The sequence below is a fragment of the Nelumbo lutea genome, chromosome 1, assembly GCF_056320005.1.
Source record: "Nelumbo lutea isolate HS-2025 chromosome 1, American lotus-T2T, whole genome shotgun sequence".
Classification (NCBI taxonomy): Eukaryota; Viridiplantae; Streptophyta; class Magnoliopsida; order Proteales; family Nelumbonaceae; genus Nelumbo; species Nelumbo lutea.
In genome coordinates, this window is record NC_142684.1 from 82992632 (window position 1) to 83057828 (window position 65197).

The 65197-nt window shown below is 39.0% G+C and overlaps 2 protein-coding genes across 6 annotated transcripts; both read left to right on the forward strand.

Moving 5' to 3' along the window:
- Window positions 1-28395: 28395 nt before the first annotated feature.
- Window positions 28396-38103, forward strand: LOC148875757 (protein STRUBBELIG-RECEPTOR FAMILY 3-like). 2 transcript variants are annotated; one of them, XM_088965276.1, is made up of 17 exons: window positions 28396-28590; window positions 29093-29290; window positions 29494-29623; window positions 29738-29809; window positions 30290-30355; window positions 30454-30525; window positions 30623-30694; window positions 30788-30859; window positions 30937-31002; window positions 31142-31207; window positions 31646-32028; window positions 32107-32525; window positions 33222-33493; window positions 35160-35298; window positions 36336-36472; window positions 36574-36730; window positions 37563-38103. In XM_088965276.1, exons 2-17 carry the CDS (start codon window positions 29191-29193, stop codon window positions 37659-37661), a joined length of 2322 nt encoding a protein of 773 aa, XP_088821402.1. In that variant the 5' UTR covers window positions 28396-28590; window positions 29093-29190; the 3' UTR covers window positions 37662-38103. The 2 variants fall into 2 exon arrangements, with proteins under 2 accessions (XP_088821402.1, XP_088821401.1); XM_088965275.1 differs by having other exon boundaries at window positions 28504-28871.
- Window positions 38104-42819: 4716 nt separating this feature from the next.
- On the forward strand, window positions 42820-46798 carry LOC148875758 (uncharacterized). Of its 4 annotated transcripts, none has more exons than XM_088965280.1 (5): window positions 42820-43531; window positions 44463-44512; window positions 44731-44808; window positions 45154-45763; window positions 46004-46798. In XM_088965280.1, the coding sequence occupies exons 1-5, from the start codon at window positions 43361-43363 to the stop codon at window positions 46025-46027; spliced, it is 933 nt and encodes a 310-aa protein (XP_088821406.1). In that variant the 5' UTR covers window positions 42820-43360; the 3' UTR covers window positions 46028-46798. The 4 variants fall into 4 exon arrangements, with proteins under 4 accessions (XP_088821406.1, XP_088821403.1, XP_088821404.1 ...); XM_088965277.1 differs by having other exon boundaries at window positions 46059-46798; XM_088965278.1 differs by having other exon boundaries at window positions 42970-44337; window positions 46059-46798.
- The last annotated feature ends 18399 nt before the right edge of the window (window positions 46799-65197 follow it).

The following is a 65197-nucleotide window of genomic DNA, read 5'->3' on the forward strand; positions in this document are numbered from 1 at the left end:
CGTGATCGGCCGCCCTATTATGGCATTGTATGGGGAGGGGGTTGCGACCACCAGGAAATCATGGTTGAGTCTGACCGCACAAGGCCATGTGCCGACTTCCACAGGGACAGTTACTTTTCTGAGGGGCCTGACTTCCTCTCTGCTGAAACCTACCAGGGGAGTGTTCGCGGGCTTCAGCTCACTCCTCTTTAACTGCAGCTGGTCAAATGCTTATTTGAAGAGGATGTCCGCTGAGCTGCCCGAATCTATGAGTACGCGCCTGACCTCGAAGTCGTTGATCCTTAGCTTAATGACAAGCGCGTCATCATGGGGGTAGTGGACTCCTCGCGCGTCGTCCTCCGTGAAAAAGATTGGTTCTTCGGTCTTTGGTCTTTTTGGGGGGTTCCGTTCTTCGAGGGCCGCTTCGCGAACTGAAGTCCGGGCTGCTGCCGAGGTACACCCCGCTACCACCGAACCTCCCACTATTACATGGATGATTCCCCGAACTGGCCTCTCTTCCGGAGGCTACTTCTGCAACGGTTCGGCATGTCTGTTGCTAGACTCGGGGGCATCCTTTTCGTGCTCCCTTTGCTGACATGCTTTATTGTTATTGCTGTGTTGTACAAAGTTTCTCAAGTATCCGCGACGGATGAGTCCCTCTATCTCGTCCCGGAGGTTATTACACTGTTCAGTGCTATGACCATGGTCTCTATGGAAACTACAATACAAATTCTTGTTTCTCTCGTTCGGATTTCCTTTTAGGCGAGGTGGCCACTTAACGTACGGAGCGTCTTTGATCATCATTAAGATCTCTGTCCGCCTCATGTTTAACGGCGTGTAGTCCGTCCGAACTGCTAGAGGGGCCCGGAAGGACTGGTTCGGCTTCGGCTCCCGGGTCGGGTGTTTTCTATTCACCGGGTTGGAGAGCTCGCCTTCTCTCTTTCTTTTCTCGTTCCCACCTTCGGTTCGTTTGTTGATTTCTTCCTCTGTCCTCATGAACTTATCCGCGAGTTTGAGGAATTCGGCCACGGTCGCGGGCTGGTTGGCCACCATGTGCCATTTGAACTCTTTGTGCGTCACCCCTCTTTTGGCCGCCGCGAGCTGCACTGCGGGGTCCAACCGCGGTATATGCAAGCATGCTTCGTTGAACCGCTTGATGTAGCCCCGAATAGATTCTCCTTCTCTTTGGACCACTCCGAAGATGCTTTCCTCTGTTCTGGGGCACCGTCGGCTGGTGACGAAGTGTGTGGTGAAGACTTGCACGAACTGGGCCCAGCACTTTATCGACCCGGGGGTCAGGTTCCTGTACCAAGTGCGGGCTACCCCCTGAGGGTGGTGGTAAAGGCCACGCACATGCACGATTCGCTAGCCCTGGCGAGGTGCATTTGCGACTGAAAGGCGTCAACGTGGTCGTTGGGGTCGAAGGACCCGTCGTACTTGTCCAGAGGTGGGAGCTTGAAGTCTCTAGGTAAGGGGATCGCCAGGAGTTCCGATGCGAGGGGGGAAGGAATGGAGCGAGCCGGGGTAGCCCCTACCTCGTCCGAGCTCGTGGCTTTGCCTCTGGATTCCGACAAGGCGCGGGTGGCGGTTTGGCAACTTCGTTGGCGCCTTCGCCATTGAGCGGGCCTTGTGCTGGCGCTGCTGGCCTCTTGTTACCGAGCTCGATGGGCCCGGAGTGCTGGTGGTCTGCCGCCAGGGCGCTGAATTGGTTTTCGGTGAGCGGGAGCTCGGACTGGGAGCGCCGGTGTGCCGACCTCGCGGGCGAGGTTCCCGACCCGCCTGCGGGTTGCAAGGCGGGGATGACATTTTTCTCCCTTCGGCCTGGGGACGAGGCCTGGCTGTTGGGGTGGTTCTGGGGCCGGGAGGCCTTCGCCTGGTGGGGGCACCCATCCTGCGGGGAGGCCTTGACCGGCCTCGGAGCGGGGTGGCGAGGTGGAAGTAGTGGTTGGTTCAGTGGCAGTTGGGGGAACTGCTGTTGATAGTGATACTGGGAGATGTTGTGCAGCACTTGGTGCTGGTGAAGCTGGTGTTGCTGGAACTGTTGCATTTGGGCTTGCATTGCCCGCATGCACTGCATCAGGTCCTCCAATCGGTCTTGGCTAGCTGCCAGGGGGACGACAGTTGGTTCAGTGAAGGTTGTATCAATGGGGAGAGGAAAGGGGACGTTTGTGGTAGGAGGGTTTACGGGCGCCACTGCTTGTGGCGTGTTCAGGATGGGGATCCCATCCGCCAAAAGGGGGATGGTGAACTGTCCAACGCACACTACGGGGACCTGAAGTTGCTCCCCGGTGGCGTTTGTCTCCGTGCCACGTCCGGTGTTGCTGGAGGAGGCCATGAGTGTTGGGTTTTTTGAAGAAAAAAGGGGGTATCAAAGTTTGGAGGGAGGCTTTTTGAAGTGTTTTCCCACAGACGGCGCCAATTGATGGAGCGCGATCCAGCCGGTCTTAGCTGTCCGCTACCTTGCTTCCGAATGGGGTAGCAGGGAACCTGAAACGGAGGAGATGGGAAAGCTCCGGGGGGAACCCGGTGTAGAGGCTCCGAAGCTCAAGTTAGAATCTTTCAAAAGCAAGGTAATACCAGATAGCGCAAAGTTTGCATACCTCCGTTGTCGGGGGGCAGGGGGCTCTTATAGTCACTTCGTGTACTCATCCCGAGGCCCTTGTCAGATCGGGTATGATTACCCTTGCGCTTGTCAACTCGGCCGTCGTTCCTTCTGCTGAGACAGAACCGTCACTGCCTAACCGTCTAACTGGAGATGGCGGCGTCAGTGGTGGTGGCAGGTGGCCGTTTAGAGTGTTGCTGCCAAACGTCAGATCCCAAGTCAGTCAGGCGTGGCGCCCTCGGGCACGGACTTCCCTGGTGTCAGGCATGGTACGGCTTGTTTGGCTTTGGTGCCTAGAATATGATGCGAAGTGCTAAGCGAGGTGGTCTTGAGCTCGAAGGTATCCCGAACTGTTACAAGGTGGGTCAGTTCGGCGAAGTGTATCCCGAGCTATTACAAGGTGGGTCAGTTCGGTGAAGTGTATCCCGAGCTGTTACAAGGTGGGTCAGTTCAGCGAAGTGTATTCCGAGCTGTTACAAGGTGGGTCAGTTCGGCGAAGTCTATCCTGAGCTGTTACAAGGTGGGTCAGTTCGGCGATGTCTAACCCGAGCTGTTACAAGGTGGGTCAGTTCGGCGAAGTGTATCCCGAGCTGTTACAAGGTGGGTCAGTTCGGCGAAGTCTATCCCGAGCTGTTACAAGGTGGGTCAGTTCGGCGATGTCTATCCCGAGCTGTTACGAGGTGGGTCAGTTCGGCGAAGTGTATCCCGAGCTGTTACAAGGTGGGTCAGTTCGGCGAAGTCTGTCCTGAGCTGTTACAAGGTGGGTCAGTTCGGCGATGTCTATCCCGAGCTGTTACAAGGTGGGTCAGTTCGGCGAAGTCTATCCCGAGCTGTTACAAGGTGGGTCAGTTCGGCGATGTGTCCCCTTGTCCCCGCCTAGGCTTGGCCCCTTCTGCCGAGCTGTCATTTCTGCCACGTGTCACATAATGAAGAGGTCGGGCCAAATCTTCCTTCATCAAGTTCCATTCCCCAGCGGAGTCATCTTCCTTATTCCTCCTTGTCCGTAGTTGTGCTCACCCATGTGACGTGTAGTTGACGTGGCTGAAAGAATAAGATGGGGGACTACAATAATAGCATAGCTCGGCCGAGTTATGCCAACGTGGCCGAGCTAGGCCAACGTGGCCAAGCTATGCCAACATGGCCGAGCTAGGGTGATGTGGTGGGGTGATAGCTAGGCGGTCACGTGCCTCGCAGGGCCAGCTCATCCATGACCCAAATACCACCCCCCCAATTCTGAAGTCGAGGAATGAAGTAGTCCAATTCGTTCTTCGGCTGAGGAATTTCCAAGTTGATGTCTGGATGAGTTCTAGCCCCTTTAGTGTTCCTCAGCACCTGCCGCAATCTTGAGAACCAAGCAACATGGAACGTGGCTGAGGAATCTTCCCATCGTCGGGTGCAGAACTCTAAGAGCTCTGACTTCGGAGTCCGAACACCACAACCCCTGTTCTGGAGCCGAGGAGGGGGAGTGCTTGGTCCGAAATGTTGCACGATTGCATAGCTCGACAGAGTGCCGAGGTGTCGAACTGAGTTTCAAGGTCTGCCCTCCTAGTAAAGCAGAGGAAAGGCTCTGATTCCAAGTGGAAGTCGAGCTTCTGTGTCATGGTCACTGTGATGCTTGGTCATGGTGCGCCGAGCTTTGGAGTTGGGTCCAAATCTCGGAGTTGAGGCAACTGTGATGCTCGGACATGATGTGCCGAGCTTCCAAAGTCGGGGCTTAGCTCAGTCGTATGCCAAGGAAAGGCTTTTTGCTGCCGGTCGAAGGCTAAGCTTCGGAGTTGAGGTCGTCGTGATGCTCGGCCACAGTGCATCGAGCTACAGGGTCGGGGCCTTTAGGGGTGTTGAGCTGCGGAAATGAGGCCATTGTGATGCTCAGCTATGACTTGCCGAGTTTCAAAGTTGGGGGCCTCGCAGGTGCCAAGCTATTGCGATGCTTGGCTGCGGCTTTCCGAGCTTCAAAATTGGGGGCCTCGTAGGTGCCGAGCTATTGTAATGCTTGGTTGTGGTCTATGAGTTTCAAAGTTGGGGGTATACTCTTCGGTTGAGGAAATTGTACTTGAAATTTTGAGATCCGAGCACCACTCCCCTAGTTCTGAAGTCAAAGAGTGGGATGCTCGACTGGAGCAGAGTGATGCCTCTGTTGTTGTTGGGCGTCCTGAGGAAACCAGGGGAACTAGTTGACCTAGTGGGTCTAGGCGAACCTCAAGCACCTATGTTAGTGGTTGGACCACTACCACGGGGTGGATCGGAGCAATTAATGCCCTAGCCGTCGCTTGTCAAGGTCGTCGGTTCGATTTCCGAAGCTTTGCATATGCAACAATAGTTGCGTCAATTGGTCTTCCCGAGCTTTGTTAGGGCGGCGCTTGATCCTTACCGTAGATCTAACGTCGATTCGTGTTCCTGTGGGCTATAAGAAGGGGTGGAGGGGCATTTCCCCCTTTCCATTTGTGAGAGGAGTTGTTGGGATAGCTCGGCTTGGTGTTGTCAGTGTTGCTCAACACTTTGTTTTTATTCCTCAGCTTCAAGCTCAGAAAGATGTCTTCCTCATCTTGCCATTCTTCTTCCGCTTCTAGCTCTTATGGTTCTAGTGGGTCCGATTACGAGCCTGAGGTTGGGGTTTTCGAGGATGCCAATGTTGAGAGGATCGAGATTGAGGAGGCCGAGGTAGGTCCTTCTAGTGTAGAAGCCGATCTTCCATTATAGGTTGGTCGCTGGTTTGGGACCACACTGTTAGACAGTTTTGTATGCCCTTAGCTTCAATCAAATTGATGTACTTTATGAGTTTATTGTAAATGAATAAAAGTGCATATTTGATTCATGTTCCTTTGGTATGTTTCTGTGTAATACCCTTAAACTGGACACTTAATGAAACTCGTGTTAGTTTAGAATGTTCACAGCCAGTGAGTCGGTCTGGGGAGACCTATCCTGACAAAGCTGACACTATAGTGCCACCAAGTCGGTTGGGGTGGCTTGTCTCAACTACCGGGGTGAGACCCTAGGCACATACAGTGTGGGATTAATTAAATCTTTGAACTGGACCAGATTTCCAGTATTGCCCTGGACCTTGGAGATTGATGGGCAAAACTGGAAAGTTACACCCAACCCCTAAACTCGATTATGATACTGTGCTAGGTGTCGGATTGGGCTGTCTTTGATATACCAATCAGTGAGATCCTTAGCGGGGGTCAAAACCTGGGTATGTTGGGACAGTTTGAGAATTCATTTGAGTGGGTGATCATAGTGACAGGATCAGCCCCTTTGTCGGACAAAGGTAATGATCGGGGATGCACTCTCACTAATGGAAACCAAGACTACCGGCAGCCGATTTCAATCGTTGAGATTTGTTTTGCAAAATATATTTTATATGAGATATAAGAGTATATATATTATGCTTTCGAAATGTTTGCAAAAGGTTTTAATTCTCGGGATCCATACTTGAGAGAATGCAACACTGTTCCTTGCAGCCAAGGGAGAGGTCCTCTCTTGTCGGGCAGTGTATGATCATTATGGGCTGAGAGGTTAAGTGTAAGGCCATTGAGGATAATACTTGATGGGCTAATCTTGCATCTGCCCACAGTCCCTAGGTGTTACAAGGTGGCTTGGCCCAAGGACCACTAAGGGTAAGTGTTGGGCCCATAGAGCCCATTTGATGGGTTTCAGGGGGTGCACTGTCCATAACAGTTATTCGGCCAGGCCTTGTAACAAAGGCTGAGCTGAACCCATGTGGTTGATGTGTATATCAATGTTTGGGTCCCACGCCATACATAGAAGCCCAACTAGGCAGCAGTTTGGAAGGCTTAATGAATACATAACCCTAAATGGGCCTTAAGCCCATTTCGAACTGGGCTAATTTGATTAGTCTTTAAGGGGCAAATTCTGAGATAAGATCAGTTGATAGGATTGGGCCCACACCCTATCCACTCAGAGAGTCCAAAATCTAAATGAGATTTAGATTTGGAAACTTCCTAATTAGATTAGGAACTAGCTGATCTAATATGCAGATAAGATAAGGATTATTTCTTATCTTAAAGGGACTTCTAATCCAGATATGATTTGGGTTAGCAACTCCTAATGGGATTAGGAGCTGATCCCTTTAAGTCTATAAAAGGAAAAGGGGGCGGCAGCCTTTAGATATCCAAGAGACTCACCAGCAACAGTCTTGTCTTTAGAGCTGAGATCACAGAAGAGAGAATTCTGCACCCTGCAAATACTCTATAGCCGCCTCCTTCTTGCAGCCGCCGCGTATAGCAGCTCGATCTCCAGTGCTTGGGATAAATCAAGATCAGATCTTGATTCCAATCTTTTGGAGAAAAGATTGGTAGGAGTTGTATTCACTAGCCGCCCAAGTGATTCTTGGGAAGAATCAAGTTCTTAGGAAGGACACTGTTGATTCTGCTCCACCCTGCACTGCGCCATCTTCAGTGGGAGCAGATTTTCGTTTCTACCTTGGACGTGAACACCTCCGTTGAGAGACATTATTTCTCTGTATCAGGTATTATCTCTCTCTCCTCCTTTTGGTTCAGATTTGGTTCAGTTTATGGTTCAAGAATGATCCTTGAAAATATGATTTTCTAAATAGGAAATTCGATTCCCAATTGAAGGGAAAGAAAAATTTTTGAAATTCGCCCCCCTTTATTCCGCAATCTTGGGCGTCCATATGATGGATTTCCTGTCCCTTCACACACCTTGCGCATTGAACCTCAAGGACATGGCTCGGATCCGAGCTATGTATGACATCCCTGAGGACTTCCAAATGAGGTGCCCACAACACGGTGAGGTGGCAACCGATGCTCGACCCAGCGAACTTTGTGTGTACGAGAACAGTCTGGAAGATGGGCTAAGATTTCCTCTAAATGAAGGGGTTGCCGAGGTACTTGCATGGTTCCAAGTACTACCGGTGCAGCTACTGCCAAATTTCTTTAGGTTTTTGGTTGGCCTTTAATCCTATTGTGTCGTCCATGACATCGAGTTGACCCTAGGTATGGTGAGCTTCCTTCTTTAGCTCAAACCTCACTAGCAGTGCTATTACTATTTCTCGACTAGGAAGAACGTCAAAGTGTTGGTCGGGGCTCCTTCCTCTATGAAGCACTAGAAAGAGACTTTCTTCTTTGTCCACTGTCCTAGGGGCCTCCCCTTCCCGGCCGTGCTACGAGAGCTGAGAACGAGAGTGCCCTAACCACAAAGGTCTGCGCTTACTTGGGAGAAAAGGTCAGCCCTAAGCATGATCCACGAGATAGACGTAATTGTGTATACATGCTTGAAGATGCTAATGCTCGGTAGGCTGATGTGTAGGGTGGTTGGTCTATCCTTTTCATTGTTGTATCTACCTATACTTTCTTTGTTTCTTTGTTCTTGTACTTATTGTCGTGCTTCCATGATGCAGGTGTAAAAATGGAAAGTGAAGAGGAGATCGTACGTCGAATGAAGGAGAATCGCCAGAGGCAGAACTGGGATGGCACGGTACCGCAAGTTCGTGTTGAGGTAGTTCCTCCTCCGAGGTCTTTCGAGAGGGTGCCTCGTTGGAAAAAAAGATCTCAGTAGCGGGGGAACGACGAGGAGGACGTAGTGGTCTTGGAAGCCGGGGATGCTTGCTAGACGGCTTTCCCTACGCAGGTCGAAGTGGGGAAGAGCAGCTCGGACATCCATGTGCCACGCTGGACAATTCATAGTCGGGACAGGCTAGAGACTCTCGGACTTCCCGAGCAGTTGCTCCGCAAGATGATGACAACCTACATCACTGAAGAGGCTGAGAGTACTGGGAATAGCACATTAGTGTTAGACAGTCTTGTATGCCCTTAGCTTCAATCCAAGTTGAAGTACCTTTGACATTTAGTGTAAATAAACAAAGTACATATTTGATTCATGTTGTTTGGTATATTTCTGTGTAAGACCCTAAAACTGGACACTTATAGAGACTGGTGTTAGTTTTAAATGTTCACAGCCATTGGATAAGTCTGGGGAGATTTATCTTGCCAAGGTTGATACTGATGTGCCACCAAGTATTGGGATGGCTTGTCTTGGCCATCAGGGTAAGACCCAAAGGCACATGCAGTATGAGATTGCTTGAACCCTTGAACCGGACCAGATTTCCAGTATTGCCCTAGACCTTAGAGACAGATGGGAAAAACTGAAAAGTTACACCTGACCCCTGGACTCGATTATGACACTTCACTAGGTGTCGGATCGGGCTGTCTTTGATATGTCAATTAGTGAGATCCTTAGTGGGGGTCAAAACCTGGACATGTTGGGGCAATCAGAGAATTCATCTGAGTGAGTGATCATAGTGACAAGATCAGCCCCTTTGTCGGACAATAGTAATGATCGGGAATGCACTCTCTCTGATGGAAACCAAACTGCCAGCAGTTGATTTCAATCATTGAAATTTTGTTTTGCAAAATTAATATATATATAAATGTATATGTACGGTTTCAAAAGATTTGCAAAAGGTTTTAATTCCCGGGATCCATGTGAGTAGAGAGTGCGGCACTGTTCCTTGAAGCTGAGGGAGAGGTCTTCTCTTGTCGGGCAGTGCTTGATCATTAAGGGCTGAGAGGTTAAGTGTAAGACCATTTAGGATAATACATGATGGGCTAATCTTGCACCTGCCCATAGTCCCTGGGTTTTTATAAGATGGCTTGACCGAGGGACCACTTAATGTAGGTGTTGAGCCCATAGGGTCCATGTGATGGGCTCAAGGGGGTCACTGAGTTTTTCAGTGAATTCGGCTGGGCCTTGTAATAAAGGCTGGGCCGAACCCATGTGGATGGCAGCAGATTGGAAACTAATTAAACACTGAACACTTAATGGGCCAAAAGCCCATTTCGAGCTAGGCTGATATGATCACCCATCTATGGGGCGAATTTGAGATTAATGTTAGTTAAAAGGATTGGGCTTATGACCTTATCCACTCTGGGAGACCAAATTCAAATCAGATTTGAATTTGGTAACCTCCTAATAAGATCAGGAGAAAACTAACTTAATCTACAGATAGGATTAAGATTATCCCTATCCAAATATTGATTTGGATTGGGATAACTCCTAATTAGGAGGATTTCTTAATCAAGAAGAAAGGAGGAGAAAATAAGGTTTGAACGTATCAGATTTTGAACTAGGGTGTTCCATCCAAAAAGAAGAAAGTCTTCTGCAACAGAGATTTGAGCTCAAGAACTCGTCGTTCTGGTCTTCATCGAAGAGCTCGGTCCGGAGGGTTGGAGAGCCAATCTCCATAGGTACTATAGCTTCGGCTCCGTAGGCCAGGCTGCAGGGTGTCTCACCAGTGGCTATCCGTGGAGTAGTCCCATATGCCCAGAGTATGCTCGGTGGTTCCTCGGCCCACCTCCCCTTGGCCTGGTCTAACCAAGTCTTCAGGTCATGCAGTACAGTTTGGTTGGTTACCTCGGTCTGCCCATTGCTATGGGGTCAGTGTACAGCGGTGGTCCAATGGTCAATCTTCAGGTCGGAGTAGAGGGCCTCAAACTTTTAGTTGGTGATGCTGAATCGGCAAACAATACTTTGCCAAAAAAAGTTCCGAGCATTGTTTATAATAAGGTGTGCCAAAGCTTTGGCTTCCACCCATTTAGTGAAGTAGTCTACCGCCACCAAGAGGAATTTTTTCTGAGCAACCGTAGTGGGGAAGGGGACGAGGATGTCAATCCCCCATTGCACGAACGACCATGGGCTGGTGATCGGCTTTAGGGGCACTACAGGCTGGTGATGAAGATTGGAGTGTCGTTGACAACTGTCACATTTTTTAACTAACTGGGCTGCATCTTGCTTCATCGTCGGCCAGAAATAACCTTGTTGGAGTGCCTTGTGTGCCATTGTGCGTGTGCTGGGATGGTCTCTGCAGATACCTTCATGGATCTCCTTGAGGACGTAGTTTGCCTCGGATGGGGGGAGGCATTTCAAGTAGGGGAGAGTGTGAGCAGCAGTAGAGTTGACCTTGGACAAGGCAATACCAGGCTTATCTGTGTTGGAGTCTCTTGGCTTCTGCCTGATCTTTTGGAAGTGTGCCTTCTCGGAGGTACTATTCTATGGGAAACATCGAAGATGGGTCATGCTGTACTAGGAGGATGAGGAGAGCTGTTGGTGTGATGCTCGACTGGGCCAGTGTGTCCAATCATGCTGTCTTGTCGAGGTTGGTTTTCGGGGAGCTGGATAACTTGGATAGTGCATTGGCTCGTATGTTCTCAGCTTGAGGAATCTGTTGGATGTTGAAGTGCTCAAGTCAGTAGATAAGCTCTTGTACCTTCTGTAGATAACTTGCCATTGTGGGCGTTCGTGTCTCAAACTGTTTGTGGATCTGGTTGACTACCTGTTGAGAATCACTGAAGGCTTCTATTCTCCGAGCTCCCAATTCAAGGGCGAGGGGTAGTCCGGCAATTAGGGCCTCATACTCAGTCTCGTTGTTGGATGCTTTAATTTCTAACCTGAGGGCATGTTCTAACACCATGTCATTTGGTCCAAGGAGAATAAGGCCGACTTCGCTGCCTTACTGACTGGATGAGCCATCCACATGCAAGGTCCATACTTGCGGCAGCGGGGTAGGATCCTCGATGGTGAATGTGCATTCAGCAATGAAGTCAGCCAGGGACTATGCTTTGATTACAGGCCAGGGTACGTATTCGATGTTGAACTCACTCAGCTCTATGCTCCATTTGATCAAGTGGCCAAATGCTCCTGGCCTTTGGAGGACTTGTTTGAGTTGTTGGTCGATGAGTACTCGAATATTGTGAGCATGAAAATATGGCCTAAGCTTCCTGGCTGAGGTGACCCGAGCCAAAGCCATTTTCTCCAAGTTGGAGTATTGGGTTTATGCGCCACTGGGAACTTTGCTGGTGTAGTAGATCGGCTTCTATACCCGGTCTTCCTCCTTGACCAGTACCGAGATGACAACCTCATCCCTTGCTGAGAGGTAGAGCAATAGCTCATCCCCTGGACTTGACTTGGTGAGAAGAGGCGGCGAGCTCAGGTATTGCTTCAGCTCTTGAAAGGACCATTCCCATTCCTCGGTTCATTGGAAGTCTTTTGGTCACTTAAGGGCTTTGAAGAAGGGCAGACACTGGTCTACAAATTTGAACATGGACCTGCTAAGGGTGGTTATTCTACCGGTGTGTTGTTGCACATTTTTGTGAGTTCGGGGCGATTGCATGTCAAGGATGGCTTGTATTTTCTCTGGATTTTCCTCAATCCCCCTTTATGTCACCATGAACCCCAGAAATTTACCAAAGCCGACCCTGAAAGCACATTTGCTCAGCCTTTTTGCTCTTCACTAGCATTTCGTCAATGTATGCCTCTACGTTTCGGCCGAGATGATCTTTGAACACCTCATTCACTAGTCATTGGTAAGTGGCGTCGGCGTTCTTGAGGTCGAAGGGCATTACATTGTAGCAATATAAGTCGCAGTCAATGATGAAAGCTATTTTCTCCTAGTCATTGGGATGCATTTGGACCTGATTGTACCTTGAGAAGGCATCTATAAAGCTCAGGAGTTCATGGCCCGTCGTTGTGTCGACAAGTTGGTCGATCCTTGGTAGAGGAAAGTTATCTTTGGGGCAGGCTTTGTTTAGGTTGGTGAAGTCGGTGCATATCCTCCACTTCCCATTGATTTTCTTCACCATCACCACGTTGGCTAGCCAGTCGGGGTATTTGACTTCCCGAATGAAGCCGGCATCGAGTAACTTTTGTACTTCGTTTGCGATCACTTTCCATTTTTCTATTACGAAGCTCCTCTTCCTCTGCTTGATAGGTCGGTAGCGGGGGTCGGCATTCAAACAGTGTGTGATGACTTCGGGGTCGATCCCCGGCATATCTGCCACCGACTAGGCAAATACGTCAGTGTGGTCCCTCAATTGCCATACAAGCTCTTCCCAAAGGCGGTCATCTAGGAGAGCACCGACCTGGATTGTCAGGTCTTCGACAGGTTGGTCGCATTGTGCTCTCACTTTGTTCATTAGGTCATAAGCTCCTGTCATTATTGTTTCTGCGGTTGGGTGTCTTCCTCGGCAGGAAAGCAAGTAGCACTACTATGTAGGTCTTTGGTCCCCACGTGCTACCCCTATTCCATATTCGATGGGGAACTTCATGGCGAGGTGGAATGTGGAGACCGTAGCATGCAGAGGGGCAACGAACCACAATGAAGTCCACCATGGTCGTCACAGTAATGTCATCATCTCCGATTAGTAGGGTAAGGGTTATTCTCCCAGTAGGCAGTATGGACTCCCTAGAGAAGCCCATTAGGGGAGTGTTGACAGGGGTGAAACACTCTTTGTTGATGCCGAGCTTCTCAAATGCGTCCTCAAAGAGTACGTCAGTGGAGCAGCCTGTGTCAACCTGGATCCGCCTTATCTCGAAGTTGTCTACCTCAGTTGTGATTACCAAGTCATCGTCATGCGGGATCTGAACCCCCTGGAGGTCATTGTCGGTTAATGTGATAGATTGGTTGTACTTCTTCTTGTGCCCCCAGTTATCGATCTTGCACAGTCGCGCATATTTCTTGCGCCCCGAGCTACTCTCCCCTCCTACGGCGATTCCACCTGATATGATGTGGATCACACCAGCAGGGAGAGCTCGGGGTGGTAGTCGAGCATCCTCTGTGTGTTGTTCCTCCTATGCCGGCTCCTCGCTCTTAATGAACCCACCGAGGTATCCGCGCCTGATTAGGTCTTCAATGTGGTTGCACAGGTTGAAGCAGTTCTTCGTGTCGTGGCCATGATCTCTATGGAACTCGCAATACTTGTCACAGTTCCTTTTTTTGCTTTGCGTTTTCATCTTCTCGGACCAACGAACATAGTTGCGGTCACAAATTTGCATTAGGACTGTAGATCGTGGCATATTGAGCGTCATGAAGTTCCGATAGGTCGGCGGGGGTGTCCATGGTCTATGTTCGGGTCGGTGGTCTTGCCTCTTATGGTCCCGATCTAATATTTCTGATTTTCTCTCCTCAACATCTCTCCTCCTCTTGTCGAGCCTCTCTTCCTCATCCCGTAGTTGTGTCTACGTTTCTTTTGTGTTGATATACTTTTGCGCATGGCTCATTAGTGCAGCCAGGTTTTGTGGAGGGTTCTTGGAGATGGAGAATTTGAATGGGGAGGGGTGGAGGCCATGTTGAATAGAGGTAACAGCTACAGACTGGTTTAGGCTCCTGACTTGTAGTGCTTCCTTGTTGAACCTTGCCAGATAGTCCTTGAGAGACTCGTTTTTCCTTTGTTGCACTTGCATGAAGCTGGCTGAGGTCTTCCAATGCTTAATTGAGCATGGAACTGGATTTCCAACTACTCCCACGATGCTATTGAGTGTAGAGGAAGAGAGGAATTTCAGGTCAAGGCTGGACCTGTGAAGGTGGTCACCAGGGTTTTTCACATCAAACCCTCGAAAGATCCGTGCAATATTAACTGAGCCTTTAATGCCTCAATATGGTCAGCGGGATTAGTGTTTCCGTCGTACTTATCAAGTTGAGGTGCCCATCATCTTGTGGGAGGTGCCTCGTCCACAATTTCCTGGGTGAAGGGTGGTTCCTTGGCAATGGGCACGGCTGGTTGCATGGGCTGATCTACAACCGGCGCCGTGCTTCTTTGGTTGTGCTCTAGCTCTTCCAAACGCTATCGGAGTTCCCGAATCTCGTTATCCCTTTGGTCCGGGACCGTGGTGTGTATTGCCCTTTCCTTCTTGAGGTGTACAACGTGGTCTTTCATGGAGCTGGACTCGATGACGGAGACCATGTGAGGTGGCGTTCGTCTGCTGAGCCTTTCCTTGGCGGGGATCAGCGTGGTTTGGTGCATCCTTCTATGAGAGCGGGTGGAGGGGTTCAACCTTCTTGTTGTATGTTGCTTTTCTTGGTTGGACCATGCTACACCTTTGCTTGTTCGGCTCGCTTTGGGGTCCTCGAGGCGAGGATTACCTTTCGTGCGCGTTGGGGCATAAGGGGGGATGGTCTTGCTTGGTGGTGCCGCGGATCCTAGGTTATGCATCATTTCAAAAATCTTGTCGACCTTTTCTTGCATTGCTCAGAACTACACAAGATCAACCACGGCTGGAGGTTGTGGGATTTCTTGATGCGGAAGACTGCGGTGTCGAGACTCCTGAGATGGGGATTGGCCTATTGATCATTCGGGCTAGTTCTTAGGCATCTTGATCGCTTTCTTGATAGCACAATGATGAAGTATTTTCGAGAAAGGCTTTTTGTGTGATTCCCACAAACGGCGTCAATTTGATGCTGCTCAATACGAGGTGGTGCACAAACTGAGGAGAGCAACCATATAGTCCTTACTGGCAGGGCGGTGCCGAGCTACAAGGACGAGGCCACGCTACAAGACTTGTGATCAAGGAAGAAGAAGTCAAAGGCCAAAGGAGTTATCCCCGGGTAAGTACTCCGACGCTCAAGTTAGTAGGAGGTGGTAGGTGGTCAGGCCAAGTTATAAGGATGCTAGTTTGAGCTAAGTAGTAGTGTAGGTCTCAGAAGTTGGGATCCCTTACCTCGAGCATGGAGTACCTTTTTATAGCCGAAGATCTATGTCCTGGTCGGATTGGGCTTCTGGGGTTGTCGGGATGAGGTTATCCGCCGAGGCTTTCGAGATAGAGTCTCGTTCCCCAGTGGAGTCATCTTCCTTATTCCTCCTTATCCGTAGTTGTGCTCATCCATGTGACGTAATTGATGTGGCTGAAAGGATAAGATGGGTGGCCACAATAATAGTGTAGCTCGGCTGAGCTATGCCAACGTGGCCTAGCTATGCCGGCATGGCTGAGCTAGGGTGACATGGCCGGGCGATAGATAGGCAGCCGCGTGTCTTGCAGGGCCAGCTCAACCATAATCCGAATAATAATAAATATATGCCCTGTATTTATTATAAATAATATATATTATATATATATAAATAAAACACCTAATGCAAAAAAGAACGGTATAAGTACAATTTTGTGAACACCAAATCTCATTTCAAGAGAAAACATCTTGTGGGATTCAAGACGCTCCACAATAGAAAGAGAAAACAAGTAACTACAAGTATTAATTTGGATCACAAAAGGATGATAAAACACCAATAACCCTTCATATGATTCAAATTAAAATAACACCAATTATACATATTTTAAGAATCCAAACGAATTAGTGGTAATGTTTTGTGGACTTGAATTAATACCTAATGCAAATAAAGCATGTATGATCAAATTTTGGTGAAACTAAATTCCTTAATAATAGCTTAGGTGCACTTACAAAACACGTCTCACCCTCTATAACAAAATGGTTCTAACGGTTTGGTATATTTCAGCCATGCATTTTACCTGGATTTTCATGAATGTTTTAGAGAACAAAGCCTGTGTTAATAGGAAGCGATCTCACCTCCACACTCACCCATAATGGCTATCAATTCATTAAAAGTGAATAACTCATTCTCGTTACATTGTAATTAGCACTACCTACACCATAGAGATGGACACTGACAAAATAGATCATGATAGTGCTCCACCAACTTATAGTGATTTTTTTTACCTATTGAACCTCCTTCATTGGATGTTGAATTACAAAGGTTGACTTTAACCCCATCTCCTCAATGTATCTATGACTAAGGGTAATGGACCGGTTTTTGATTGGACCCCATTCAGTCGAAAATCAATTTGGGCGGATTGGATGGACCAATTCGGTCCAAAATATTTATTAGATTGGATTGGACCTGGTCTGTCCTTAACAAATTTATATTAGATTAAGCCAATATCTGGTCCATTGATATTTCTCTGACCCTTAGTCAAAGGATTTATTAGATATTTCTCTGACCCCACAAATTCAACTGTGATCACATCAAGCTTGTATATAAAACACCAAATTTTCCAAATAAGAAGTGCTACTAATTTTAATTTTCTTTCTTTTTTTATTTCGTAGATGAAAATAATTTCCCAATTTCGCCCAACATTCTATAATTTATAGAAGATATAAATCCTTAAGCTATGTTTGGGAAGAGTGTAAATATAAATATGCCCAATGCAAATACAAATGCTTACATTTTTCGTGATGTATGCATATTAGGGGTGCAAATGGATCGGTTCATGATTTGATCTGATTCTATATTCTCAGATTTGGATAGCTCCATTTTGGTTCTTCGGATTGGATTGAATAATAGGATCCAATCAGAATTCGAATCACCCCCTATTCGATTCGATATATATGGTATTTATTTATTTATATAAATATATATAATACATATATAATGTTATTTATTTATTTATTTATAAATATATTATTTATATTGCATGTTTATAAATTTCTTATATTATTTATTTTTTTATATGTATATATATATATATGATCAAAATAGTTGAAAAGATACTTGTATTTTTTGTTTTTCTTTATTTAAATTGTTATATTTTCTTTTCTTTTAATAATCTATTATTTTTTAAAAATTCATATTGAACCAGATCAGATCCAAAGATCCAATTGCCTTATCGGATTTGAATTCAAATTCATGTTTATGAGATCTGAACAATTAATAGTATCGGATCAAATTTGGATACACCCCAATTTGAATCCAATCTGATCCATTTGCATCCCTAATGCATATTTGTATTTATTATTTTGCACTCCTCCCAAACAAAGCCTAAGGATTTGTATTAGTCTCTATATACTAATACATATTTGTATTAGTCTTTATTTATAGGGCAAATTTGAACCAGATGCGAATTTTATATCCAGTTCATCCCTTTGCTTGCAATCATGATTTAACTCTTTTACCCAGTATAAAATTTGTACTTTTTGTCTTATTTGCAAGTGCAAAATTTGTATCCCAAAAATCTATGCAAAACTTGTAGTGGGATCAAATCTTGTTGCTTCATATCCTACCTCACTCCCCAACAAATAACCCTCTTACCTCCATTCTCCTTCATATAAAAGGTATGGGCCATATAACTTTACTTTTTATCGTACTTCTCACGAACAAACAAGCCAAAAGTTAAATCTGAAAGAAAGGTAAATTATAATTTCCACTTAAGCTTACTTTGGAAGGATTACAAATACAAATATATACAGTATAAATTCATGATTTTGCGCTCTGCATATTTATATTTATACTCCTTCCAAATGGAGCCTTATGGTACAAATGAAATTAGAACCGAAAACAAACTGAGCCTATAAACACAAGCTAGCCAGCCAAAAGAAAGTGAGATGGATCACGCAACTACAATCAAAGATTTATATTTCTTAATATTTCCTACATCTAAATTTCTGCATATATCAGAAGGATTGCACCTCTGCAACAAATTGACAAAGCCAATAAGGTGGTTCTGTTGTCAATAGTACAAATAGCGGTCGCAATTGGGCGGGTTGGGTTGGGTTAAGCTTCAACTCAATCCATCTAACCCGCCAACTCATTAATGACCCAGTTATATAAGCTTTAACCCAATTCAAACTGTCCAAACCCATTAATCTTATATTTATGGGCTTAAAAAACAAACTCTTTCTTAACAAACGAGTTTTTCATAGCTTGGTGGTAATAGTAGTTACTATTTGCACAAGTGGTGAAAGTTCAAATCACATTACATGTATGCTCTTTTTACATAAGCGGTGAAGCCATTTGACTATGTTCGGATTTCGGGTTTGATCAAACCACTTAGGTTCAAACTGGTCAAACCAACTTAAAATATCTAATTGGTTATCTTCAACTCGGACTGGGCCATATCAGGTTTGTGCACAGGTTTGGGACTGAACCGACTGACCCGAAGCAGATTGACATAAGTAAATCAGGTCGGTCCATATTCGGGTCGGGTTGTGCGGATATTGGTCAGAGTGGATGGTCCAGACCAGGCAAAGCAAACGTTCAATGAACCATCCCGACCGGAATTGTTTTGGATTCGGGTCGACCTAGATTGGCTTGTGTCGGGTCAGGCTACATGAATATTGGTTGGACCGGGTGACCCAAACTGGGAAGCAAGCAGTACCGAACCATCCCGCCCGAGGCCTATTTCGGATTCGGTTCAACTCATATCGGTATATGCTGAATCGGGTCGGACCGCGTTGAACTGGTCCAGACTCGAGTCAAATTGATTTGGATTTATATTAGGTGAAGTGTGTTGATTCAAGACAAAACTAATTTAGTCAATAATTAATAGAAAAATTAATTATAAATGATTTAATTCATACTTATGTATCTTATAGTTAACCCAATGGTTATCGACAACCCAATCCATTTAAATGGATGGATTGGGTGATGGATTGATCACACAACCCGCCAAGTAAATGGGCAGATTGAGTGGGTTCATGAGGTTGGGCGAAAAATTGCCACCCCTAAATACAAATACTGCCACAAAGGTAGGAAAAAAAAAAAATAGATGGTTGACACTGGACCGCTGGGCAGTCCCTACCCTTCATTGTACCGAGAAACCTAAAACCCAACAGATGGTCTAAGGAGTTTTGGGCTTAACGGTTAATAATTCTATTCTTGGATCAACCATGCCTGTTCTTTTCCCTATTCCTAAAGAAACCCATTCGTAGTAAAAAATAATTCTTGTGTTGGTAGTCACTTTAATGGTTATATCAATATTATACTTGTTTAAATGATGATTGCAAATACCTCTGGTTGTTATGAACCTAGGGAAATGACTTATGATATTTGTGTTTGATGGAATTATTATGTTAACTATTACAAATAGGTTATATCTTTAATATATAGGAGTTTTTAATTGTGCCATGTCAACATAACACATGGCAATGTTCAAATATTATTATGCCATGTCATCCCAGAAACAAGTATTGCATTATGGAATTAGAGATTGCATAGATTTATCAATTCTTAAATGAATTCAACTATCCTACAAAATTTTCTCAGCAACCAAACATGTGACAATTAAAAAAATAAATTTTCCCTTTTCATCCCATCCCATCCCATCTCATCTCATTCTTTCTCGACAACCAAACAGAGTGTAAAGCTTGTCATTGACCAAGGGATATGTTAAAAGTGCATAACAATGAGGTTTAATTGAATTCTATTATTCCCAATCTTGTAAATGTCATATTATCCACACTTTTCTGTTACAGAACAAAAACCTATTCAGAAACCTCACCTAACAGATTAAGCTTTTAAGGTGGAATGGTTTCCTGAGATGGTATCAAAACCCATTGTTTTCAAAACCGGACCGGACCAAACAGTTGAACCAAAAAAACCAGAAACCGGTCACCTGACCGGTTCTGTTTTCCTCCAAAACAGCTTTTTCCCTCAAAACCATTGATTTTGGTCGGCAAACCGCTGAACCAGCCAGTTAACCGTTTGAACTTTTTAAAATAATGATGGTTAGGGTGCAAATGGATAGGATCAAATCATGTTCCAATCCTATTTGGTCGAATTTGGATCATCGCTATTTAATTCGTGAAGATTCGATCCAATATATGTTATATATTTATTATATAAGTATATGTAATGCACATATACATATATGTTATTTATTTACTTATAAATATATTATTTATATTATATTTTTGTAAATTCGTTATGTTATATATTTTTTATAAAATAACATGTGTATATATGATAAAAATAATTAAAAAATACTTGTAGTTTTTTGTTTTTCTTTATTTAAATTATTATATTTTCTTTTTCTTTTAATAATTTATTAATTTTTAAAGAAAACAAATTGGATCGGATCAAATCTGAAGATCCGACTTTCCGATTGGATTCGAATTCAGATCCTTACCTACCAAGTCCGATCGAATATTTGGATCAGATCAGATCCGCCATGAAGAATGTCGGTTTAGAAATACCCTAATTCAAATCCGATCCATTTGCATCACAAATGATGACAAGTAACACAGTACAATCAGTTCTAACATATATGGTCCAGAAATGAACCAAGGGCAGAAAAGCCTCTTTTTTAAAAAAAATCATTTTCTAAAAGCATCATACATTTTCCACACATACTTTTTTTTTAAGCTAAGTCAATTTTAATTTTGGAGAAGTATGGACAGGCCCAATGCAGATTTCTAATTTCCACTCTAAAGCTATAAACATTCAAAATATCAAAAACCCCCCATTTTACCACTCCAACATCACTTTGGACCTAAAAAATTCTGACCCTGGGCTGAACCATCGTCATTATCCCAAATTTTGTGTTTGAGCACAAGCACAATCATCATAAGCAACCATGGTTGCTTTGTCTTTCAAAGTTTGAGTTTATTAAAAAAAAAAAAAGGATTTTACTGTTGAATCTACCTCTCAAATCCTAACTCCATCGTACAGTTGGGATATAGGTGTCAGCTTAGAATTGATTCTAATTTACGGGAAGGTATAAGTTTTATATTGGTTGAGGTGTTTTGAATTGTTATAAATCTGTAATTCAAATCTCAATTATGAGGTGAAGTGCAGCATAAAAATCGGGTGGCAAAAACAAGTTGTGGTTTGAAGATTCCACTTGTGGCCAAAATATTCATGCCACGTGTAATTTGTCTGAATGATACGTATAAGCCATGTGCATGTCAGATTGACATGTAAGGATAGACATTTTCGTTGCGTCAAAAGCACGCCACGAGGCCCCACGTAGGAGAGCATGATATCAAAAACATACAAGTGCGTCGTCAGGAGGTCTACCTTTGTCCTTTGAGTTCTCAGTTCTGAATTCATGAATTCTACGCTACAAGGCCAAGGCGACGCGCCACTGCGGGCTCCCCATGCCATATCCCTGTCTTATTAGCCTTGTAGAAATCAGAAAATGATTTTTTATTTTGATTTTACCTAAGCATGTCCTTACAAAATGACTTTGCTTGATTTGATTTGATTGCCCACGGCTTATCTGAAAAAGACCTAATTAATTCGCTATTAATAGCCAGTCAAGGGTCTCTCATTTTCATCTCATCATAAAATTACCCATATACCCCTTATGACTTGAGGCACAGGAGGAGAATGTTGCCTTCTAAAAACTGTTTGGAGTGTCAACCTTATGTCGGTTGCAGGGAAGGAGGTTGATCATTGATGGGGTAAGGAATTATTGTCCCTAAGACTCAGTTTGGAAGGACTATGTCATTCGAGCATGTGACTTATACGACCCGAAAATGGAACTGTTTTGGCCATTGGTTTTCGGGCCAACGATTCGACCATCCGATTTGAACGGGTGACCCGTTCTGACAACAAAAATTAAAAAAAAAATGGCAAAAACCATTGAATGGGTCAATGGGTTGACAGTTTGATCTACTTGTGCAAGTAGATTCCCACATGAGAGCAACCCATTTCCTATTAATTATATAAATATTGTTAGATAAATATATAATAGTTATTATATATAATTATAAATATTGTTATTATAGTTATCTATTTATACAAATATATAATAGTTTTTTTATAAATATCGTTAATAACTAGATATCAAATTGTTCAAACGGTTTTGACCATTTTTTTTTTAATTTTTTTGTTAGAATAGGCCGACCATTCGGTTCGAAACGTTTGACCTGGTAACCAGACCCTTGACTGGTTCGATCTCCGAGTCGGTTTTAAAAACCATGATGTTATGTCATCCAAGCCATCGATTTCCGGGTCAACGGCTCAACCGTCCTGTTTGAACAAACTGCCTGTTCTGACAACAAAAATTAAAAATATAAAAAAACATTAAACTGGTCAACGGGTTGATGGTTCGACAACTCGGGTCAATGGGTCATTGACCGATTCAACAGTTTTGGCCAGGGACTGGGATTAGGGTAAAACATAACTGGTTTCCTAGATGGTTCTTAAGTAAAACAGAACCGGTTTTTGGGTCAACAGTTCAACCATCCTATTTGAACAAACGGCTCGTTCTGACAACAAAAATTACAAATATAAAAAAAAAACAACCAAAAAACATTGAACGGGTCAAACGAGTTGATGGTTTGACAACTCGGGTCAATGGGTTGTTGACCGATTCAATGTTTTTTGGCTAGGGACCGTGATTGGGGTAAAATAGAACTAGTTTCTTGGATGGTTTTCAATAAAAAATAAATAAATAAATAAATAAAAACGAACGACCATTCTAACAACAAAAATTACGGGCAAAAAATTGAGTGAATGAGGTCCATTAAGCAGTACCATACGTGTTATGTCATTCGAGCATGTGACTCATACGACTTGAAAACGGAGTCGTTCTAGTCACCAGTTTTCGGGTCGACGGTTTGACTTATCGGTTCGAATGGATGGCCCATTCTAACAACAAAAAATTAAAAAAAAATGACAAAAAACCATTGAATAGATCAATGGTTCGACCGCCCCGGTCAATGTGTCATTAACCAATTCAACGATTTTTTGCCAAGGACCGAGATTAGGATAAAACGGAACCGGTTGCCTGGATGGTTACCAATTAAAAAAATAAAAAATAAATAAATAACGGCCAAAACCATTTTACGTGTCAATAGGTTGATGGTTCGATCACTCAAGTCAATGGGTCCTTGACCGATTCAACAGTTTTTGGCCAGGGACCGGGTCAACGGGTTGACAGTTCCATTCTAGCCCCTGCGGAGTAGGGCCCCTCCGATAGTTTTATATTATTTTGTACATATTTGTATTTATACTCTTTCCAAACTAAGCTTAAATAAGCTGAGTCTTATTCAACTTTGACCGAAAATGAATGACATGAATAAGTTAGGGTTCATTGGTTGGGTTGAGAATTGAGTTGCATGCAAGGTTCAAAAATCTATGATGTGAGAAATTTTGGATTGGGCCTAGGCTTTTCTAGGCCTGACCTGGTTTTGGCCTATATCAAGCCCACAAATTTTAGGGTTAGGCATGTGCCTAATACTTCAAGCCTAGTGTTACTCACATATCATATATATATATATATATACATGCATACATACATACATGCATACAACTTTTAAAAGTACCAATAGCCCTTAAAAATTTCTAGAATTTTAGTTGGACAAATTTTGCCCTTGTACTAATGTTTTCAGATTTGAATTTGAGGACAAATTTGATATTTTGATGATTGTTTTAAATGAGTTACTTAAATAAATTGTAACTCAAAATTTTATGAAATATTTAGTTAGATATACTTATCTCCCTTTTAATTAATAATAAATTGTAACCAAAATTTAATGGAGTTTTAGCTAGATGTATTTCTCTCTTTTAATTAATATTGAACAAAATCATTGTTATTTAATCATTTTTAAAAGTATGTCCAATTGATTTAAAATGTGGATTTTGAGTGTGGCTCCACAATTTTGAATATGGTTTTTGGCAAGGTTTTAGAAACTAATCTGTTTTCGAAATTGCTTTGACCATAGGTTTCCAAGTTAGAGGTTCAACAATCCGGGTCAAATAGTTCAGCCCACCTGGGTCAATAGATTTTTGACAAAGTCAATGGTTTTTCATAAAAAGCTATCCAACCCAAAATCGGACCTAGAACTATGACTAGTTTCTAGGTCAAATAGTTCGATCATTTAATCCAGTCCAGTTTTTAAAATAGTGGTTTTTGGGTTAGTTTTTCCATTGATTTATAAGTAGTTCCTACCAAATCTCAAGATGTTTGAGAGAGGGTCTCATTTGAAATATCCATTTCAAAATGTCTTTTTTTTTTCTAAAATGTTGTTAGATAGGCTTTAAAAATTGATTTCTAAGATTATGAGCATCCCATATTTGGGTGCTCCAATTATTCAACCCATAATTGATAAGAAGGCTCCAAATAACATCAAAGCTAAAATTAAGAAGAAAAATAAAGGTTGGGAATTGAAAACTCTTTTTAAAGATGAAAGAGATATCCTTATCAAATAAATTTTAACTGTGGTTCTTTTATATATAAGGCACCGACTAGCCTACCAGTAAAGTCTCTTGGTGGTTGTAGCTGAGAGACTTGGAATCAAATACCACATACACCTAGGTTGGGGGTTATGGGTTTAAGGGACGGGTCACCCTTGTTGTGTAGCCCAATGGAGCCCAAAAAAAAAAAGAAGAAAAAAAAATGTAATTCCTCTATTTCAAATGCTGTTCAAATCAACATATCCTTAAAAAGATTAATAAGAAGTATTTTTGAGAAATCATTACAAACCCTTTGAGTTTCTAGAAAATCTATAAGAAGTATTTTTCTTCTTTGTACTAATGCTTTCATATTTGAATTTGAGGGAAAATCAAGTATTTTGTTGATTGTTTAAAATGATATCAAAATAGGACAAATTAAGCCCCCATTGTTAACTTCTTGCTTAATTATATAAGAGAACATAAATGAAATTCTTTTGTGCATCTTAAATAACTACAAAACATGTCTTTTTATTTTTGATATCTCACAAGGTGTCTAAATAGACATCTATAAATCACAAAACTTAATGAATTGTAATTGAAATTGTATGGAGTATTTAGTTGAACAAATTTAACTATTCTAGACACTTGAAGCTACATGTTGATTTGTAGATAAATTACAATTTACTTGAAATCTATAAAAAGTAGTAATAGATCTCTAAGGCTTTTAGACTTTTTCTTGACTTAAAATACCTCTCTCATTGAATTTGGTCTCTGAATTTTTATTAATGATATAGAAAGAGAATACAAAATTTAAAACTGCCTTAGCAATGAAACCACTTTCATGTTTGTTAAATGATGGAAATGGAATACAAAAATTATGAAAAGAGAAAATTAATGTCTATTCAATCACCTTACTAAACAAATCAAATGATTCAATGGATTGATTAGTTAGGTTACTATATTGTTAGCCAAGTCAATGGTTTTTTACAAAAACCAATTTGGTGGAAAATGAACCTAAAATCCAAGTCAAGTAACAATTCAATTAGTCTAATCAGTCTCTAGGCAAGCAATGGTTCAATTAACACAATAAATTGAAAATATCCATATAAGATATATAGTAAGAAGATTTGATACAAGTTTTTAGGTTGAAAGGCAATAAATTACCAATATATATACAATTATTGTTGTTGTTATAATTTGAAAATTCCATGTGCGAAGCACGTGCACATTTACTAGTATGTGTGTGTGTATGTGTTATTTTTATGTTAGGGAAAATCTATGATGTGAGAAAGACATGGTATCAAAAGAATTTTGACCAATCAAAAGCCACCTATGAATTTTGATAAATAACACTTGATTGGCTACCATGTTTATAATTCTAGTTGATGGGTCAAAAAATTTTCAGATATCATATCTTTCCAATATCATAGTCGAACTCTTTATGTTATAGTGTATATTTTATATAAAAACAATATAATTTGGCACTTACAATATGTATTGGGAAAATCTACGATAGCAGAAAGACAAAGCATCAAAAGAGCTTTGACCAATCATAGAATCCCATGAATTTTGATGAATACCACATTTTTTTTGTGGCATCTAATTGGTCGCTAGTTTTATGATACCAATTGATTAGCTTTATACAATATTTTATAATATACAAAATATAAAATAAAATTTTATGCATATTATATACCATATAATATAAAATATTATACATATGTAGTATTTTATACATAAAAGATATAGACCTAGAATCAAACCTGCTCGAGCTTGGGCCCAAGCTTATGTTTTAGGCCCGAGTTCTAGGCCTAGGACATAACCTTTATCACCATAGGTGTAAGGCCCAACCCATGATCACCCCTATATTGACGGATTGATAGCTGTTTTCAAGGTCACTTGTACACTAAATACAAAGATCTAGGCAAGGGTGAGCATTGTTTGGTTAAAATCAAAATACCAAACCAAAATTTTTTAGTTTTGATTTGTTTGGTTTGGTTTTTTTTAGTTTGGTTAATTTAGTTTTATAAAATTTCAGTTTCGGTTTTGGTTTCAAGATTAGAAATTCAGTTAATCGAAAAAATCGAATTAACCAAAATTTATTATGTATAATAATATATATATATATATATATATATATATATATATATATATATATATATATATATATATATTACATTCATGTATAATATTATATATTAGTATAACATTAATAAAATTCGGTTTTAACCGAATAACCATAAACCAAACCAAAAATTTCAGTTCAGTTCAGTTTTATATTTTATATATTCGATTTATTCAATTCAGTTTTTAACCAAATAAAGCGAATGTTCACCCCTAGATATAGGGCAAGTGGCAATATTAAACAGTTAATGCCCTTCCTAGTGGTTCAAAACTTGAAACTTGAAACATTTTCTCCTTGTGCATGTTACCCCATTTGAATCAATATTGAAGTAGACCTGTTCATGGGCTGGGAAGCCCAATAGGCCAGCCTGACCCAACTTGATCTAAGTTGGGCTTGGGCTCAGGCCTAAAATATCGGGCCCAACCTTTTTCGGGTTAGGCTTAGGTTTTCTTATGAAAGTCTGGCCCGAGTCCCACTTGATAATGTATTATATTAATAAAAATATATTTTATATTATATATATATATATATAATATTTTTCTTCTCTTTTTTCAAGTAATAATAAGATCTTTAATTATTTTTTTAGATTTTGAGGTCTTTTAATATAAATAAAATAATTTTTAATTGAATTAAAAAGGGAAAAAATATATATTTTCCAAATTTTTTATCAGACTTGGGCTCTCAGGCCCGAGCTTCAAACTTTATATAAGGACTAGGCTTGGATTCAAGACCTAGGCCCAATGGTCAGGCTGGACTCGAACTCGGGTCTATACGTATTCTTTACCTGGCCCGAACCCGGTTCATGAAGAAGTCTATACTAAACCTTGCTTGCATCCTTGAGAGTTGATGGTTGGCGGTTTTATACAGGGGTTTTGATATTTTGTAAAGGGCATTTTCGACTATTAAAATGATCTGCCTAACTTCCACGATATGATGGGGATGAAACATGGGCGTTTTCAGAAATTTGGAGCATTCTATTGTCGTCCAACAAGATTCCACGATTAATGACAGCCAGTCAGCTGCTTCGATTGGATAAAGGGATAAAAAGAAGAAAGGAAGCACCAGACCAGACCTTTTGTGACGTTCTTTTCAATTTTCTTTTCTCAACATTTTAAAGGCAATTATATCTATTTATTTATTAAAAAGAAAAAGCAGGCAAAATCCCTTTCTGAAGGGGGGGCTCTGATACTGTGAGCGCTCTGGCATCAGTGACGCATGAGCTCCCCGGCGTCTTCTGTCTCTCGTTGGCACCGAAGTTCAGATTATGACGTTTTTCTACTTTCAAACTACTGAGCGATTAACACGTTAGAGAGCTCATGGTTTACACGATGAGAGTGCGCTGATTAGAAGACCACCTCTCTTAACTAAAGTCTAAAGCAGCTTTCAACTTTGATCAGCTTTTTCGAACTCGGCATTGGGAAGTTGGAACTTAATGCGAAATTGCTCCGAGTTATGACAAATCATCAGTTGTGGGGTAAAGCCGTAAAGCCCAATGGGCTTAGAGAAAGGCAAGATTCGTTGGGCCCCAACCTTTTCTCCAACATGGCCCATCCAAGCTCCATCATACACGAAACGGCGCCTCTTTAATTACAAAACCTATCTGCATATGCGCCACCATATTGACCACCCATCAATATAGGTTAAATGGATCGGACCATGTTAACTGGACTACCTTGAACTTTGAATGTGATCTTTGTTCAACGGGTCATCAGAACGCAGCACAATACCAGATTGGTTTTGTAAAGCCGGGTGTGATTTTAAAACTGGATGAAACCTGGATCGGATGGGCCACCAGCGGTTGCGGGGGTCCGATCCGGTTGACCTGGGCACATTTTTCTTGCCAAATTAAAAATCAAAACACATGCGTTTCAACTTTCAATAGGTTCGTAATTAATGTTGGCTGGTTGACTGGCTTTGGACCTGGTGGGCTACGCTAATGTCAAGCCTGTAAAGCCCATTTGTGAAAGCCCATTCTAGCCGTACATCCACGTGGGATGGAGCCCTTTTTATACCACTAGCTGCTTGAGTGCTTGAGCAGAATTTTATGCTAAAATTAAATAATAGACATGCATGACTTGCGTGTACTGTTGTTCACTTGTTTTTTGCTTCGAGTGAGAAGGTGGGAGAGAGAGAGAGAGAGAGATCAAACCATTATTCTGTATGTAGCTCTGTGTGATTTTGAACGCTAGCCTTTTTCGCTTTCCAGCTCCCTCGTCTCCAGGGTTAGGGTTTTCAGTCACTCAATTAAGCTATTATAATCTTTTCACTGTTATACTAAATCTTTTGAAATTCGGATGTATTATTTGGTGTTTAGTTGGTCGATGTTGGATTAGTCGGATTCCTGGAATTTTAACAGCTAATTACAGCGATGTTAAATTTGGACATATTCGCGTTTGCAGAAGTTGTTAAACCAATTTGCTTGCCAATGGACACTGTTTTTTGAACAATGAGAGGTTTTAGGGTTCTATGACTTCGCTTTTGCTGATTCCTCTTCCGTCCTGGGGTTCGACTCGATTTAAAATGCTCTTTTGAGTTCATTTTTGTTTAGAATTTGGATTTTCTTTGTTTTTTAGTAGCAAGTTTTGTTTGATTTGTTTACGTCCAATTCTTCTTCTATAAAATATCCGAAGTTTGGATTACTGTGGTTGAGTTGAGATCTGTAAACGTTGTTCATCGTCGTCTTCATGATTATCTTCTTCTTACTTTATCTCTTCTCTTTTGCAGATTTGAGAAGTAATGCTCAGTTAAGTTATTGGGAATTTTGCGGCACAAAGAGTTCAGGGACAAGCTTGAGTAGTCGGAGTACGAGTAGAAGATCGGCCATGGACCACTTTAGCTGGGAGATCTACGCACGGGTCTTCTTGGGGTTGATGGTGGTTTTCTCAGCATCCTTTTCTGATGGATACACTGATCCGCGAGACGGTAAACCGGATTTGACATTCATTTATTGTTTGTTTATTTTTACTTTAGATCCGCAGATTCTGAAACGTTCTAGCATTAGATGTATTTTTCACATTTGGTCTATTGCAGCATTTGTGATTCTCTACTTCTTTCCAATTGTAAATTGCTTGAAATGTTAGTAGTTCTGTATAATGATATTATTGTTTTTTCTTTTAATTTGGCAGTTTTTGCAATAAATAGCTTATATACTGCGCTGGGCAATCCTCCTCTTCCCGGATGGATTGCCAGTGGAGGAGACCCGTGCTTGGAGGCCTGGCAAGGAGTCCAATGTGTCAATTCTAATATAACCTCAATGTACGGTTACCCTACAGACACCATCTTCTAGTCACTTATGGTCCAAGAAATGTATTTAATTGGAATTTTCTTTCTTTCTTGTTTTTATTTTTTATTTTTTATTTTATTTTACAGAATACTCAATGGCGCAAATTTGGGAGGGGAACTGGGTGATAACTTAGGATCGTTTTTTTCATTGATAACCATGTAAGTGGTATCAATTTAAATCTTTGATATCGTTCCATTATCTGAGGCGTTTTGTATGCTTTTAGTGACTCTCTTGTATATTTCTTCCTTAGTTGATCTCCTGGCAGTATCAACTAATACTGTGCCAAAGCATGAGCATTAATAACCGTCTTTCCATTGATTGTATGTTTGGTGCTTACTGGTTTAATTGGCAAGCATCTGTCTTGGAGATCTTGTAGCCCAAACTCAACCTTGTAGGATGGTGAGGATCATCCTAATGGGATGCCCCTATGTTACAGTCCTGTGTGCAACCTGGAATTTTTGTATTAGTCGAATGGTCATTTTCTGCATATGCTACATATACAAGGAAAATTAGAGGAATCAAACTTCTTTGAGATAATATGCCCACTATGCCATAACTTATGTTCCAGAATATATCTAAACTTAGATGTGCCATTTTGAATTCCTTTGCTGATGTTTTGGACTACTGTTTTGAGGCAGAGATCTCAGCAACAACCACATTGGTGGCAGTATTCCATCGAATTTGCCAATTACCATGCAAAACTTGTATGTTTATCTAGCTTTTCTTTTCTGATCCCACAATATGGTAAAATCATTGAATCGTGGCCTTATGTTAAACATATGGTTTTCTTCAAATCTGGCAGTTTTCTTTCAGATAACCAGTTCACAGGAAGCATTCCTAGTACTTTATCCTCTCTGTCTCAGTTGACAGCCATGTAAGCTTGAGCTTCTGTTTTCTTTAGCTTGAGGTACACATGTAGGAGCCGTTACATTTTAACATTTTATTATAAATTTAATGGCTTATTATCTCAGGTCGCTTAACAATAATCACTTAACTGGACAAATACCAGATGCCTTTCAGGGTCTTACTCTGTTGACAAACCTGTAAGGATTCCCTGTCGTTTGAGTGGCATTTCTTTTCCATGATCAGAATGCAGGTTTTTAACTGTTAGTATACTATACTATCTTTTGCTGCAGTGATCTCTTCAATAACAATATGAGTGGTCAACTGCCTCCCTCAATGGAAAGCTTGTCATCTTTAACTACCTTGTAAGTAGGTTAATTTGATAGGAATTCTTATTTCTATGTGATTGCAATATAATGAATTTGTTGTTCTTGGTGTGTAGGCACTTGCAGAATAATCAACTATCCGGGACTCTTGATGTTTTACAAGATCTGCCTTTGAGAGATTTGTACTATTCTGAACCATTTCAATGACATTATTTTCTAGAAATTTTTTTCTCTGACATTGCTTTTAGTGTCAGAACCTTGTAACTACATTCTTCTGCCTTCATGGGTTTTGACAAAAAAAACCTTGTGCTTGTTCAACAGAAATATAGAGAATAACCTGTTCTCTGGACCTATACCTGAGAAGCTGCTGAATATTCCAAATTTCAAGTGAGCACCTTCTAATAGATAGATCCAAACTATTTTATCTTTGAAGTAAATTACTTCTCTAGTTTTTTTGTATTGTAATACTTAGGTGTGGAACTTATGTAATTTAGATACAGACATACTTCACCTTAAATATGTATCTGAAAGTGGCAAATGAAAATGGGAGTATTCAGTCACAGATGAAGATATTTAAGTCATTTTCCTAGTACCATGTGTACATACTACCAAAAGAAGTTTCTAATGCAGAAATTAGATCATCCTTGTTATTTAAGTACTTCATTGTTGGAAAGTGCATTATTTCCCTATGTTTTATGACTATTCTTTCATCCCTAGAAAAAGAAAAAGACTTTTACAGTGATGAGAAAATGATTGTGCTTGACTTAGTTGATTATTGTTAATTTTATTGTGGCCTTATCATATTACATTGGATATGTTATGCAGAAAGGATGGTAACCCTTTCAACACAACTGTTGCTCCATTGCTTCCACCTTCATCCCCACCACCTCCTTTTACTGGAGCACCATCTTCAGAAGTAACACCTGTGAATCATACAAATGGGGCTACTTCACCTGGAGGGCTGGATTCTACAGGAACAAAAAAAACTTTGACCAGAAAAAGGATTATTGGGATTTCAATTGCAGGGGTTTTAATATTTATTATATTTTTATTAGTGGTTGCTCTTCTTGCATCAAGATGTTGCAAAGAAAGGCAAGAGAATGATATATTTTCCAACAGGCATGAAGTAATGGGTACATATAAAGAGCCCAGAGAGAAGCATAAAGAGAGGCATTCAGTGGACCAACTAGACAATCAAAGAGATAAGGGTAAGCTTTTTAATAGTTAATGTTTTGGCTTCCGTTTCTTCACCTTCTATTAACAGGTTATTGAAATTTTATGAACAGTGCCAAAAGAAGCAGTTGTAAGGCCAAAAGATGAACATGAGATTGATGCTAGAAGAGTGACTGCGGTTCCTAGAATGAAGGACAATAATGAGACAGATATTAAAAGAATGGACGAGGTTCCAAAGAAAAAGGAGGACCATGAGATAGATATGTCTGGTATAGATATGATTTTAATGCCACCACCACCACCACCACCACCACCTCCTCCTCCTCCTCCTCCTCCCCCTCCCCCTCTCCCTCTTATTGAGAAGGTCATTGTGAACCCTATTGTGCCCCCCAGAAAATTGAACCCACTAACTTCTGTAAGATCTTTCACCATTGCGTCACTTCAGCAATATACAAACAGCTTTTCTCAAGAAAATCTCATTGGAGGTGGCATGTTAGGCAGTGTTTATCGAGCAGAGCTTCCTGATGGAAAGGTATAAAACTCTTGGATTCACAGAACTGATTAAATGGAAACTACCAACTTGTTGTTTAATTAAATGAAGGCATACTTAAATTGGTCCTTTATGTTAAATTTCATTGGAAGTTTTGATGTCATGGTGAGAAGTTTATGTTTGGATTGTTTCTTTACAAATCAAGGTTGTGCCCCCCTCCCCTCCATTTTTTTCTTCTTTTTATCATTTGCAGAGAAACCTAACTCCTAAATCCTTCTAACATGCTAGCTTTCATTTTAGTAGTCCCATTTAGATGCATAGGTGATGGTACATCTCTTTCTATATACCATCAACCCACCAAAGGAAAGCACAGTAAGGTATATAGATAAAATTTTCAATTTTTATATTGATCTTCCTCTGTTAAGTGAACATATTAAAGTTCCCTCTTCTATTTTTTAATAGGTTCTAATTGAGCTAGACAAAGGACTTTTGAAGTAGCAAGAGAATTTCTTGATACTTGATTCAATTATTCTCTGTGTTTTATTTGAGCAAAACCATACTGTTTTCTATGTTGCCTTTATACTTGTGTGCTTTATCTAGATGGTTGTCAAACTTTAGATCTCCCTAGATGTCAAAATATAAGTTCTGTTTGTGGATGTATTAGTGTGAACTTTACTCTATTAATTTTGTTATTCCATATGCTGACACATATTCTTTTCACTCTCAATGTTTCTCTAGCTACTGGCAATCAAGAAACTAGATAATCCAGCTTCTAAGAATCAGAAGGATGAGGAATTTCTTGAGTTGGTTTTGAGTATCTCTAAGCTTGAACATGCTAATGTTGTCAAGCTTGAGGGTTACTGTGCAGAGCATGGACAACGACTTCTCGTTTATGAATACTGCAGTAATGGAACACTCCATGATGCCCTACATTCTGATGATGAACTGAATAGAAAACTTTCATGGAATGCCCGCATTCGAATAGCACTTGGAGCTGCAAGGGCTCTAGAGTAAGTAGAGGTCCCAGTTTACCACTTAGGCTAAGTTTGGAAGGAGCGCAAATACAAATATGTAGAGTACAAAACCTTGCATTTTGTATTATTTCGTATGCATTTGCACTGTACATATTTGTACTCTTTCCAAACTGAGCCTCAAGACTGACTTTGTTTTATTTTCATAGGTATTTTGAAGGAATTTAAGATTTTTTTTAGAATTAAATGAATGATAATGTCAGGATGGCAGCTTGTTGAACAAGCTGTCCTGTCTATTTGTTCTATGTAGTGTGTCATTGGAAATTTTTTACATTGGACCCATCAAATAAAAAGAACCTGCACCTCTGTCTATCTGCTTATGTGCATACTAGGAACCAGAGAAAGCTGCTTTTACGTATTCACCCATCCTTAGATGATTATTCCACTTTAATATCAGTGTTTTAAAAGTGAGAGGTTCAAGAAAAGCACAACGGCCTTCTAGTGCCCAAGGCAAGGCATGTGCCAAGTAGACCTGTTCAGGGGCTGGCCCAGTCCAGCCTGTTCTAAACTGGTCTTGGACAAAGTTTTAAGCCCGTGGGCTTGGGCTTGGGCTTGGGCTTGGGCTCTAAACATCGGGCCTGACTACTTTTCAGGCTGGGCTCTAGCTTTCCCAAATAATCTTGGCCCAAGCCCAAGCCCGACTCGGTAATATTATATATAATAAAAATATAATACATATTATATAATAATAAAATGAGTAGTGAAAAAAGTATTACATATGCTATAATATATAATTAATATAATGTAAAATACCTATCTAGATCGGGCTTCGGGCTTTATGCAGGGCTGGGCTTGGGCTTGGGCCTAGTTATTTTCTGTTTATAAAGAGGCAAAGCCCCAGCCTGAACCCAGCCTGTGAACAGGTCTAGTGCCAAGACAAAGCTAGGCACCAATTTTTGAAAAAATAAAAATCTCAAACATATGAAAAAAATGAAAAACCTTAATTTTGAAAGGAATTAAATGCTTTAAAAATCTCACTGGCTGCAGCTGCAACCAAAATACATTAGCCTAACATATAAGATAATTCAAAGTGAAATAAAAAAATCAGATGTGCATTGTACCAAGGTGCTTCAAGCACTAACAATTCAGGCATGACATTTCAACTTACAACATGTTTGTCCATCTCTTAGTTGCATTACTAGTCTGGTGTTAGATGTTTTCCATTCCCAAACTAAGAGGCTGGGGCCTTTATGGAGGTGGAGGGCCATGCGGAGGTTTGGAGCAAGCACTGTTCACTTGAAGTTTTAGTGCACACTAACACACATAAAGATTAATTGTATTGTTGTTTCTTCTCTAGTGGAAATCTTGCCATCTAAGATCCTATTTGTAACAAATAGGGTTTCAGGTATTCAAAAAGCTTAAAAGTTAATAGACCATTACTAGTGCACAAACACCAATAAAAGGTAATTTATATATTAATAGACCATCATAGAGGCATAAAATACATAAAAAATGTATAAAAAGTAACAAAACATGGAACTTATAAAGGGTGCATGCCTAAGCAAAGGTGCAAGGCACACCAGATGCATGCCTTGAAATGTGCCCAAGTGCCTTGCGTAAGTGTAGGTGCTCGTTTTGGAACACTATTAATTTGTATGTTTATAGAGCTAAATGTTAATGTTGTCCTTTTGTTCTATTTGTGAAGGTACCTGCATGAGGTTTGCCAACCACCTGTTGTACATAGGAATTTCAAGTCTGGCAATGTTCTTCTTGATGATGAACTTGCAGTACATGTCTCTGATTGTGGTTTGGCTTCTCTAATATCATCCAGTGCTGTTAGTCAGGTAAATCAATATTCTTAGAATTTCAAGGTCTATTTCTTCTTATTTATGCATATTTGACCTGTTGACCTGTATTTGGAAATGTTGATTGGAGTGGGAATCTGCTTTTCCATTTCCAAATTTGGCTTAATGGAGTTGATAGTAAGACAATTAAGTTGAGTGGACATATAAATAGACGCAATATAACCGTATAAACAGTACAGTCAAACACACCAGGGAGAGAGATGATTAATATGAAGGTCAGGGACACTGGATACACTATTGAAAAAAGCAAAAGAAAGGATGACAGCAGGAATTGATGAATATCATTTTAGACGAGTGGAGAAGTTATCCTCCCTGGCCCATGCTGTACATATACTTCCTAGGAAATTATGACCTACCATATTGGTGGCACCCATCAAGAAATTCTTTCAGAGGGTGAACAAGTTTTGTGATTTCAGTCATCTGGCCTATGGTATTATTTCTGGATTGTTGGTCTATGTTCTTATTTGTTCAGGCTATCAACAGAAATATGATGACTCTCATGTCTAAGCTTGTCCAATTTGATTAAACTTGGGCTAGGAGATCTCCATGATATGATGTGTCAAATAGCTGGTTAGCCCTCTGTGCACCAAATATGTGGTACAAGCCATGGGGAAAGCCACCTGTGCTTGGACTATTACCCTTAGTGGATGTATCCATCCCAAAAGAATCCAGTTCAAACAAACAAGCTTGAAAAATCAAATTTCATTTTTATTTTTCATCTACTTTTATGTTTGTTCTTTGGATCTTCCATAAACTTGGATAAGGTATGCAAGATGGTCATTTTGGACATCCCATCCAAGGGTGTGAAAGATCTCCATTTTTTGTTAACTTGATGCTTGACTCTTACACAATCTAATTGGTCATGTCGTGAAGTTAAAACCAATTCTTTATTATAGGCTTAAGTCAGAAAGATGGGGAAAAGTCACATCCATAGCAGTCCAAGTTGGGGTGTAGGGTCAAAATTACGTTTGAGTTCTTTCGCAACTTTTACTGATACTGTCATTATTTATTCTCAGTTATCAGGACAGCTTCTATCAGCTTATGGGTATGGTGCTCCAGAGTTTGAATCTGGGATTTATACTTACCAAAGTGATGTTTACAGCTTTGGAGTTGTAATGTTAGAACTTCTTACAGGGAGAAAGTCTTATGACAGGTTAGAAATGTACATCTAAACTTGTTGGCTTTGCTTTGTTTTTCTTTTCTTTTTTTTTTTTGTAATGGCTACTTGTTCTCTTCTTAAAACAATATGGACAGGTCATGGCCTCGTGGAGAGCAACATTTGGCAAGATGGGCCATTAACCAACTCCATGATATTGATGCATTGTCAAGGATGGTTGATCCTTCCCTCAATGGAGCTTACCCTGCCAAATCGTTGTCACGTTTTGCAGACATTATTTCCCTTTGTATCCAGGTGACCGCCTTGTTGTATCCTTTCCTTAGACTTTTTTTCCAACATATAATTGTAGGTTTTATTTTTATTTTTATTTTTATTGAGGCAGTTTACCTTCTAAAATGGAACTCTGCCATTGTTAAGTTTGTCTTACACTGCTAATACCAAGCCTGGATGGAGAGGTTGTTTCAGGTTGGAAACTGGCACTAAAACCTTTTTTGCCAAACTCTTATAAACATGGATCCTGATTTTTGCCATTTCATGGCACATTAGCAAAGTGGAATGGTGGAACAAGATTCATCTAACCCCATATAGTTGGGACAAGGCTTGGTTGAGTGGAGGATATGGATATAACCCATGGAACTTTCTTGGATGAAGTGACCATTCTCAGACCAAACTTATCTTCTCTGCTTGACACCCTCAGATTTTACCACTGCACCAAGAAGCAGTTCCTTTTCTAAAATTTCCTTTGAAGGCTAACTTTTTGTAAAGGGAAGTGATCAGGGCACTTCCCTAGTGAAAAAAATAAAGAAACAGCAGTTGGTCACAAAGAAAGCCAAAATGAGGGGCTATTTTTTATCTTTTAGTGCATGTACTTCTTGAATGATGATTTGGGGTGGGCCCCTTTATAAAAATGGGATGTGCCCAAATCACTTCCCTTTTTAAATTGGTTATATTAAAAAGGTGAACAGTTTGACAAGGGAAATGTGACAGCATCTCTGTTTTCTGTTTTGAATTGCTAATATTTTCTTGCATGTTGATACATTTGATCATTACTCTGTCCCTTTTTTATTTACATTTTTGTCATTCAGGGGAAATGAACGCATCTTACACTAAAATCTATTTTTTGCAGCCTGAGCCAGAATTCAGGCCCCCGATGTCTGAAATTGTTCAGGATCTCTTACACATGGTACAGAGGGAACCCCCCAATAAGAGGCCTAATGGGGACTGATTTGAGTTATAAAATGAGCATTTGAGCAATGGAGGTGTCAACTTAAGAATGGTACGCAGGTATTATCTGCTTGAAACGGTCGTTCAAGAGGCATTTTCAAGTGCCAACAGCTGCTAACCTGCTGCACTCATTAACAATTCATACTCCGAAAGGGTGTTTGGAAGCACGCTCTGGGGTAGCCTGCTACAAAATTGTATGAACCCCTCCGGCTTTGTCGACTCTCTGGCTGGATCGATCATTTTTTTTGGTAAAGGATCGATGTTCATTGGATTAGGCAGGATTGGTTTGTGAAACATAGCTGTGCTAATTCAATTATTTGTTATTGTTATTATTGTTACTACTATTATTTGTGATTAATTGTTGTCAACAGAAATTCTTGTATAATAATACCATGCTTCAGTTTCTTTTTGAAAAGTAAAATAATGCTCTATTGTTTTCGTTCTTCCTATTTTTCTTCTTTTTATTTCAAATGGTCTCGCTTTCATTTCTTTGATTACATACCCGCAGATGCCCAATTTATATACAACAGGATAATGGAAAATACTTTCGCTATTGGAAAGTTTGGAAATCATGGCTGCCACATGGGATATTGCTATTCAACTTCCTACCCATCTCCTATCTCAAGCTAGAAATAAACTTGATCCACTTTATTTTAGATGGTTAGAAGAAATTTTGACTGATCAATCTGGATCAAGTGGAATTGTGTGCTATTCTCTGTGGTCCTTATCTTGTTTCATCCCAGTAAGATAATTTCAGTCCATCTACGCCTTCAAGCACTGTAACTAGGCATCTCAATTCTATCCGATTCTGACATGAAGACTGGTGAAGGTTGCTTCCCTTGACCCTTTTAATAGGACAAATGTAATGGGCACCATTTTCTGTCAGGAGTTTCGGTTGTGAATTTTATGCTTTTTATCAGAGTTTGCCATAAAAACTCTTAATTTTGATATCCATTTAATCATTTTACTGCTGCTTTTGATGATCACGCATTACGGCCAAAGGAGAGGAAGCCCAAACTACCGCTATTTTTACCTATGCCTGCTAGAAATGCAGATTTCACCAGCAAGGCAGAACTTCCTTAATTTTGGTTACCTGGCCAAGCGATAACATCCACTATTAATGCCATTGGTTTGGTAGAGTTCGTGGGGGTGTTCATGGGCATCCTTTGTAATGATTGTCAGTGTCTACACAAGGTCAGTTTCATGGGTCATGCATGGTTTTGAAACACAGTAATCCGAGTTTAGAAGTCAGAACACAGTTTTTACATCTGAAAGCGAACCTGGCATGTGCCAGTGAGCACTTAGACATACTGGTTCCATCAATAATTTTGTTGGGTTCTGCTGAATTGAAAGGTTTATGTCAAAACAAGCAAAGAAAAAAAATATAAATCATGATCTTTTGGAGTCTGGAGCATTTCCTTTTGATTCTCTGGTACCTACTCTGTCTTCTCTTTTAATGGCTTGGCTTTTGCGTGGATGCTTTAGCTTAGGGGCCTTAGGACATGGAGGTTACGCAGTTCCAACAACCCATGAGAGAACAAATAGAGAGCAGTAGAACACGTTCCAAAACGAGTTGGTCGAAATAGAACTCGTAGCTACTGCAAACTTAGAAATGTCGCATCTACATTAAATAATATTTAATTTCTTTATTTTATCTATTTTAAGGTATTATGTAATTTCTTTATTTTATCTATTTTATTTGTTTTTAAATAATATTTAAAATATTATTTAGTTATTATTTTTTAATATTTAAGATATTTAAAATTAGTTATTTACAATATTATTTATATTTTTAAATAATATAATTATTTAGTTATTTTAATATTACTTATTTATTGAATTTTATTATCCATAAAATTATAAAGGTATACTATTATTACACAATTTCATTATTAATTTTGTAAGATATAAAATTATTATTAATTCAAATATTATGAAATCTATTGTAACAATTTTCTAATTTTAATAAAATTTTAAGTTTATTACATAATTTCGTTATTTTAGCTATTTAAAATTTTGTTATTTAAATATTTAAAAAAATTAAAATATTTAAGATTTTTCATTATTTAAGTTTTATTTATTTTAAAGCCATTACATAATATTAAATACTTTGTTATTTATAATATTTAGTTATTGAAAATTTTAACAATATTTTTTATTTTATATTTTTATTATTTGAATAATTCATAAAATTATAATTTATATTGTTAGTAAATAATTTTGCTATGAATTTCATAAAATTATAAAACTATTAATGATATGAATATTATTAAATCTATGATATTTTTTGTGTTTTTAATAAATATTTTAAAGTTATTACATAATTTCATTATAATATTTAAATAATTCTTAAATTTTTTAATTCAAACTTTTCTTTTCATAGCCATAGATGAAAAGTGGGGGATAGGATAAATACGAATTTAAAATAATTTATGGGAGAAACTCTCTACTAAATTAGAGATAACTTAGGGGATAATTAGGACTTATATATAATTTAGGAGATAAATAGGAATTATAGATAATTTAGGAGAAAGTGGGAGATAGTGATGCCACTTGGGTACATTATATTAGATTTTGGTATAACAAAAGGGATAAACATAAAAGAAAGGGAGATAGACTAGATATGTTAAAATGTCAAAATGAGAAAGGGAGAAAAGAATGATAAGGTGTAGCAAAAAAGGTAAAAGTAATAGGGGGTGGGAGTTCACGATTGAGATAATACATGACACTTTCCTTTAGTATATTTATATAGATTATTCAACATCGTATAGTATAAGGGATTTTTTTTTTTTCTCTACTCATCCTAGGAGTTATCATTTTCTATGAATTCTGTGCCCCTTGTTATAAACCAAATGTTAGATGGCTGAAGATGAACATTGACGGTGCTATTGTAACCAATAAGGCTGGGGCTGGTTTTGTGCTCCGTGACTCTATGGCCGTACTCATTTTCTCAAGAGAAGTTCCTCTTTCTGCCAACTGAAGGTTGGGCTTTGATATTCGAAACTGAGATGAATACAATCATCTTTTCCTCTAAAAAAAATTTCTTGACATGTCAAAAGTTGTTTGGAGTTGAAGGAAATTTCCACTTAGTCCCATCTCATCTATTCCAGAAGCGGAAATGAATAAAAAATGGTGGTCGACCTAAGACCTTAGAAGAGGTCTGCAGTGGATCCACGTGGCACGTGCACATTTTTCGTGTGGCAAATGGCAACAGTAACCCTTTCCACTTGTCAAACCATCCTTTTCTAATTTTTGTTTGATACCCAAGAATCTCTCTTGGGTTGGGACGACGATGGTCCATATGTTAACTTTACATAATACATAAACGGTGGGGACTGGGGACTAGGAAGTTGGGACTGCACCGTGTGGGAAGGACTAAGGAGCAGGCCACAGCCCACAGGCGTTGGCTCCAAATTTCTCCCCTTTGAATCTTGAGAGTTGAGACACCGACCCAGAGTTCGCTTCTCTTCTGTCAAACAATGTTTCTTTTTTCTTTTGTTTTTTCAAGGGAAAGAAAGAGGATTGAAATGGGCAGGGGGACGGAATCAAGGCAACCATCATTCTTCTTCTTCTCTTCCAACTTCCAAGTGACCAAGTTCCAACTAGGTGGGCTGGACTCCAAAATCATGTTTATGGGCCATTGGGCCATAATCTAAGAATCGTTGCATAATGAGCTAATCTTAACCGTCCAGACATGATCTTGACAGAGGGATCCGTTAATGTATGGGATATACACGGCACAGAACTTGTAAATCTGTAACAACCGAACGGGGCCCCACATTTCGCCAAGACGATCAGAATTCAGAAACCCACCGTCCAAACTATTTGCTGGTCACAGGGTCAATTTAAGCTCTTTTGAAAACAATGCAAGAATCAGATGGTCTAAAGACGAAAATCTGATTTTGGTCCTCTCTAATGTTGGAATCCATCGAATCATGGTCCCTGATCTTCTGAGCACTTGCAACGTGGTAAAGTCTGAGGCCGCAAGATCACAATTAGCAGTCTCTGTGTGCTCAGACCCCAGAAAATCCCAAATCCCCAATAGATATAAAGGCCATTTTGGATCTTGTCGAAAGAAATTTAAATCAAAGTTTTACATTTTAGTCAGGAACGGACGGCCAAAGATCATCAGCATTTTAGAAGAAACGCGTCTAGAAAATTTAATAAAAAAAGGTAAATTATAAAGACTTTATAAAAAGAGCTCTTGCGGTTAAATTTTCAAATTATTTTTTTCTTATTTATTTAAACAATTTATGATTTAATTAATACTTTAAATATAATATTAAAGTCCATTCAGTTGTTCTTATAAATACTTACAGATTTTTTATTGAATTTAACATTCAAATGAAATGATAGAGGTTTTTTTATGATAGATATAAATTTAAAATTTAATTTGGTTTTTTTAATTTATTAATAAAAAGAGTAAACAATATGTATATTTGATGATGAGAGACATTCATATTAATAAAATGAAATAAGAATTTAAAGAAAATTATTTTTTATATTAGTAAAATGATTCTTGATATTTTAATCGATTTCATTAGAAGAAGATGAAGATGTTTTGGGGTTAATTTAGGATTTAAGAGAGAAGGAATAGGAAAAAAGGAGAGTTCAGATAGATATAAGGCATTCCGCTATCGCAAATTAAAAGTTCAGGGATAGGAATAATTGTCCTGACCAAGGTTTTTAAATTGGATTGGATAGGGAACTATTTTTAGGTTCGATTTGACTGTTCTGATAAAAAATAAAAAATAAAAAATTAAAAAATATTAAAATCTAAAAAAAACGGCCAAAAACTGTTTTTAGATTGAACAATTTGACCGCTTAAATCAATGGTTTACTAACTAAATCAACCATTTTTAGCCAAATAATGGTTTTGGGATAAAACATAATTCATCAGGTGACCGATTCCTGATTTTACCGATCCGACCGTCCTGTCCGGTCCGGTTTTGAAAGCATTGGTCCTGATCCATAGGACGGGGGGCTTGTAGTTGTAATGTAGGACAATATGCGTATGCCGCGACGCGTGCAATCACACCAGGACCTTAAACAGATAAAATCGCGGGGACAGGCATGTCATTTTAGAAAAAAGAAAAGGACTTTGGGATAGTAGGCGAGGCGATGAAGTATTAAAGCCAAAGCTCAATAGGCAATTACACATCTAGTCACCACCAATCACCCTCCAACACCAAGCACTCCAAGCCAGGCAAAACCCCGGCTGCCCTTTCCTTCTAATTTCTGCTCTCTGTCTTTCCCTTTTTCTCTTCATTAATTCGTTTTATTTTATTTCTCGTGTTCGACCCACCAGCAGTTTGGAACACGTCAACCCATCCTCCTCTCGTACCTATTCTTCTATACATCTTAAAATGCGAAAAATTAGAGAACCCAAAACCACCTTCAAAAAACCACTCTCGAATCTCCCCCTTCCCTGTACCACCCCATTACCCTTCCAAAAAGCGGTTTTCTGCTCGCTCATCTTTCTTCCCGTGCGTGAGCGTCTCAAAGCGGGTTTATTTGGTCGCACGGGGACCCCTTTTGTTGGTGGTTCATGGTTGTCTCTATTTTGGGATTATCTTGAAAGGAAAGAAACGACGTCGGAAGGGACGACGACGAAGACGACGACTAGGACTCATTCAGAGAAGAAGGGAGATAGGGTTGATCGAGGGGGCAAAGGTGCATACATACACGTGAAGGGCTGCGATGGAATCAGAAAGGATGGCAGACACGGAGATGATGGCGATGGTGAGGTGGGGTACATGGGAGGAGCTCGTCCTCGGGAGCGCCGTTCTCCGGCACGGGACCCAAGACTGGGAAGCCGTTGCTGCAGAGCTCCAAGCTCGGACCCTCTATCCCTATTGTTTCACCGCCGAGGTTATTTTCTGGCCGATTTCTCACCGGTGTTATTACTCGCCTGTTCTATTCGGTTTTCTTCCTCGTCCTCGTATTTTTTCGGAGTTTCGAAAATTTCCTGTATTTTCCCCTTATTATTTTTTTGTTTATAGATTCAGATAGAGGAAAATCATTTCTCTTTTGGATTCTTTTCCGGAAATTGTTTTTTCCCCTGCAACTTTATAGAACAGTTCTTTATTCCCACACAAAAAGAAAAAAAAACACAATAATTGTTTCGTATATTTTATTTGCTTGTATAAAGGGGCAAATTGGGAAGATTTTACCTGTCGGGTGACACGTATCGCTTTTTTGTTCGTATTTTACAAGAATCGCGTATTTATCTTATCCACAGATTAGTACTCTTTTACTAGCGGATACGGATTTTGTATGTATACATGGAAATTTCTCGATTCTAATTGACACGAATGCCCTTCTTTACGTATGGTTTTGAAGGAAAAAGAAAAGTAGAAAAACAAAAGTAACAAATTAACAATTGGAGCTATGCCTTCAAATTCCCCATAGTAGCCATTTAAATTTCACATATATTTTGCCTCTTTTACTTTCCCATGGGTGAAAGCCAAATACGCTTTTACTTTTCCATCAATAAAGCATATTTATTACGCTTTGGCCCCATCAATAAAAAATCCTACCTCCGCCCCTGGTTGTCTATTCTTACTTTTTCCATACACACACCGACGTTTTGCCGGATAATGTTCGTGATTCTTGACGCGATATCGACGCCGTTTAATCGGACGTATAGCGAAACTCTTTCAGCTTTTTACATTGAGGTCCGTTCTTTCTTTGCTATTTGCTAATAATAAAAAACAGACACATCTAAAATTAAAATTACTTTTTTCTTTTTGCTTTTTGCCTTTCGACCTGAATTAACAAAAATGTAATTTCTGCTTTGCAGGTTTGTAAAGCCAAATACGAGGACTTACAAGAGCGTTATTATGGCTGCACGTGAGGACCAAATATTTATTATTTAATTATTTATGTATTTAAAATTTATATTATTTTCTTTTCGATAATTTTGGTTATTTTATTGCTTGGATCTGATTTGCCAAGTGTTTCTGCTTCTTATAAAATGGCAATTTGGTTGAAAACATTCCAAAATTCCTAAACTTCCCCTTATGGAATCATATTATTAACTGTTCATTATTTTTTTTCCTTGTCATCAGAGGCTGGTTCGAAGAACTCCGAAAGCAACGCGTTGCCGAATTGAAGCGAGAGTTGGAGAAATCCGAAGACTCGATTGGGTCAGTGCCCAGTTGTTGGTTTGGTATTCTTTTCTTGATGACTTTTTCCTACTTAGAAAAAGAAAATTCTGTATTTGGAATTCTTCTTATTTTTGGTAAATGTATCGGAAGTTCCTCGCTTTTGAGTGACAACAATGCCCATGGTTTTTTTCCGTTTTTCTCCTTTTATGTGCTCCCTGCCCTGCCTCGTGTAATTGCCATATCTGTCTGGTGTAAGACCGTAATGGGTTATGAGACACGTGTAATTGCCTTAATATTCCTTCTTCAAAACAATGGGACCCTATGAAGGACACGTGTACTTTGCAAAGCGAATGCTGACGTCGATTGTGGGACCTCGTGTTTCAGTTCTCTGGAATCAAAGCTTAAAAGCCTGAAAGCCGAGAGACGAGAAGACCGCCACACCGACTATGACTCCAGTCGGACAGAATCACCGGTGACGTTGGGAAACTCAGTGGGAGTCGAATTCTCGGGCAAAGAAACGTCATCCAAGGACGGATTATCCGTGGGTAGCTTCACAGAGGAAACCCCTACAAATTGGTCTCTTGAACACAAGGACCCAACTGTCGTGTCAGCTCAAGAGGCTGATGACGTGAACCCAGTGTCATTCGAGGACTCGGAGAGAGACCGGAAGAAGAACACCGTCAACAAACCCGAGATCACCGTTGGAGCTGACCGAGGGGGGAACTTGAGAAAGAGGAGAGGGAAGAGGAAGAGGAAGGAATGTGGCGGTGGTAGCAAGGATGTCAAGGAAGGCAGCGTTGGGGAGAATGACGTATTGAGCTCCGCCGATGCTGCGGCTGTTGCAGTTCCGGATAAGGAAGAATCGACGAGAGACTGCAACCGGTGCGTCAGATCAACCTACGACGGGGCGGATGTTGCTGACCTCATTGGAATCTTTAACTCCATTGTGGAGAATGATTGTGCTTCAACGTTTCGACGCCGACTCGACAGCCAGGTAAGCATCGGTTCTTCGGTCTTTTTCTTGGTTGACTTCATCAGCTCTTTGATGAACGGTGTGGAAGCCATCAAGTATCATCTGCCTTACCTTGTGGTTTAGGTATCGTAGCTGACGCCCTTGGGCCCACCCATTTCCAATGCCGTTCAGTTTGTTTGTTGCCTTATTTTGGTGGCTCAGGAAAATTCTGTTGAATGACTAAAATGCCCTTATTTTATCATTAATTGTTTTTTTTTTCAGTGGCGGAAATTCATTTGCGTCTGAAATTTTACGTTGTTTTACATGAAAATAACAGAGGCGATCGAGATACAAGAGAACTGTCCGGCGACACCTAGATTTCGACACAATAAGATCACGAATCATCGAGCGTTCGATCACGTCGACCAAAGAGCTCTTCCGGGATTTGCTTCTGCTCGCTAACAACGCTGCGGTCTTTTACCCCAAGAACACACGCCAATACAAGTCAGCTCTCGCCCTCAGAGAGCTGGCCAAGATAACATTCCGGCCATACCTTAGGGATTTTGGCCGAGAGCCTAGCAGTTCGGCTTCGGAAGCCCCCGCGCTCCTCGCGGAAGTTCCGACGCTTAACCCGCCGGTAAAGCCTCGGAGCGCGCGTCCTTGTAACCGCAAAGGTACCGGAAAAGTCGCGGGTTCAGAAAAACCAATCGCGGAGACGACTCCGTCGAGGGAAAGCAAGAAAGCCTCGGATGCTACTTCTCCGGTGGAATCGTTAGCGATGACGAAGAAAGGAGTTGGCCGACCGGCGAAGGTTGGACGTGGAAGTTCTCGAAAACGGACGGAAAATCTGTCCAAAGGAAGGAAGAGGACCCGCAGAAGTTAACGGCGTCAGGTCCTTTTTCTTAATTTTTCCAATTTTTTGAGTTACCTTTTTTCTCCGGTGTATAAATTTCGTAGGAATATACTTAGTATTATTTTTTCCTGTAACCCTTTTTTTCACAAGTAGCAAAAAGTTGTATAGTTACTGGCTTGCTGCCTTACTGCGGGTTAAAAGGACAGGGAATCGTATTTCTTTTAGCTGGTGCCTGGTGTTGATGGAATAGGATTCACGAAAAGAAAAGAAGAAAAACCAACTGAAAACCACATCTCAATCGGTACTTCGTATTTGGTTTTGATATTGAAAGTGAGAGAGAAACAGAAAGTTGAGGGAAAGTTCTAAGTAATTTTAGAAAATTTGTTGAGAATTTTCACTCAATTTTCTGACTGTCTTATTTTCTATGAAACCAAACACACCCTGGGTATATGATATTTCCCATTTTCCCATGCTTTAAACTGTTGCGCAGTGCAAGTGTCAAGTGGTGACTGTAATGGCGGTGTAAAGATGTGTAAAATATTGTCCAGGCTACCCCAAAAATTCAGTATCTGAGAGATACGACCACGGACTTGTGGACTATGGGTTATATTAGGACTGTTGGACTACAAATCGGCCATGTCTAGTTTGCAGTAGAGTAGATTCGGCTGACCTGACTTGTCTATAGAACCTTTTTCATGTATTGGGCCCAGGGCTGACCTGACTATGGGTTATACTAGAAGCTGTAATCAACCTATTTGAACTTTGCCTCAGTTTTTAGAATTTCAAGCTGAGCCTGAAGCTGGACCTAAACTCGTTTAGTCGAATAATCCTGAGCTGAGGCCAAGACAAGAATCCGCTTTACATGTAAAGCAACTTGATATCAATTTTCTGTTTGGATATCACTTAGGCTAAGTTTGGGAGTGTTTAAAAACAAGTGTTTATTTAAAAACAAGTGTTTATTCAAATAAACACTCATGTGCACTTTGAAAATAAGCCCAAAATAAATGTTTATTTATAGAATAAGCATCTAATTGAGAATTCCAAATTTTAGACTTATTTTAAATGTTCATTTCCTTTTTAGTTTTATTTTGACCCACCACCACACCATTTTAAAAATACCTACTTTATCTCAAATTTTGGGCCTATTTAAAATACATGTGTTTTCACCAAATGCTCATAAACATTTATTAGAATAAACACTTATTTTTAATTACTTATTTTTCAAATAAATACTGCTAGATTTATCCTAAGTTTATACAAATATTCAACAAAATAAGCCAGTCATAATTAAATAATAAAAATGAAAGGAGGAGACCGCCCAAAATAATGTTTTAGTACACGAAAGAGCAAATCTGGTTCATTTATGAGCATCCGAATTACAGCACCTTGGGAGTTGGGACATACATAATTGAGCATGAATTAAGGAGACTAATCAAGCTCCTATAGTTTGGCAGTTAGATTTCTAACGCACCAAGATAGTTCAGTTCGATCCACCAAGTCACCAATTAGAGCTCAGTGACAGTCTTTGCGTAGCCTTTAAGCAGGTTAACATCTACAACTCTCATGTCTACAGCCATCCTTAAGCCTTCAAGAACAGCTCTAGCCTCAGTCCTCAAAGGAGAACAGAGGTCAATAGGAGTAGCACGAGTCCATCTTCACCATCAACTTGTATAATAATATTTACACCCAATTTACATGAAGAGTAAGCTCCATCTATATTCAGAGGGCGTTCTTCTTCTTTTTTTTTTTTTTCTTTTGAGAGGGGAGAGTTGGTCAATGGGATTTTGGTTCCCATTGACTAAGAATTCCATGTTCTTGTTTTAAATTAATGTGAGGATTAGGAAAAGTTTATTTTCCCAGGTAAGTGATATCCATCTCCTAGGTTGGTAAATGCCCCTTTTAATAATATATTTTTATGGCTAAAATGATCATTACCTTTTTTTACTTGGGAAATAAAAGAATATGGATAAATACATTTACCCAGGGAAGTGTTTCCCAGGAAAAACTTACCGAGTAATGAGAAGGGGGGGAGGGGGGAGGGGGGAGGGGGGGGGGTTACATATTTACAGCAAATTATCCTCCAGCTGTATATCAGGCTATGAAACCAATGATAATGTCCCACGCTGGTGATAAAATACATGGGGCCCATGCTGAAAGGTTGAATAGTTATGGGCCCATATATTATATGACTGGTGTGGAGTGTTATTATTGATTCCACAACAGTTATTGGGTTCAAGCTAGGGGTGATCATTGGCCGAGCCGGGCCGGGCTTTGCACTTATGGTAAGGGCTATAGCTTAGGCCCAGGCCCGGGCCTGTAACATATGCCCTAGCCTAGGTCTATACGGGCCCAAGTCGGGCCAATGTCTTTCATATATAAAACATTATATATCTATAATATTTTATATTAAATGACATAACATGCATATAAACTTTTATTTTATATATTATATAATATAAATTATACATGTCATGTTATAATATTTATATATAAAATATACAATATAATGTAAAATAACATATATACATTATATACAAAATGTGTAAGTTTCGGGCTCAGACCGGGTTAGAAGTATTAAGCCCAAGCTTGACCCTAAAATTTGTGGGCCTGATATGGGACTGGGCCCAGGCGAGGCCTGAACACAAAACCCAGACCGAAGTCCAGAATTTCTGGGCCAGGCTGAAATGACCACCCCTAGGTTCAGCTAATCCTACCTCACAAGTTATTCAACATTTAGGCTTGGAAATCAAAGCCCATTGAGTAAGACGTGCTCACCTCAAGCTCATGAGAAGCCTATATGAACCTGATCCTGGGTCGTGGTGGGAAAAACTTGCTTTAGTTGCACTCCTACCTGACCCAAGCTCAAAGCTTAGCCCAATTTAGCTCGTTACCAAAGCAGGCGATTTAGAATGCCAGAGTGAAAGGAATGATGAAGGAAAGCTAGGGGCCCAGATTTGGGGAAGGGGAAAAACAGGCGATTAGATTTGCGGAAACTACTACGTCGATAGTAAAGCTCAATTTGGAAGGAATACAAATATAAATATAGAGGCTGCAAAATCATGCATTTTGTATTATTTTGTATTTATATTGTACATATTTGTATTATTTTGTATTTGTATTCCTTCCAAACTAGGCCTAATGAATTAATGAATTAGAAGTCTCAATTCTCATATATGTACTATCAACTCTGACTCCATTTGATGCCGTAAAATGAAGAAAATTAATAGTTTTTCAAGGAAAATCTTTTTTATGTTTGGTTGCATGAGTACAGTTGTGAAAAGCAAAATAATTTTAGATTGTGCTGTTTTGGAGAATGTATCAAAAGAAGCTTCAACCGAAAGCCCTTTCTTTTATGGGTAAAGGACAGTATTTTGGACTTTCGAGATTTTTCATCAAAGTCCAGATATCGCTTATATGTTGTCCGGATGAGGCCCACCTCGCAAAAGCAAAAGACAACGGGAAGGCCCTTCCAAACGGGCACTCAAGGAGCTGGAATGTCCGATACATTTGTCTTGGATTTGGGTATACCACCGTACAAGATGGTTGGATCCTATAACTTTTAAGATTTGTGAATGCAGTATTTATTAACTTTTAAATAACAACAACAACAACAACAAACAATAATAATAATAATAATAATAAATTGATGTAGCATAATTCGGACATTCCTAGTTGACATTCACGTGGTTCATGGAAGATATCTGAGAAGTGGAAGAAGAAGAATCATCGGGAGATTATCCGGCGGGAATACTCCGATGCTTAAGTTAGTACTCTGTAGGAGAAGCAAGGAGAAGACGAAGATTGAGAGTGCAGATAGCGCGAGTATAGAAGATGATACCTCGTTCCTTGAGATTAGGCTCCTTAAAACAGAATTCCATTGCATCTGGCCCACTGACCTCTGACAGGGCATATATAACCGCCATTGTCAGTCTGCCATAGCTGTTGCAGGCAGGGCTAAGGTGACACGCGCGGGGCCGTCATTGCAGGGTACATACTTGTCAGGTGTAAGACACCCTCTAAGGTGGCAGGCATGATGCTGCCTGACGAGAGATATCGCTGTTGTCCCCAGATTTGCTGGGTACGGTGGTTGGGCAAGAGGTCTTCCTGCGGTATGCCAAACTCCCCTTCCGCGAGTTACCCTATGCCAGTCTATCCCGTAAGTGGCGAGCTGCCCGTGGCAAGCTAAATCGAGCTGTCTAACCCGAGGTGTCTTCACCTCGGGGTATTTATAGGCGAATCGGTGTGTTCCTGTCTGGGAGTGGCTCGAGGTCAACCGGGAGGAGCTCGGGTATTAGAAAAAGGTCAGGGGACCCCAAGCTCGGGGGTAGCTCGAGGTGCTTTAGCCCCGACGATGAGGTGCAGGCCAGGCGGCTCCTGGCAAGTAGTTTATCTTGCTGAGTTGTCGGCCTCAACTCGGTGGGACCCTCCCTCCGAGTCAAGGCTACGTCTGCTGTGCTATCACGCTGAGTCATCGTTTGAGCAAGGTCAGGCCCATGTGTACCCGGGCCCATGAGGTTGGGCCAAATCATCCTCCATCAATAATAATAAAAAATAATAATAATAATAATAATAATAATAATAATAATAATAATAATAATAATAATAATAATAATTGATGCATGGTTTGGTGCTCCTTATTTGCGAACAGTTCGGGCACCAAGTTGATGAGGTTGCCTCTTACGCTAATTTGATCTTGCTGAAATTTTAACAAACCATTTTGCTCTTAGCATCTCGGCCTACACACACCTCATCACCTCAGTAGGGCTAACCTCTGGGGATGGCTCCATAGTTTATTGGCCATCAACCCCGACGGGAACCATAGAGGGCTCAACTTGCAGGGGCAGCTCCATAGTCTATTGGCTGTCAACTTGCACGGGAAACCATTGAGGGCTCGATCTCCAGGGGAGGCCTCATAGTTTGCTAGCTGTCAACTCGCACGGGAAACCATCGAGGGCTCGACCTCCAGGGGTAGCCTCATAGTCTGTTGGCTGTCAACTCTCACGAGAAGCATGGAGGGATCGACCTATGGGGTAGTCCACTGTCAAGGCTAGGAGATTTTGTGCGGGTGAGACTGTTGGAACTTGTTCAGACTGGTCATTCTAATTTTGCCCCCTATGGGGGTTCCTTCAAACCATGTGTTGTTGTTGTTCCTTATTGATGCCATTTCTTAACGCTCAATGGGTTGGTGAGAACTTGGATTTAGTGTAGCGGATGCCACAGATAGCACCAATTGATGATATGCAATTTGTTGCTCCCTACTGGTGGATAGCTCGGATACTGGGCTTTGGTCGAGCTGCAAGGGAACAATATCAGAGTGTCCAGGTTGCTTTACCCAGGGTGGGCACTTTGATGATTAAGTCAATGTTGAGTGTTTGCAAACTAGAAAGTAAGAGAGCTAGAGAGTTTTGAGAGCTAAATTGCACGTACCCTTCTTGAAGAGTGGGGGCACCTTTATATAGGCACAGATTACCATGGGCTTCTCGTAGCACATCCGAGGTCACCGGCCCGTTTGGTTCGAAGGTGGTTTCACACTTGGAATTGGACTCCGCGTAAAGTGGTAATGCTTATCCGGTTGCCTCCGAAGCGGGTGGGATAAGGTCAGTTTCATCGACGTGGCAGCGTTAACTCAAAGGAGTCGGGGACAATAGCCCGCTCGTGAAGTAGGTCGCCAACCACGTTGTGTAGGTCACTAACCGGGGCATAGTCAGGTCTCCTCTTACACCAGCCTAACACTTTTCGGGGCGCTCACAGGTCAACCTATCGAGGAGGCCAAGACAGGTAATGTATATCTGAGGTGCATAGAAGTTGATGCCAACATGGCGTTGAGGTGTCATTTGGCGGTTGTGTTGCCATGTGTCATTGGAGGCCCAAATCATCCATCAACAACGACAACGACAATAACAACAACAACAACAACAACAACAACAACAACAACAAAATAACAACAATAACAAATAATAATAATAATAATAATAATAATAATAATAATAATAATAATAATAATAATAATAATAATAATAATAATAATAATAATAATATTATTATTATTATTATTATTATTATTATTATTATTATTATTATTATTATTATAATGACCTTATTAGACCCACAAAACAAAGATAAGTAATCAAAGCATATTATGATGATGGATTTAAATTTTGTGTTTCATTTTCATAGTTAATTAAAATATTTCTTATTTATCATACTTATTTTTGTTTAGAATGATAAAGTATAGTATTAAAGATATTTACAATTATTTTTTATTTTCTATAGTTTTTATTTCTATTTACTTTTTGAAAATGATTTTGTTTCTAGGTGGCTATAAATTTTTATTCCATTTTCATAATTGATAAAAATAATTCTTGTTTATCACACTTATCTTTGCATAATATGGTAAATGTGTGATATTAACTAGAGATGTGACAAATTTTTCTATAAATTTTATGTAGTTTTCATAATTATTACATCTCTATATTTTTTTCTAGTTTTTATTATTTAATTATGACCTTATTGGTTGATCAATTTTACCCAACGGGTTGCACCATTAACCTTGCACCTTTTTTGTTTTCAAGTTAGTTTATTTTTTTTTATTTCATCATTAATAAAAAGAATTCTTATTTATCACTTTATTTTTGTTTAATTCGGTGTTTCTATCTTTTAAGTTTTTTTTTTTTATTTAGTTATATAACATCATGGGTTATCCTTATCCAATTGACCTGAAAGGTTAGACCATTGACCCACTATTCAAATAGGAAAATGGTTTCATTTTTAGGTCAATTTTAAAGTTTGTATTTCATTTCCATCATTGATAAACATATTTATTATTTATCATGCTTACTTTTATTTATTATACTGAATATATAATATTAGAAATGTGTCTAATTTTTACAAATTTTTTATATATTTTTATCTATTTAAAATTGTTTGCATTTAATTATAGAATCATGGATTGACCCATTGATCTAGAGTGCTGAACCAACCCACTGTATAGGCAAAGTAGTGATGTTATTTATGGATCGATCTTAAAAACATAGGCTCTATATTGTTAGGATAATTGGATATAGATTTAATTAATAAACCTTATTAGTGATAAACAAAAATACCTTAGACACAAATTTAGATCTTAAAAATATAAGTTCTATATTGTTAGGATAATTGGATATAGTTTTAATTAGTAAAATTTATTGGTGAGAAACAAAAATACCTTGAATATAAGAATTTAGTGAGAAAGTATGGGAATTAACATCTTAAACATGGGTCGAATATGCTCACAACAAAAAGTTGTGCTAACACATTCCAACACAATGTTTCTACACATAACATATATGTTGGGTCCTAATTTCACGGTGATATGTGCAAACACGTGTCATGTTGGGACCACGTTGGTATTTTGTTGCAAGCAAAACCCATCCCTTTAAACATAGGACTTAATGAGAGGAAATTGAATAAAGTGAAAAATAGTCGTTCAAATTACATTTTATGCCATCACAATTAGAAGGGATCAAATTTAAAAGTATGGGTGTTTTTGTCAAGAGAAGTCCAAAATTCATTTATTTAATAAACCTTAAATATAGGATCTAATTAGAGAGAATTGAAATTAATATTTTAAATATAAGACTTGATGAGAGGGAAATAAATGAACATTAAGACTGTTTGGTTTGAAGGGAAAAGCAGAAAAAGGTAGGAAAACTCGTACAAGGTTTGTAAAGGTTTCCCCACCTTTCCCTTCGTTTCCCTACTTTTTCCTTCAAACCAAACACAGCCTAAGAGTAGTGTTTCAAATTACATTTATGCCCTTCAAATAAAGAGGGAGCAAATTAAAAAATAAAAATATTCTAATCAAGAAAAAAGTCTAAAAGCCAAAGACCTTATTACCAAATTTTACTATAAGTATAGATGTAGATATAAATTCAGACTTACGAACATATCTTTGATTTTTTTTTTTTTTTTTTTTTTGTAACAAATGAAATCATTCATTAAATAAAGAGTAATACAAGGTAGCATTCAAATAGATTCAGTAAACCTATTCGATACAAGATTCATCAATAAACCTATTCCGGCGTGTTGTATTAGCAAGTCTAAGGTACATATATTTTAAGGCTTTTTCATAAACTTATTATTTTAAATGTTTAATAGCATTAAAATGGTCTTTGGTTAGGAATAGTAACAGGGCTAATTTGGGGCAGGGATTACATCCCTCGTCTCCGGACCCCAACTTTTAAATTAAGGGTTAATAGCGGATAAGTGCAACTTTTTTCCCTTAATATCAATAAAAATTAATATTTTTATATAATAACTAAAATGGGATATCTTTTTTTGGAAAAATATCAAATAAGGGCAGTGCCACTGTTGATCGTCTTCCTCTTCCTCTGTGTAAGTTTGCCGGCGATGGCCTATCAACTTACCCTTGAATTGAGTGCTTGATCTCCTTCTCCAAGAACCGTCGCCATCTCTTAGACTGGTACACGGACCTCCTCACAGAGTCCCCGATGCAGACAATCGTGGTACACCATTTCAGTGCAAGATGGACAATCGTCATGGCGAACCCTTCATTGACATCCTGGGAGACTTGCTTGGCTGCGGTATATTCAACGTGGACGGGGAACTCTATCGTGCACAACGCAAGTTAGCAACCCATGAGTTCAGCACCAAATCACTGCGGGAGTTCATTGGGAAGACGTTGGAGGAAGTAGTGAAAGATCGCTTGATGCCGGTACTTGCATCTGCAATGGAAACCGGCCAAGTAGTAGACCTGTAGGACTTGTTAAGGAGGTTCACCTTCGACACAGTGTGCATGGTATCACTGGGAATCTATCCTGGTTGCTTGGATTCTTTGCTTCCCATTTTGGTTATAGTCGGAGCTTTAGACATAGCCTCCGAGATAAGCGCCAAGTGTGCATCTACTCCCATCTTTGCTGTCTGAAGATTAAACGAGCATTGTCTTGGGCCCGAGCAATGCCTCAAGTTCCCGGTGTTTCAAGCTAGACGTAGGGTGTGCCTGGCGAAGGAGATGGCTTTTGTTCTGATGAAGTATGTGATGGCTTCGTTGCTGAAGCAGTTTGAGTTCAAACTGTTTGAATTGGAGGAGCTTGATTTTGTTCCGCTCTCGATGGCACACATGGCTGATGGATTGAAGGTCTTGGTCCGGCTGAGAGGTCGTCACTCGACTTAGAGTTACCGACAACAAATATTAACATAGAAGCCACCTGAATAGAGAGGAGGAAGATGAGTAACAGTACCTAATGCTCTTATTTGATATTTAAAAAAAAAAGCTATTTTATTTCGATTATTATATAAAAATATTATTTTTATTGATATTAAAAGCAAAAATTTTTCCTTATCGACTAGAAATCCTTAAATTAATCTCTATCCTTGACCCCAATTCTTATTGGATAAAAAAATATGCTTTTAAATTAATCTCCAACTAAAGGCTTTAATTCTTGAAAGTTGGAATTGATTTCAACTTCCAAACTAATTTCCAGAGTTGGTTCTCCTTGTTCCTCTGGGGATGATGCTAGCAGCGCTATTGCTCTCCCTTGCTGACTTGCTATCCAATCTGCTGATTTGATAGAGAAAATCTCGTCCTTGCCCTAACATAACTTGTCTTGATCTTAGGTAGAGATATCTTAATTTGCTATTTCTCTAGTGCAAATATGTTTTTCTTTTCTTTTGTCTTGGCTCAATATGTTGATCCTTTTGTGTTTGATTTGAAGAAAAAGGTAGAAAAAGGTAAAAAAAAATAATAATAAACTTTTCTTTCAAACCAAACATAGCCTATTCATTGATTGTAGGTGCCTACTAACTTGCATTAATTGCTGGTAAATTCTCTAACCGCTTGTAGCTAGACCTGATATCAAGTCCCGCCTTCAGATCGAGACGTGTTTTGCCTCGTATTTACTAAAATGAATCTGATCATTTATTTTTACACTTATTGAGTTCTTGTAAAGAAATGCAATAGAATAAGTAGCTTTTTACAAGTGAATTGATACTTTAATGGGATTTATGCCGATTAAAGTGGGGTAGGGACTTACAGAAATGCTGCCAAACAGAACTTTTGTCTGTCTCCATTGCCAATGCAGTGGTCGCAGATGTACGGAAGGCATCAACACCGCCCTTTCTTTTTAAGTTTTAATTTCATTAATGCACAGTGACAATCATCATACAGCAGATAGTAGAAAATATGGTAGAATGGACCAAGTAAAACAAATTGAGGCACCAGATCCAGATGTTTGCCATCTGCATTTTCCTGTGAAACATACAGCCTTACAAGTTAAAACGTTCTCGTTGAATCATCATTCCAACAGATTTATAGTACCAAACCAATTGAACTTTTTAATCGAAAACTAGTACAAGGGCCCGTGTAATGCACACGGGGTATTTGAATCAATAATGAATGATAGTACAATTACATATAGATTTTATTCAAGTTGGGTGTAGTCATTTATTTGATTTTCACTACTTGTCTTTCTGTCAATCTGTTTGATTGTTCCATTCTAAAATCATACTTCAATTACATTCTAATTGAATGAAAGTAATATGTTAAGAAAACAAAATCAACTTAAAATATGATCAATGATTCTATTTAACATATAATATAATGTGTGTATATAAATACGTAAAAAGCTTTATGGAACAGTGGAACCAACCATAATGCTTGGGGATATTTGAATCAGTGAATGATATCACAATCAGATATAGATCTTAGCACAATGGCTTAGAGGGTTGTGGAATCAACCATAATGCTTCCTCCTAGTTATAAATTAAAATTTAAGGATTGATCCTAATTGGAACATTGTGAGATAAGTTCAATTCAATTAAAGTGCCTAGGGGTTTTGCTCTCAACTTTCCAATGCAAGATGTTGAAACTAAACCTAGAGGATGCCAAAAGCAAACCAGTACGAGTGTTTTGCTCTTAGCTTGCAAGTGCAAGATGTTGAAAGCAAATAACTTTGATCTTCATGTAGAACAAGCATCAAGTTTTGGTATTTTTAAGGTGTTTTTTGTTGATGGTTAAGAGGATTATCTTTCACCAATGGTTAAGAGAATTAAGTGTGTGAAAACTTACAAATTACAAAACACAAAAAAAATGCTTAGAAATTACAAATACAAATTTGATTTGGGCAAATGTAAGCTTGCTAAAGACACATGATTAAACACATAATTATACCCAAAGATGAAAACCGCTTGAAACTTATAAATACAAACTTATTAAACCAAAACCCTAACTACTTAAAATTAATTAAACAAAAATAATTAGCAAATAAACTCAATTTTAAACTAAAGCATGATATGAAACCAAAACACTTGTTGCATTTTCATAACTTAAAAGAGTGAAAGAGATAATAGAACTTTGCAATTGTGATAAAGATGGTATTGAATACGGTTTTGGCATATATTGCTGTTGAAACTTCTTGAGATGAAAGACAAAAGACTGAATATGCTCAAAAATGAAGAGCAAAAACACTTGGAACTCCAGGTTTCAAGTTTCTAAAAACCTACACTATTTCTATTCACATATTTTTCCAATCAATCACCTAGAGGTGTAAATTGGGCCATACTGTGTTGGTACAACACGATCCGCATGTGGCCCGTGCAAAGTGCAAGCGGTGCTTCTCCCCCCTGTGATATTTTGGGGGTCGGCCCGGAATGACCCATGGCTCGAGCCCATGCAAACCTGTGTTGTGCCGTTTTGCGAGCTAAGCCTTAGGCCAAGCCGGGCCAAAAACTAAGCCAAGTCATGCTTTTTAAAATTGTTGAAAAAATAATAAAAATTTTAGCATAAATTAAAAAATATATACAAAAAATAGAAAAAGATCTTAAAATTTTATTTTTTATGAATTTTGATATATACAATTTTTTATATATGCAATAATAAAATGAAATAATATAATAAAGTTGAAAATAAAATTATAAACATTAATATACTATATAATTATTATATATAATACATATTATATTATATATATCTATTGACCATTAATAAAAATGAAAATGGTAATCGTTCTATTTGTCAAAACTCCGTAATTTTAATTTTCAAAGTTACCCTTTACTATTATTTCTATTTGTTTTACTATTGTTTAAAAGTCCATTAGTTTTTGTCTTATAAATTCTGATTTTTATTTTCAAAATTACCCTCATTATTTATTATACTATTTATATGCTTTACACTTATAACTATGTTTATTAATTTATTTTCTTAAAAACCAACAATAAGGAGTGATTGTAGAAGTGTAAATCAGCTTATGCCACTCGTGGCCCAGCATGGTCTGACATGATTGAGCAGGTCATGCCGGCTGGCCCAACCCGCGGCATGGCCCAGCCAGCATACAAATAGTATAATATAAAAATATATATATATTTTTTATATTATATATATATGGAGTAAAGCATGTAGATAGTATAATAAATAATGAGGGAAATTTTAAAAATAAAAATCAAAATTTACAAGGCAAAAATTAATGGACTTTTAAACAATAATAAAACAAATAAAAATAATAATAAAGGATAATTTTGAAAATTAAAATCAGGAAATTTTGACGAATAGAACGATTACCATTTCCATTTTTATTAATGGTCAATAGGTCAATAAATTTAAATAAAATCATTTTTTTCGACAAATGACTCTTAGGTTAGATTGTGTTTAGATGGTATTTGGTTTCCTAATAAACTATTTAAATATGCAGGTAGGGCCTCTATAGAGGTTAAAGCCGATCATTGAAAATTCTTTAGCCTTTCTCGGGATGATGGAAAGTAATGTGGTACACCATCATATCTTTTGTGAAGCCAACGAAGTTGCTGATTAATTAGTTAATCGTTCCCACTCATTTCCTGTAAATGTTTGTAATATTCTTAAGCCTTTATCTCTTATCATGTTTTGATTTACGGCGGGGACGAATTAGAACTGTAAAATGGGTCGTGTTGGGTTGTACGGTACGACTTATGTATTGTTTATGTAAGTGTAGTTTATGTTGTGCTGTGTTATATGTCGATATGATCTATGGGCCGTCTTAGGATAAGTCGAGCCGTGGATTAAACTAAAATTATTTATTTAAAAAATCAAAAAATATATATTAAAAAATTTATTTTATATGAATTTTGATATATATATATAATTATTTATTTTATTAATATTTATATATATATATATATATATATATATATATATATGGGTGCCATGGCCCGCTCAGTCGTGCCATGCCTGTCTGACCTGTGGACCTGAAACCCCAAGTCCGGCACAGCCCGTAAACCATCGTATTGGGCCATGCCGGGCCACGAGCGATACAATCCAATTTACACCTCTAGGACGAATACATCCTCTTGTGTAGGTTGTAGCACCCTCTTATGTTTTATAAATAAATAAATTCGTTCCATGAGCATTTATTAGATGCTGTTTCTTAGAAAATACCAATGTTTTCAACCTGCCACTGACCCGGTTGATCGAACCATTTGAACCGTCACCCGACCATGATTCCAGGTCCGGTTCAGTCAAGACCCGTCAAATAGTCAAAAGCCATTAACTTGGTCAAGAACCATTCGACCATTAACCAGTTTGACCCGATGGTCAGGTCACGGATTGTACATTAAATACATGCAAACTTTTGGAGGCCATAACTTTGCACTCTGATGTCTGATTGGGATGATTTTTTTTTTTTTGATTTTGGGTAACTTTTTGAGATCTGTGTTGTAAGGGGCTATAGGCGCCTTGCCCCACTATTTTTGCTAAAAAACCCTTTTTTTTAACCTCAATTTGTGATTTTTAATATTTTTTATAAAAAAATTAAAAACATAAATTAAATATACAATAATACATATAACATATCTATAAATTACTTATTGCTAAAATATATATTTACAATTTTATATATACATATATATACAGTTAATATATATATACACTGATGTGATATGATCTGAACCGTACCCAGCCAGTCAAAGTAATAACCCATGATCGGAGGCGAAAACGGTTTGACCTCCGGGTCGATTTTTAAAACATTGGAAAATACGCATGACACACCAAACGAATTTTATTCCACTTTTTCAAATTTTTGGTTGCTGCCAGCATTAGTAGCAACCTTTTATGAGTTTTGCTGTTTGGTTACTGTTGTTCCATGGGCGTTTTTTCACCTTAATAGCATGATACAATATGGAATAAAGCGCTGTACAAATGCTATTAGATGCTTATCCAACGTTCTACAGGCGGCAAGAAGCCTAAACGAAAGAAAAAACTTATCTATAAACAATTAACTTCCAACGGTGGCAGATAATAAGATCATTGCGGTGATAACTAGTAGAAATGGTAATAGGGAGAGTTGGCTAGACCTTACCCGCCTTCCTAAACTTTTCAACCTGTACCGGTTGGATTTTGAGAATCCAAACTTTTTCCAATATTAAAATGCAAAATCCTCTCCGACTCTACCTTCTTCGCATTAAAGGGTAGGGTGGATTAGGTTTAGAACCTGCATCTAATTTCCTATTATTTTTTATCATATATAAACAATAAATTATTAAAGTAACACAAATTTTAATTATCTGATTAAGTCATGTAAAAAAATACAAACTACCAATTATCCTTGATGTGAAATTCAAAATATTATTAAATTCAAGACATAGTATACAAAATTTATATGTTTTCCAACAATATGTGAGTTGGGGAGGGTCAATTTTAGCCTATATTGTATCCTACTTATACCCATATGGGTTGTAGATTTCCAAAACCAATCCTTCAAGTTAAAAAAAAAAAAAAAAACCCACTCCATTAGAGAGGATAGAGGCAGATACCTTAATAACATGTAGTGAGAGGAGCAACAACAAGCACCAATGGAGGTGACAAATAGCAGCATACAATAGAAAATGATGGTGATAAGCATGTTGTCTCTTCTCTTTGATAACAAGAGGCAAGAAGGGTGAAAACCAAGAGTGATGGAGGTGATAACCAGCGACAACAGTGACAAATACCCGCTAGCAATGGCTAGGGGTTGATTCGAGCTGAATAGTATGAGGCTCGAGCTCAGCTTGCCAAAGGTTGTATAAGGCTCGAGCTAGAACATTGAGCTCGAGTAAAAAACTCATAAGCTCGAGCTCAGCTCGGCTTGAACTTGATTTGAGGAAAAATATTTTATAAAAATAAAAAACTATATATAAAAAAAATATTTTATATTTAAAAAAATAAGAATTATAATATTTTTATTATATATTATTTTCTATGATTATATATATATATATATTCGAGCTTGACTCATTTATTAATCGAGCCTGTAAATTGGGCTTGGGCTTGAGCTCAGCTCAAAGCTCGATTAAAACCTAGCCGAGCTGAGCTCGAGTTACTCGTAAAAAGCTTGGCTGGTTGCCATCCCTAGTGATGGCATCTAGAGTCCTATGACCGCTGTTAAGTCTTTAGAAATGGGTGTATAGGGTTCTTTTTAGGATAAAATACAAAAACCTCCCCTGAAGTTTCTTACAAGCATAAAATCTCCCTTTTAGTTTCAATTTAATAAATTTAGTCTAAATACATTTTTAAAAAAGGAAGCCGAATCAAGCATCCCCTTAATCTAAATTTATTCTAAATACATTTAATCAATACTATATTATAAAACGATTAAGTCCCATGCCAGCACCCCTTTCCTTCTCTCTTCTCTCCTTAAACCTCTCTCCTTTCTCTCTTACCCCTTTCCAGCTCTCGTTTACTCCTTCTCTTTCCTCCCCTTCCCCTACCCGGGCCTCCTATGTATGAAAGGAAAGTTAGGCAATATGGTTACCTTCTAGTATAGAAGTCTTTCCTCCCCTTTACTAAAACTAGCGAACCAAGACTTTTCTCTTCTTCCCTTCTCATTGTTCTTCCTGTCTAGATTGAGCATCCACCCCTAATTTGGAGATACATTCAATCGGTTGTTTTGATGTTTTGGAGATACACTTCATCCATAGAAATCCCATTTTCTTGGACATAGGTAACCCTGCTAGCCATTATTCCGATGCTAATAATCGTTTTTTCCCATTTTTTGAACATGGATTAAGTTACAATCAGAATTCATATCAATGAATTCTTAGTTACTACTTCTTCTATTGTTTACACTTTATAGAGATCCATTTTTCTTGGACACAGGTAACAATTTTTTCCTCTGCTAATGATGGTTTTTTCAATGCTAGCTAATGATCGTTTTCTCCTGTTTTGGACACGAACGGAATTCACAGTGCTTTGCACACAAACAGAAATCACAGTCGGAGTTCATATTAGTCAATTCTCTCTTTGGATTTTGGAGAGCATTACCTGATCTGTTGCACAATTTTTAGAGCACTTTGTTTCACCGTTTTGACTAGATTAGTTTTATTGCAAAAAAAAAAAAAAAAAAAACTAGTTTAGTTTTCCCATCCTCTCCCACCATAGAAGAAAACGTAGCAGTTTTGGCCAGTTTCATGCCGAAAACTAGCACTAACTCAAGCAAAAGTGCAAAACAGTACTATATCCGTAAACGGGTTTAGAAGATGATATTACTGGATTGGATACATCCCATATGTGACCCTAAACCTGACCCAAACCTGATTTATTAATTTTTTGTCACTGATTGAGATGTTCCCTCTTTTATGGTCATTTGGCTGGTTTATTGATCGAAAATCACTTTCTAATGAGTCCCCAACATTCAACCATGACTTTACATCGCTAACACTATAGCAAGTTAACGGGTCAAAAGTCGATAAATGATGGTTGGTTCATAGATTACTATAGTAGAGACAAGAGTGAAAGAGATGATGACTGGGTCAGATTTATATCATATCTGAATCAGAAGAAGGAAAAAAATATAATGGTGTGTTTGATAGATAGGATTTTCTAATTTTGTTTCAAGTACGTGAGGTGAGTCATCCTTTTCCTTCTTTTTCTTCTTTGTATTGCTCTTACCGTCTTTATCGAGCTTTTCTTCTTTGTGTTGAGCTCCTGTAGAGGAGGATGCCCCACAATATCAACAACATATATTGGATTGTGAAGGTATGGAGTAAAACATGGACCATGAATAGCATAAAGTTCGAGAGCAATGATGTCCTTTCGCTGTAAATGACCACATCAAATTAAAGGTCTTGTTTGGAGGATCATTTGGATCTAATACATTGAAGACAAGTTTTTCATTCCAATCAGACTGAACTCTTTGCATGCCTTTGTCTGAGTGTGGTGGTGCTGATCATCAAAGTTTACGTCAACGAAGGGATTTCCTGATCCATGCCCATCTTTTGGCATCCAAAACATCCACAATCAACTTTATCATGAAGATGGTTCAACACAGATAGGCAGGTTCGGGATTAGAATTCAGCTTCAAAGAAGAAATAACTAGGAATTACAAATATACAAAGAGAGGAATAGTAGAGGAAAGTAGGAGAAGAAAAATAGATAAAAAGAAGAAAAGTAGGCGATGCGTCATGGATAGTTATTAACAATATGGAATTGCTAGAGTGATAAGAGAGAGAGAGAAAGAATGTTGGGTGTCATTTGGTAGAGGGAGGTTGGGCCCATACATCTGGCATTTTTTATTAAAGAGAGGTGTTGACTGTAGATTACCTTTTTTATGAAGGAGAAAATGTTGCGTTTATTTGATATATCCATTATTTATCAATTATCACTAGTTTTATAAAGAAGTTCGTTTATTAATCCTTTGTCATTAATTGTTTGTTAATTAATTGCAAAAGAAAAAAAAATTACATTATTATTTATCATCACTGATTTTATTAAACTTCTTTGTCAATGATTCTTTTTATTGATTGGTGATACCCATCTATTTAGTAATTTAAAAGAAAATTTGAAATTTATGATACCCATAAATTGTATTAGGCCTTATTATGTAACTTATTTGTATTAAATTTTATTAATTAAAATTCATTTATAAAATATAAGAACTGTTAAACTTAGTAGAAAGTATTAAAAGTAATGCAAATTTATTAATAGAATTGATGTAAAGTTAATATTTATAACATTAATTTTTAAATTTAAGTTCCTTTAAGAAATAATTAAAACGAATAAAAATATTATAATAGAATTTCTTTTTACCAATAAAGTTAACGAAAATAAAGAATTGATTTAAAATATTTTTAATTTGAAATATATATCTAATAACAAAATTAATTTAATTTTATATCACCTTGATTTAATTAAAAAATATCATAGCGCTCCTTTTGCTTCAATTTCATTTAACAAAGCCTGTGTATCACAATGTCCTATGCCATGCACAAGCTTTATATGTAGTAATCTTATTAACTTTTAAATTTCTTATAAATATTAAGTGAATTTATTTGTTGATTTACATTAGTTTATAATTTCTTTCATTGCTTTTTTTTCTTAAGGCTAAGTTTGGAAGGAGTACAAATGCAAATATGTAGACTGCAAAGCCTTATATTTTGTATTATTTTGTATGTACTTATATTATACATATTTGCATTTGTATTCTTTCTAAATTGAGCCCAAGTCAAATGAGTTCAGATCTGTGCCCCACAACGTCTCACGGTACATCCCTGCTGTGTATTAGGAATATCTCCCGATGATAATATCATCGTCTCTGGTTTTATCATAGGGAGATGTTTCTAGTACAGGATGAAGATGTCTGTGAGACATTGTGGGGGCGCAGATGTGAATTCAAATCAAATAA

Coding starts and splice junctions, on each gene's coding strand:
- LOC148875757 (XM_088965275.1), top strand. CDS start 28,835: ATGACTTCGCTTTTGCTGATTCCTCTTCCGTCCTGGG. Junction 29,810..30,289: donor TTTTTTTCATTGATAACCAT/GTAAGTGGTATC, acceptor GTTTTGAGGCAG/AGATCTCAGCAACAACCACA. Junction 31,003..31,141: donor GATCTGCCTTTGAGAGATTT/GTACTATTCTGA, acceptor CTTGTTCAACAG/AAATATAGAGAATAACCTGT.
- LOC148875758 (XM_088965278.1), top strand. CDS start 44,116: ATGGGTGAAAGCCAAATACGCTTTTACTTTTCCATCAATAAAGCATAT. Junction 44,513..44,730: donor GAGCGTTATTATGGCTGCAC/GTGAGGACCAAA, acceptor CCTTGTCATCAG/AGGCTGGTTCGAAGAACTCC. Junction 45,764..46,058: donor GACGCCGACTCGACAGCCAG/GTAAGCATCGGT, acceptor TGAAAATAACAG/AGGCGATCGAGATACAAGAG.